At 38.8% G+C, this 72,089-nt stretch overlaps 1 protein-coding gene across 2 annotated transcripts; it reads left to right on the top strand.

The window, feature by feature from the left end:
• The first annotated feature begins 12,904 nt into the window (after positions 1 to 12,904).
• FAM53A (family with sequence similarity 53 member A) lies at positions 12,905 to 63,804 on the top strand. 2 transcript variants are annotated; one of them, XM_026846672.1, is made up of 4 exons: positions 12,905 to 13,597; positions 20,511 to 20,565; positions 22,836 to 23,635; positions 62,619 to 63,804. In XM_026846672.1, the coding sequence occupies exons 1-4, from the start codon at positions 13,520 to 13,522 to the stop codon at positions 62,940 to 62,942; spliced, it is 1,257 nt and encodes a 418-aa protein (XP_026702473.1). In that variant the 5' UTR covers positions 12,905 to 13,519; the 3' UTR covers positions 62,943 to 63,804. The 2 variants fall into 2 exon arrangements, with proteins under 2 accessions (XP_026702473.1, XP_026702472.1); XM_026846671.1 differs by having other exon boundaries at positions 12,953 to 13,597; positions 22,833 to 23,635.
• Positions 63,805 to 72,089: the final 8,285 nt, after the last annotated feature.

The raw sequence follows: 72,089 nt of genomic DNA, 5'->3' as shown, positions 1-72,089 counted from the left end.
GAGGTCATGGTGTGGTGTTTTTTTTTTTCCAGCTCTAATCGTTCTTGGTCTTCTCAAGTTAGTTCACAGTAGTAACTTCAAGTGTGGTTGTTAAAGCCCAACTTTGTACTACAGCTGAGGCTTTCCTGTGCTGAGTGGAGTGAAAAGACTGTTTCATGTGCCCTGGAGCTTATATTCCTGTTTATGCATCCCCATACATTTGACTTTCTTACAACAGCTTAACACTTGTTTCAAAGCAAGCTTGTTGATCCAACCTAGCCCACAGCTTTCTTCTGAAGAACTTGCCTTCCTGTTTGTTCAGTTTGTCCTGCCTGAATGTACCTTTCAGAACTGAATTGTATTCTGTTTCTTGCAGAAGAGTTTTCCAGTTTGTCAGAATTACACAGAAGTTTAATATTGTCGTGCAGTTCTTCCTGCCTTTCTCTTATTGTAACAAGACTACTCTGCCAGCAACAGATGATGGTGTGTTCTCCCATGCACCACTGATAACTGCTCTCTGGGGATGGTTATCTACCAAGTATTGCATTCACCATACAGTCCTTTCTTACCTTCCAGCAGCAGAAGTATTTGAACTTAGGTCTATGACCTCAGTGGGTTCTCTCTTGTCCTTAAACCCCATTACTCTGATGTCAGAGTGAATCCTGTGGGTGCTGCTCACCTCCTTATTGCCTTTTGGCATTTACAGAATGTTCCCCACTTCCCCTGGGATTCTACTGGAATGGGGGGAATTGGAGACCAGTCACAGGGGTTTTGGCCTTTTTCTGAAGACAGGTGTGGAATGAAGGCAGGCCTAGCTTCAGAAACTGATGTCCAAAACTTTTTTTAAAAAAGCATGGCCTGTTCCTGTCTATACTTAAATATATCACATAACAGCCCAAATCTGGTACCTTGCAAATAATTCCATGTGTTGTAGAGTGACTCTGAAGTTGTCTATAGTTAGAGTGGTTTTCAAGCTCTCCATTCTTGAGGTGAAATTTCTCTTGCATTGCAAGCTAGACATTGAAGAATAAGCCCCTTGACTTGGAGCTAACTTTTCTTCAGGGTGCTTTTTCTTGGATTTCTATTTGGAAGTATTTGTTGACTTCTCTATGGGTGCAACTTACTTTGAAATCTTAGTTCTCATGGTATCTTCCCTGCTGAACTTGATTCACATAATGTATCTTGTGCTTTACAGAAATGGGTTTCTCTGAGCACCATCTCTGGGATTGACGCAGTTCTGTAAATACTTTTCATTGTTGCTTCTCTAGCATCTCTCCCTGTAAACTTCAAACTATTCTGCATTTCCACCTTCCAGTAATTTCCTTAGTCTTGCTCTAATCATTGTTCTGTTTATAGTCCGTGTATATGTGGCAGTTTATTCACCCAGATATTTTTGAGTGTAGTTAAAGTTTTGATGTGGTTGGCTGCAAGCTGGAATAATTAATCTTCTAAACATTCTTTCCACTGTGTTCTCTAAGGAGATGGACATCTATCCTTTGAAATCATGCTGCAGGCTTAAATTGAGCAGAGATTTAGAAAGTCTGATAATCCTCCTCTAAAGATGTTGAATGTTTGCTAGCTGAGATTACTTCAGTGATCACTTTTAACTCACAATATGTTGCCAAAAAAGTAAGGCAACATCTCCTGGTATTGAGAAGTTAAAGGCAATGTAGACGGTGTACTTTAGGATGTTAATACTTGTTTGTATTCTGATATACAAGATGAAATAAAGTTTTTTATTTTTAATGTTATAAAAAAGTAAAAGGGCTTTTTAACTTATATTTGCATAACACCTAATCTTAAAATCACTAAATTCCCTCTTCAAATGGTTAAGATATAAGTAGCTTCATGCTGTTATCCCCAAACTCCCATTTGTGCTGTAGAATAGTATGATTGAGAAGTATCCCCCATAATATCCTTGAAGTGGTGTCTGGCATGGCTTGGGGGTGTGGGTAAAATGGGGATTAATGCTGTGCTTGTGTGCAGCATTTATGCACTCAGTTGTACAGCAAGGCACATCCTAGATCCTGCCCTCAGGTTAGATATTCAGGGTGGGATTTACTTGCTTAGCTTCTAACACCTTCAGCTGAATTAACTGTTCCAAGCTCATAATCAACAGAAACAGAGATTTTGTTGTTAGGATGCTTTTTTTCAGGCTTTAGTTGGATACATCCTGCTGTCAGTGATGCTGCTAGTTTGGCTGTGGATGCTGCAACTGAGGGTGGTACAGGGGGAAGTTCAGAAAGGCTTTTGCAAGATGGGTTAATACTTGGTTGTGGGAGATTTTTCTTTGTTAAGTGTGATGCTCAAATTTTAGTAATCAGTTGCAAAATACCATGTATCCTTGACACTAAACTTTATTATTCTATATACAGGACTCTAAACTTTGGAACTGGTTCAGGGGGACCTTCCCTTCCTCTCACCCTTTTCTCAGTTGAGCACAAGATCTGAGAGGATCAAATAAAACCAAACCTGTTTCTAAATTCTGAAGTAGTTACTGAACTAATTGTTAAACTGAGCCAAACTGAAATGAATTAAAAGCCTCTTGCACCTGCAGAAAAGGCTGCAGCTGTCAAAAGCTTGTTTATCACTTCAGTACTTCTTGGGTCCAGGTGCTCAGCCAGTGACTTCCCCTAATGCAGTGGTTTGATATTTCTGATCTTCAGCAGAAAAGATGTTACTGTTTCATGCAGACTGTAGTATGTTTAACCTTTACATGTGTGAAGATGCCAGAAACCCACATGTAATTTCAGAGGCTTATTTTAAAGTGTGTTTAGGTAAAGCACAGTTCTTATCAGTATTGAAAGATCATTTGAAAGATTGAGGTTTTTCTGGTGAAGACCTGGAAGGATGCACTTGCATCTTTCTTAATGTTGACTTTATCAGATAAATCTTTACTGTTTTGTCCTTCAACTTGGTTAGAAGAAGCTGATCTTGTCAGAATGCAGTCATCTGTAAAGATAACTAACTACCCAGATGGGAGGACACAGATTTCCCTTCCGAACACTCATGGTCCTCTTTTGCATTGCTGTTACATGTTTGACTTGCTAGTCAAGTCACCTATCTGCTGCCATTTAAAGCTGCTAAATTTCTGTCCCAATCCGTGAAGATTAAAAGTAAAGGCTCTTCCTTTCCTCAGATTCCATTTTTTACTTACCATTTTTGTGCTCGAATAAAATTGAGGTATTCTGCCCTATACTAATCATAGTGTGGTCCGTAATACTTGTGTACTGATTGGCACCTTGTACCCATTTGCTTCCCATACAGGAGCATGGTTTTGCATTGAGGCTTCATAGCCTGTATTATGTGAGTAAACGTCATCATTTGGAGTCCTAGTGACTTCTATGAATCCACTTTTGCAAATTAATCTTTCCACAGAACTTGCTTGTAGAATTAATGACTCATTCATTAAACATCTGATCATGCTGAGGTAGTACATAGTGAAAGTATACTGAGCTTTTCTATCAAGCAGACGGTTGTCTTTCAGTATTTAAAGAAAAAAAATCACACTGATGTAGCTAAAATAATTCACTGTTTTTTTCCTGACTTAACACAGTCATCTTCTCTTATATGGTGTAACTTTGTCCCATGAGATTTCTTTAAGTTCATTTAATTGTTACAAATGGTTTTTTAAAATGCCTATTGCAACTGCATACCCCTTGGTTTGGGTCTTGATGTCTAACACAATGTTTCCTGAATCCAGCTGTTCCACATGCTGTTGAAGTCTGAATACATAGACAGAGAAAGTAGTTATCTTGCTTTTGGAATGGTCTAGTGAAGTAGTAAGAGCTGCATAGCTCAACTGAACTAATTTTTATTGAAGTACCTTAAGTCAGGCAAAGGGGTATCCCTGGTTACACTTGAAGTAATACCCAAATAAAATGCTGAAAGCACACACCATGTTGACATATGTACTCCTTTTGTCTTTGTATTTCATTCCATTGTTTTAATGGATTTCACTTTGTGGTCTGTTCATACTTGGAGCGTTTATAGACTGTTACTGAGGGTTCATGTGTAGTGGAGCAGTATATATGTAGTGCAGATCTTTTTGGAGACTTGGCCATTCAAAAACTCATGGGATATGCAAAATATAAGTTGGAAAACAGTGAATAAGTTGATATGAACTGTAGTTTAGCAAAGTAAGGAGCAGCAACAGCAAGTTCTTCAAACTAGCATCCAGTTTTGGTATTTGTAGTGTGATATCCTAGCATCTTTATGTTAAAGAAAATTCTTACTACTTGAAAGTTGTGTGGTTATGCTTTTTTCTGGATTCTAATGGATCATGTAACTAGATGGGTGTTGTAAAAGTTGAGATCTTAGTGTGCTTCCTCTTGAGGTGGTGTCTCCTGCCAGATGAGTTCAAGTTTCTTGAGTAACAAATTACAGATGGTCAGCCATGATTGAGAACAAATTTGGGCCATGGGAGGCAACTTGGTTGTCTGTTATGCACCGTATCTCGTATCTGTTCAATGCATTTCCATGCTCTTTCAATATAGATAATATAGCAGAAGGCTTTAACTACTTCATGCAAGCCTGTGTAGAACTTTACTCTTCCATAGCTTTTCCTGTAATTTGCTTTCTTTTTTAGTCTTGGGTTTTATATGAAAATATGTAAAATGTGTATTTGAACTGTTAAAATAAGGATACACACATATATGTGCTCATTCACTACAGTTGCACAATGATCTTCTGGAGAGTTATAATTTTGAGACAAAGACTGAAATTCTTCTTACGCCCCTGAATTGGGCATAGTATTTTGTCATGAGAGGAAAATACTAGTTGTAGCATGAAGAATTAGGACAGTAAGGCTTGGAGAAGTGTATTTCATGTTACTGTAAGCACTGAGATGTATGGATCATTACAGAATACTGATAAGCACTTGAATTCTAAATTTAGCAGTATCTGCAGTTCACCAGCTGTACTAATTACTGAAAAATACTTGGACTACCATAGGTTCCTTGTTTTTAATTTCCATAGTTGTACACAAGCTAATGTTAGGGAGACTTCCCTGTGTGCAGATTATATAGCTCATTAGATCCCTGAAATGCCATGAAGTAGCATCTTAACACAAGTGTTTTCCACCTGGCCTGAGGCCTCCAACAAGAACATTTCACATTTGGGATCATAAAAACAAACCTACTAGTTGGGCTTTTTATTTTAAACAAGCCAACCAGATGTCTGAAACTCTTCAGTATGAACCTGAAGGCAAATAGGAGGAGGTTTATTATCTGTGTGTTTTGGGAGCAGGATGTATGGAAGAGATTTATATAATCCCTCAGCTCCAAGCCCATAGGGTTTGGTAACAGAACAGTACTTCAGTACTGATGATATTTCAGTCTGTTGTGGGGGAACAGGATGTGCATGGAGTAGTTGTCATTATCACTGCCATACAAGTTAAGGGTCAATGCTACATGTTTTTTAGGCCCGAGTATTTTTTTTTAAGCATGTATATGTGCCTGCTTGTGTCTCTTCTCATTTTTAAAGGCAAACACTATGAGAAAGTAGGCGATACTACTGCTTATCTTTTATTTTTATCCCTTGGATTTTCTTCTCTAGCTGATGGAGTGAAGCAAATATCTCAGTAGTAGGGCCAGTTGGTCTTCATCTGTGTGTTTGTTTTGGTTTTTTCCACAAGCCTCTGAGTAAAATAAGTCTTGAGCCTTGTATAATCTGGATCACTTGCTTTAGTTGGGAGTATGGTAGACTTAGGCTGGTAGTATGTCTATTTCTTCAAAGAATAATATTTTCTGTATAAATTATTATGAGAGTCTGAATTTTGTATCTCACTGGATGCTTTGTATGCTAAATAAATACTTCCATTGGTTTAAAATAGAATATTTATAAACAGTGTGTGGAAGTGGAAATAATTTGTATAGGACCTTAGCTTCAAACTTCCAGTAATATGATAGACTGAAAGTTACAGTCATAATCTTTAAATGGTGATTGCCCACTAGGTTTTGTTCTAGGCAATAATTCTTAGTTTGAGCTAGCGTATTCTTGAAATAATGACTGTTACACATTTAGTTCATAATTATGGCAAAGCAAAGGGCTTGGCGTTCATGTGTAAAAGCCTCAGTAGACCAGACTTTCTGTTCCTCAATGTTGTACATCATAGTCTTTTGCTTTCTGCAGTAATTCTGGGAAGGAGGCAAAAGAGCCCAAATTGCACATTGCAAGGAGATGACAGGTCATGGGACAATGCTGATGGCTAATTCAAATGAACTCCAAACAGTAAATGTAAATATCCTTCAGCAAAATTAATCAAATCCTTGCTTGTCACTTAAATAGTGGTAGATTATTTTAGGAAGGAAGATGTAAGTAACAAAGGCATCTTGGAAAAGCATTTTTGTACAGGATTCAGACAAGGCACAGCTCATTGATTGTCCTGTCTGACAAAGATATTTTAAAAGATACAAGATGACTTGTCTGTGATATGAATGTTAGGTCTTCCTCAAATCTGAAAGACAGGCTTAAACCTGTGAGACAGACTTCTTACTGATATGAGTTGGCAATAATAAATGCTTTAACCTCTGTCTGGGTTGAGTTCTTAGTCCTAGTTTGCTGTGTTGGTACATTCACTGCTTTAATTGGGCTTTTCTCCATCAGTTCTGTTGCTTTGAGAAATATATTTTATAAACTGTGACAAAGGCTTAACATCTATCTCTACTCTGCCTTTGCCTTTCTTGAACGAGCCTTTCCTCTTGGTTTAAAAACAAACCTAAACCACCTGGTAGTTGAGAAATAAATGGTAGTATATTTATTACAGACAAAAGTGTATCATATAAGAGTAGATTCTTCCATTTCTAATTCAAATTTTATTAAATAATTTTCGGTGTTTATTTTGTATATGTTTCTCAGCCAAGCTGGATGAATTCTGCATCTGAAGAACGAGGAATCTGTACACCTTCATTACCTTTAACCTCTTTTCAGCGAGTTTTGCAAAAAACTGCAAACCACTATCTTAAACCAGGATATCCTTTTTAGTTTACTTCTGGTGCTCCTGCTTGCAGGTTGCTTTCACCTTACATGGTGGGAGGCTTTGACTAAGGTCTGTTTTCTTAATCAAAAAACTCCAAGTACTACTTGTTCCCTTTGCGTTCAAGGGATTTGCCAAAATGTTGCATTTTAAGTAAAACGGAGTCCAAAAGCTGTATGTGATGGTTGAGGCTTTGCTTCCTTCTCATAGGAGCCCTCACATCTGAAGTGTGGGAGATGGACTAGAAATGAATGTGTAGGATGCAGCGTTATTTTACTAACAGTTTGTATTTTGTTACACCTGTCTCAGTGACTAGTTGGTGTTAGAATGATGAGGCTTTAGGGTCAAAATGGTAAAATTTCGGGTTCTGTAGTTATTTTCTGCATTTGAGGCAAGTGGACCTAATATTTATTCTTGTCTATCTCTGGAGGCAATAACAACTCAAATCCTAGTTTTTCAACCTTATAATAGTGTAATAGAGCTCTCTCTTGCACATTAAGTGAGGTATGTTCTTCAGCAGACAGTTTTGAGCTCTTGATATTGCTTCTGCTTCCGGACCCTGTGGCATATCTGAGAAACTTGACACCAGTGGCCATAAGTTAATAGAAAGGATGCCTTCTAGCATATATTTCTTGTCTCTTCTTGCAGTTTTGTGCTAGAGTTGTGGCAACCTTAATCCAGGCTTGAACACCTCATAATATTGAGGCTTCCTTCTAATAAAAACTGGCTTATGAAAGCGCTTCATGGAGAAAGCAAAGAAATTCTGTAGCTCAAGAAATATCTATTTAGTCTTTAAAAGAAACTCAGAATTGCAAATGTTGGAACTAACTTCTTTGGCATCGTTTTGAGTTCTAGCCTGCGGGGAGTTGAGCCTTACCCGATTTTGTCACATCAGAACTCTTCAGGGAGAGGAACTACTATTTAAACAGGACTTGCTAGATGGTTGTTGAAACAACTTCTGCAGAATACAAACTAGGGTTATAAACTCTACTCTTTCTTTGTCCCTATTGGTCAGAAACGGTTGTTCTAATACCCTGGTTTTAAACTTTTTATAGAGAACCTCAAAAAATAAAGGGGTGCTACTTAATTGTGCATTGAGGCAATCCCTAAAGCATAATATGCTGCAAACTGAGGTGTCCTCCTCCAGTGCCTATCCCCTGAAACACTGATGGATAATTCTATAGCTGCAGGAAACTTTATTTAAAATGGATTTTTTTTTTTTAAGACTTGATGTAGAACTTTGTAAGGTTGCAGAATAACTACTCTGCAGATTAGTGCTCAAAAGGATAGAGTGCAAATAATTCTCTTTAAATGCCTGCTATCGAGAACCTTTCTGGGCTAAAAGTTATTATTAATAGACTTATGTTACAAGGAATGCTTAGCCTCCCTGTGAACTTCTTAGCGCTGCGGTAAATAATGTGTAGTTTTGGGAGTAGAATGTTCTTTCCATTTGGAAGCTGGAATTTTGCATTGCAAGAAACTAGACGTTATGTAGCTTTTTTCAGTTGGCATAAAGCGTTAGTTTAGCAGTTTCTAAAAAGCTTGTCTTCCAATTTAGACTTACTTCAAGCATAACTAGGGTGGGACAGACAATGCACTGTTAAAACTTGATCAGTTTTGTGTGATGCTTCTTGGACACTGCCTAAAGTGCCAGGAGGCAAAAAATTGTCTCTTTCACCTACAGTCTAGTAGTAAAATCATCTAGATCTGGAGTTCGTACTGCTGGGGTGATTAGCTGCTTTGGCTCGCTGAAGCAGAGATAATATTTTAAAGGACCTACTTATCTGAATTGGAATTTTGACTCCAGCTAATCCTTTTCTTCTGCTGGGAGCTGGCTAAGTACATCTTTATGGGATTGTTGGTAATAAGGGTTCCATATAACTCTGAGTGGAGAATGCGAAATAACGTGAAGGAACAGAAAAGATGGAATGACCTTTTGTGTCACTGGGTAACTTTATCCCATAGGTAGAAAAAAGTAGAATTGTGATCATCAAGAAACACCTACATTTTTGTTATGGGGAAGTCATCTAAAATCTTGGATCTTTTCTTCTCCATCCAAGATGGAACTTCCAGAGACAGAAGAGAAATTGTTAGAAGTGTTTCAAACAAATGTAAATTTTCCCAGCGAGATGAGCTGTTGCTGGAACATTTTGTCCTGCAGGATGCAGAGGAGGAGGAGTGGGTTGGAAATGAGTCTGGCTGCCTTACTTTCTTAGAGCCAAGATGAGATTTTTGAATTGGCTTTATATTCTTCATCAGGACTCTTCATCTCTTTGAAAGTAGGTTGTCAAATTGGATGAGCCTCTGACATCCTTTAATTGGCTGAGGGGTTGGGTAATCCATATTTTTAGTAGTCTTCCCAAAAAAGACTCTAGTGACGTCACTGAGAAGATACAGAATTCGTGACACGAGCACTTCTTTTCTTCTATCTCCATCCTTAATTTTGGCAGAGATTTTACAAGTCATTACTACTTGTGGCTAAACTTTTAAAGAAATAAAACCTCTCCTCTTTAGTAGTACTATAGAGATAGAATAATAAATCTTTACTTTTCTCAGACTTCAGAATGTGTCATAGAACAGAACTTTAAATCAGAGATAATGGTGATACTGATTCCATCACAGCTCATTCTCCAGCTGTGAGGAATGTTAGCTTTGGCTTGCATTTGGAGTTTGATTTTTATGTTCCTTTTTTTTTCCTTTTTATTAGTCTACCTTTCAGCAATAAAAATAGCTTTTCTTCTCCCTACCTCTCACCTTTACCTCCCAGTTTAAGGAGATCCTAGTAAAATTAAGTCTCTCCCAGGACAGAGTTGAACATCTTCTGTTACATGTGTTTATCTTGGATGGCTCAGCTTTCTTGCTCTTCTACCTAATCAGGCTCCATAAAGGATGGTGTTCTAAAGGAACGATGGCCATAATCTGGTAGGACTTCATCCAGTTTGGAGCTCTAAGGGCTGTTATTACCTCAAGGCTTGGAGGATCTTGGTGTTTGAACTTAGATGCCTGGCTCAGCTGCTACATGTAGAGACTTGGTGACAGCAGAGGTGTGTATCTTCGGGATATGCTTACAGGTTGTATAGAAAGCAGGGCATATACTTGCAATGGTAGGCAGGACTTGATTGTGCTATGCTGTGAGGCAGCTGAAGAAATGCAAATTCAGCAGGATCCATGTTGCTATAACAAGGATGGTCAAATGGTTCCTATTACTGAAAATCCAATTAGTTTGAAGTGCTGAGCAGTTTGAGAGGGATTCAGCCTGATAAGTGTGAAGGGCATGATAAGGAACTTAGCTGCCTTTAACCAGCTCTGGAAAGAGAGTGTGGTGGAAAAAGTACATAAAATAAACAGCTTACTATCTCTGTGGGTACATTACATGCATACCACAGCAGAGGATTTTGAAACAAACAGAAAGGACCCAAAAAGTCAAAATACTGTGAGTAGTTTTCTGTGGTGAAAGGAAATTCCTTATAGGAGGTACTGAGGGCCAAAGTCTTGTAAGGTTGAAAATATATATTGATTAATTTTTAAAATACAGCAACATAGTGAAGCTTAGAGTAACTCTTAAGAATATCTTGTCTCCTAACATCCAATATTAATTAGAAAAGATGAGGGAAGCAATTCCTGGTAGAGTATAAATAGATCAACTAGAGTGAACCAGAGCTTTGGTCACTTTGAGTTGAGGTGCTGAGGCTGCAGGGGTGATTTCAGATTGCTCTGAGCTGGTAAGTTTAACTAGTCAAAGGAGTATGAATTGGAAAAGAAAAATTATGAGCAGAACATGTTCAAACCTTGCTTTGGAAGGGGACACGCAATTCCTAATAACGGGAGAATCTGCCTGGCTCTGTAGGAAATGCTAATGTCAACTGGCTTCCTTCTGTGGCTTTTTTCTTTTTTTTTTCTGATGCTGTAGTTGGACAGGTGCCTCAATAAGCAGTGTCAGCATCCCACAGTGTGCTCACACAAGCATTTGTGTTTAGTTCATGGCAAACCAGACTGGGTAACCTTTCCCAGAAACAAAAGGAAGTGTTTTGTTTTTATCCAACTATAAAAATTCCTTGATCTAGTTCTCTGTGTAGTAGCAAAACCACTTGCACTGGCATACTGGTGTGGGCAACATAGCCAAGAAGAAAATGTGTTGGCGGTTGTGATGGCAGTAGAGGTACATCAAACCCCAACCTGAATGGCTATCATTGATAGGAGCATGATGACAGTAACATTTTTTTCCACTTACACTCATTATGTCATCGTTAGCAAGAAGGACAGCCCAGTAGGAACAGACTTAGTGTAAAACAGTAGTGACATCCACAGCATATACTTAGCCTGATGCCTTGCTTTGGACCAGCACAGTCTGAAGGCCTAGTTTAACTTAATCAGTTTTAAAAGGGACATAACAATGTTTGATCATGCTACTCTAAATACTCTTCTGTTCACACGCTTGCCCTTAAACTTGTGTAGCATTTACTGAACCATGCTTTGCTTTGACAGATGCCTATATTGAAAAGGGTATGTGCAACTTTTACCAGTGAGTGTATGAATTTGAGTGAGGTTGGTATTTGACTTGGTGTAATTTCAGATCAAGATGAAGTAAATACTTCCAAGTTGTTGGGTGCTTTCCTGAATGACAGGACACGTTCGGTAAAAATAGATCACTGGAATTTACAGATACCTGGGTAGTATGATTTATGGTTAAAGAGCACTTGTAAGCATCATATTGTATAGCAAATAAAAGTAGATGTGAGGAAGAGGCCTAAAGATGGGCACAAATTATGATTATGGGACAGCTCTAAGGCTAAGGGAAGCTGTTACATAGCAGACTTCTGTGAAGGTGAAATAGTGTATGGTTAACATATGAAAAGCATATCTGAGGATGTACTCAAAGGCAACAGGTTTAAAAGATAATCTAACATTACTGTTAATACTATTAATATCTTAATTTCAGTTGGGTTTAACTTGGGTCACAGATATTTGTGGCTTTTTTTTCTTCCTACTACCAGTTACTTAAATGGCTGATAAACAGCAGTGTGGAAAAGAGGCAATATTTTATGGAAACATTAATTTAAAATTATTATTTTCTGCTATTCTTTTTACCGTAGACTTTAAAGCCTAGCAAATGAAAGTAAACTTCTGGTTCTAGCAGCCACTGTGCTCCTTGCCCAAGGCTCATGTTGCTTTGCTTAAATTTCAAAATGCCTGTGTGTGGATCTCTTCCCTTTTTTCATTCCATAAGCAGTCACTGAAGATGGTTGACCAACTTAAATTATAAACAAGAATGACTAATGCATAACACTAATGGATCATCAGCATGAGTTGAGAAAAGATGTTTTTGTTACAGTAAGGCAAAGTGATGGGAAGAAAAGGTCAATGAAGGTAGTGTGAAGAAATTGTAATTAATATTAATGTAGACTTGGTTTTGGAAACTGGAAGTGAATTTCAGAACTGGTGAGCCTGAAAGACTTGATAGAAGAAGGAAAATGAAGAAGCTGAAGTCCTGTGGTTTTGTTCTAGTTCTTCTTGAGAACTGGAAGAATGATGTGGAGTTAAGGAAAGTAGAAAGGTCCATTTGCTGTGGTAAAAATAACCAACCAATAAAGACTTGAAAGACAGTGAAGAATGATATATTGCAGCAATTAAGGCTTAGTGATGCTGAGGGAAGAGAGAGAAGGGAAGAAATTATGTAGGGGATGTTTAGGATGGAAAGAGGCAGCTTTTGGTTTAGATGACTGCTCACAGAACAAAGATAAGTAAGCTTTTGTCATTAATGCTTTTACGTGTATGGTAATCTGTCCTGCTTACAAGTTTAAGATCTGGTGTTTGCTGACAGGTAGAAATTACATAACCTTTAAACCAGAAAAAAAACAGGATTTAAGAGTAGCTGAGGTTTTGGAAAGTGTATAGAACATTTGAGCTACCCTCTGTTCCACTCTTCTTTTAAGAAGGGTTTGGAGATGAAACAATATGGTAGAATGTCTTAAAATGGTAAATAGTGTTAAAACATGCAGATACCCACCACACTGTTCTGTATGTTTCAGATGCTGTTCTAGTATGCCTGGTTGAGACTTCAGTAGTAGCTCAAATGAGGGAAAGCTTAAGTCTTTCCTTCTGCCTTGGATAAAAATCTTAGGTAGAATTGGTTTAGCGGTAAGAAGTGGCCAAATAGTATCCTGATCTCTGCTATGTATGAGTCTTATTTCCCTTCTGAAGTTGTAATCAATGAAACCTCAAGTGGAGTATTCTTCCATGAATAGACATGTTATCAGAAATGCCAGGGGGTAGCGTTGGTCAGAGTGGTATACTTGGCACGAATGAATGGTCCAAACAAGTCCTGTTATTACAATGCTAATTACGATGTACACAAGAATTTTTCTGACTTATTTTTTTCTGCCCCAATTTTACAGAAAACCAGACATGATACACTGACAGCATTTGGAAATAAACTTTGGCAATAAGATGGAAGCGTAAATATCAAGACTTTAAACCAAAACAGAAATGGCTCATGAGTATTGAAACAAGAGACCGAAGAGCCTCCAACACTTCTGTGTGAGCAGTGGAAAAGGAACAACTACCATGGTAACACTAATAACAGAAAAGCTGCAGAACCAGAGCTTGGATGATCTGAGGTGTAAAACATACAATATTAATCTGGTAAGGATCTACTAAAATAACATGTAAATGTGAAAATGTGAAGTAGATTTAAAGTAATTTAAAACTACATAAAAGATTCAAGAATGTAGATCAGCCAGAATTAAGCCATTTAAGTTAGGACTAGTTTGCAAGGTGAATGAGTTGTAAGGGGAAAAAGTGAAACTTCAGTGTATGGCCTTTCTTGAAGGGATGCTTTATTTCAGTGATCTTTCTAACCTTACAGCTTCATGTTAAATAACAAGCAAAAAGCCTGTTCTCTTCACAAAGTGTTCTAATGACTGAAAAGAATTATCAAAACATCCCAGGATTCCTTTTTCCATAACAAAAAGCACAACTACTGCTGTGTAGTGAAGCTTTCCTCGCTTCATATATCCAAGTGCTTTATATCTGACAACAGTATTTACTTAGAAAAAGCAGTGACCACCATGTATGTAACTATCAGCACAGAGCATAAGAACAGGTCATCAGGTAAATACAATTGAAAGGAAAGTCAGGTTACTAACTACCAGACTGTTATTGATGCTTGTAGATCCTTGCTTTTTCAGTGTGTCAGATGCCTAGTGCTCTGAAAAAAATAGTAATATTTACTGGGTTATTTTCTGCTGGTTTAATATGTGGGTCCATTGTTGTGGTTCAAGCATGCTGTTTGGACATTAAGGAATCGATTCTTTCCACATCTCACTTGTGGAAAGACCTATTATCTACTCTAGAGTAATGCAAAAATAGTCTTCTGTCAATTTTGCATGCCCATCTGAGAACCCTGGGTAATGTAATGCGCTAGCCTTGTGGAACACCAAAAAAAATTAATTTGAATGTCAAAATGAACTAAATGTTCAACACTAGTTCTGTATTTTTTTTTAAATAGTAAATGATGCAAGCATTGAACATGAAGCATGTTCAGTTACTTTAGCAGTAAGTTGCTGCCTCTATTGTAACTTAAGTAGCTGAACTGCTTGGTTATTCACTGCACAAGCCCACACCAGGTGAAACATATCCTGAATGTGGTGGAGTTTGTGCACAAGCACCTGCAGTTCTCATATGCGAAATACTTGACCCTTTGTCCAGTAAGGATGTCTAATAGTAGACATTAATCAAATGGTTTTAATTTGAAAACTGTAACAGGTCCATTTAGAGTTCTTCTAATAACTTATTTAAGGTGAAGATAGTAAAAACATGTTCTAATCTTGAAAAGCAGATATGCAGTCTTGGTATGATGTTAACTGTCTTAGAAAATAAGTGCTTACTCAGCTTGCATTTATTTCAGCTAGCTTGATGAAGCACTTGGGTTATGCAGTTTGTAGGAGAATCTGCTGTATTATTGAAATGGCAAACTCATCACTTGTAACTAAACTATGGGCCTAGGTGTGAGCCACTGGTCTGTAACCAGTGGTGGTGCTTGCCCCAACTTGTAATGGTATCTTTTATTTCTGTTTGTTTTAGGCACTAAAGTTTGCATAAATTTGGAAACTGAGCTCTCCTTTTACTTATAGTCACTGTAGGTTTTGGACTAGCCTTGTAAAATCAGGAGGATGTATTACTGCTTTTATACTGTGTGGAATCTATACAGGAGTGTGCTGCCATGCTGTGATGTATTGTAGGTTGGTTATTCTTTATTCCTGTCCTTATCTGTACTTACAATAAAACATGAAAGAGTGCAGTAGAAAATGGCAGATGATGTCTCATGGGTGGTTTTGTCCTCACCCTTCTCCTGCTTCTGTCCTCCTTTAATCTGTCAAGTAACTGGTTTTGTAAATACTGTAGTTCTTGCAGAAAAAGGGTTCTGGGGCCAGGAACAGGTTCTGTTTATACACAATGGCAGCTTGAAAAAGTGTGGAAATCGTGAAGTGAGGTGTGGAAGTGGAAAAGCAAGTGTGAATAAAAGTGTACAACTAACTAGGTTGCTGCCTACTAAAAAGGATTTATGGGAGCACATGATGACTTCTTGATTAAAACGTGAACCTAAGATAATAAAAAGTTTTTCCACTAGTAAAGACAGCTGCTAAACTTTAATAAGGGAAGACTGCTAGTGGGGGTCTTGAATCAGCTCTAGCACATTTAGACTTGTTGGCAAGAAGTTCAGGTTAATGCTGTATTTTCTTCTAACAGCAACAGCAATTTAGAGCAATTCTGAAATGGTTTTGCCTGTACCTTTCATTACTTGTGCTGGCACAAAGTTCTGTGGGACCATGTGGTGAATCATTTTCTGAGCTGATTGAGGATTAAGACTAACCTTTCTTGCCTGGATTAATGTTAACCTTTATCAGTTTCATGATAACTTTTCACAGTGCATCTGCACAAGTGCACGTCTTGGCACAAGTAGATAAATTATCTGGGGAAAGCTATTCTGTAATACAGCTCGTAAATGAGGGTTATAAAAGAAAGAAAGAATAGCTCTTTCAAAACTGTTTACTTTCCTGCTAGCCAAGCTGGGTGTAAAGACTATGTGTAGGATATAGTATACTTTTTCATTTGTGTAAGCTGTATGATGACCAAGTACCCTTCTTTACCTGTTGCTTGAGTATGTTGTAAAATACTGGCTGTAGCTTCTTTTACTGCTCTGTTAAGCAACATGCTAATTTTCCAAGCTGGTGTAGTTTATTCAGCTAGTGCATGATAATTTAGTCTTGTGCTGCATCTGCCTTCAGAAAAAAACCCCCAAATAGTTGAGTTTCCTGCTGTAGAAGCAGGAAGGTTGTCCCAGGCTTTTATCTCAAGTGGCTCTTCAGGTAGAATAGTATCTCTGGTTGGATGACTCTACCTCACAATAGTGAGATGTTCTGTGAGCATGTTGTGGCTTTCATAAGTTGACAGCATTATTAAATCAAGAATTTGATCTCCGTTTCCTTGAGCATAGATCTCTTGAATCTTAAGAGTCTTGAAGTTTTTTCTATATGTTTTGGCTAAACTTGTACTTTCTGGATTATTCATGTAGTAGCTAGTATTGGTGTGAGAAGTAACAGTGTGGGAGATGCAAAACTTCGAGGTGTGGTATTAAGAAGCAAATATGAGCATCTCCAGACAAGCATTTGTGGAAGGAAGAACCCCTACTATAATCCCCTTCAGTGCATGTGGGTTTTCATTATTTTTAATTTTTGTGAAGCTGACTTGTGTTGAAAGACTTGAAATTGGGCTGACTTCCTTGAATGGAGAGTCACTAGCGGAAAGTCTTGAGGGCTGAGTCTAAGATGTGACTTAATCACTTTTTAATATTCTGAGAAAAGGTCAACTGCTTCTCCTCACTCTACTTCCTATTAGAGTCATATTTGGAAGAGGTGGAGGTCTGGCGTGGCCTCCTCAAACAGTGGAATTCACACTGGTATGGTGGTGTTAAATTAGTTCTTGAATAATAAATTCTGGTTTTCCTGTGATTTGGGAAGAATGCTGATAAATTGGAGGAACTCCTGTGTACTTGAAAACTGGAGAAAATGCCTTGAAATTAAAGAAATTAATTTTAAAATTATGAAGATCAAGAAGTCATTCCGAGAATGAGGAGGATAGCGCAGTCTGTTATGTTCTTATTTTAGGAGATTAGAGTGTATGTAGAATAGCCAGAATTATTTTTTACAGTTGGGTTTTTGCTTGAAAAATACACTTTTTAAATTAGTGATGTAAATTATAATTCATCGTCAGTCTCGCTTGTGTGCCTCTTTCATTGACTCAATTCAAGACTAGGTGTCTAAGTGAATATTTTAACGAAAGAACAGCTGCTAAGACTCAGTAAACCAGTTGAAACTTTCAGTGCTGTCCTAAATGTCATACTATGCAATTCTGTTCCTTTTGAGCATAGTCTCTCCATATGCACAAAAGAGGTTCTACTTTTGAACAAGCGTTTAAAAAACCCATACTTTCTTGCATGAAGTAAACAATCCCAACTTTAACTGAAACTTGTAGCTTTATTGTTTTGTGTATGTCTATCTTAAAGTATGGTGGTGTTTTTTTCCACAGAATGCTCTGAGGAGGCATCGGATCTTGATTTCTTTTTTTTTTTAACATCTATTCAAAAAGTAGGAGTTGGAAGGTGGACATGCGTGACGCCTTGAGTTTCCTTTTCATAAAAATGACCTTGTTAAATAATTTGGCCTTATTCTAAGGAAGATTTCCTTCACTCAGAAGGTAGCAGACTTCCCTGTCAAGGATCTTAGTAATTGCAATCTTCTTGAGTGTAATCATAAGAGCTCTTCATTCAGGAAGCTTAAGGTAGATCATAGCACAAAAGGAATGAATGGGAGAGGGTAGAGCATAGCCAGCTCAGGAGAGCTGATAAACTGGTTCAGTGCCCTGTTACCGTAATATCTAGTGGGACTTCTGCCATGTGCTGTATAGATAAAAAGATCTTCCCTCCTATAAACGCTTTATGGCCTGATAGTCTACTCAAGTTTTGACTTCCAGACATTATTAAAATACAATACCAGATAGTGTTCTCCAGTATCTTTAGTTTCAGTTGCAGAAAGCCAGGTATGTCATGAAGGAGATTCTTTATTCTCCCCTTAGTCACCCCTTATTTCAGTGCCTTGAGCTCTTACTGGAGATACTGCAACTGTCCCTTTTCTGCAAATGGTATCATGTGCAACATTCTTAGTGAGGGCTTTTGGTCTGAATCTCCAAAGAATTAGCACTTTTTTGTAATTTAACAGGATTCTGTATAAATGATCACTTGAGAGAACAAATTGTAGTTGTAATATCTGCTTTGTCATAGAACCGAGCACTGACTTCACTAGAAGCTGATGAGAAATAGCTCTGAGGATGGGATTGCTGTCTGTGTTGGAGAACATTGCAGTTGTTCTCTGTAGTACAGATAGTCGGTGTGTGTATGGTCTCACTTTTTCCTGCCCCCCTCGAAAAATGCTTTCAGTGCTTTACAGCTGTCAAAGATGTAGTTTAGTCCCTCCGCTGAACAAGGCTTTTTAGGGTGGTTAAAGCTCAGATAATTAACTGAGACATTTGGAAAGAGGACATTGTTAAAGAGGCGTTTGGCTGAAAACTAATTGTAAAAACTCAAGTATCAATCTAATAATTGCTGCATGGGATTATCCTTGAGGCTCTAGTCCTTCTAAGCATCCAGGATTTTAGCCTGTGTGAATAGTCTTTTAATCATAACATAATAATTAGGGGTGTTCAAGTCATTCTCACTGCCCTTTTCCATGTGGTTCAAGATAGTTAGCTTTAATATTTTTTGACATAGGATTCTGTTCCAAAACCATATTTTTCTTAGCTACTATCTGATAGTTGAATAGATTGGTATTGCCTTTCATTTTGGGGAAAGCTGGAGAGTGAGCAATTTGCTGAAAAACCTTATCTTTAAGTCTGTTTAATTTGTTTGTTTCTCCTTCAGGGGCAGCTGAAATGTAACTGTTACCTTAATGTGCTTTTGTGTTCTCTATGATACCTTAGTAGCTATTTAAATGATTGATACTAGCTTTTTTTAATGCCTGTTCTATATAACTGGCAAGCGCAGTTATGAAAAGCAAACTAGTAAAAGTGACTACTGCTACTGCTGTCAAGTTACAGACTTTAGATGAATAGGGCTAATTAACCGCAAATTGGATGGAGATTCAAATTTGGGGTTCTGCTATCTACTTAAAGTAGCCTCCTTTAAAAGGAAGTTATAAATGCATCTGTGGATGCAATGTAAAATAAAAATCAAATGGCTTGTCTCATATACAGTTATTTATTTAAAAATCTGATTGCTGTCTTATCCTTTCTTTCCTACCCCTAAAACAATAAGACCAAGGGAGTATTACTATAGCTTACTATTTGTATCTTATACATCACCTCAAGGGTATAAAGTTGTCACTAGCACTCTGTGTTGCTATACAGCAAGAAACAAAAGCTTTGTACCCCAAGGATGTTTGTTTAAAAATTGACTTTGTATCTGGGAAGGAAGTATATGTACAATGCTATCTTCTTTGGCTATACACAAAACACAATGTTCACATAAAATGTGTTGCTCTTTTTTTAAAGCAATCTTCCTCTTCATCCTGAGGTGTGGTGGTGAGGGAATAAATAATGGCCCTTGGGCTCTGATGGAGCCTTAAGCCATTTATTTATAACTCCTCTTTAGGAGGCTGGGTAGCAAGCTCTGTTTTTTGTCTGAAAAATGTAGACTATTTACGAATGCCTTTAGTAATATTTTCTAAGTAAAATTACTTAGGAAAATGGAAGACATTTTGCATTCAAACTTGTCTTACTGTGCAGATGCCATTGACAAAGCTTAATCATAAATTCTGAAACCCTTTACATGCAAATGTTTTAAGCATGGCTTTTACACGGTTTCGGAGTAGTGAACCATCACCAGTAAACTGTGATTTCAAATATTGTGAGTCTGCAGAAAGTGACTTCTGGTTAGTAAATATTTTTTTTAATGACTTTTGTACTTTAAGAAATAAAACATTTTGCTACACTGATTGAGAAAGTGTAAAATACTAGTAAAGGCTGATTTGAGCAATGCTTATTCTGGGGACCCTTAAGAGTGTGTATATTTAATTTAAATAAAGCTATTCCTGTCTCTTAGTTTAAGATGAATTGTTTTGCTTTTTTATCCTTAAGACTGAAAATGTAAACCCAATTGTCAGACTAATTTCCTTTCCACTGAAATGAGAATTGGATCAAAGCTTTTTCATTAAGGGTGAATTATCACTCTTTATTTTGCAGTTTATTCACATGGGGTAATGTTGCAACTCTTGAAACAGTTTCCCACTTAGCAATATATCAGAGAACATTACAAATAAATGACAGAAGTTTTGTTTAGAAAGATCAGCTGTTCAGGAATTTTCTCAAGATATGCAGCAAACCCCTGTCCTTTTAAAGGCATTGTTAAATGGACATATAGGGAAACTGAAAACTGCATGCCGTTTCCTTGAGGTGTATGCTCTTTCACACAGTTAAAAAAAATTTTTTTTCTGATTAATTTCAGTACTCATCTGAGAAGCTGAACAAAAGTGGCAGCTTGTTTCCCTTCGAAATCAACGGTAAGTTCTTCAGAAAATTTAGCTGTGTTTTACTGAGGTAATTGGTATAGCAAGCAGCTTTTCTTTTGTAAATAAGGTGAGGGGGATGGAGCATGCTGTTGTAGAGCCTGCTGGTTTAAGCTGGTCTTTGAACAATACTGGGAATAGCTGGTTGTTAGTTTTGTACTTGTGATCTGCTTTGCATAGTAAAAGCCCTTGTAACATTTTTTGGTTCAATATCTGCTATGGCGTACAGAAGCGCAGCAGTGCTGTTTTTCATGCTAAACATCTCTTCAGGTTCCTCAGCTAGCGGAAGGCTGTCACATCTTTACACACCTCCTTACATGCTTTGCCACATAGAATATCCAGCATAATGCAAACCATAAGGTGAAATGCATTGCCTCCATACATGGGATACTTGCTTTCCCCCCCTTGGTTCTATTAGAGGAGTAAAGTTGTATCTAGCAAAAATTAAAATTACACTTATTGATACGTAAACTCTTTATTGCTTTGTTAAGGGACAGACTTGAAATTTTGCATGTTCTGTCGTGTCTTCAAGCATGGAGGATTTTTATTTGCTCAGTGGGATTCCCTGTAAAATGTGAAACTTGGTTTGTGTGAGGTTTCAAAGGAAATGGTATTTCATCTTAAGTATTTTCTTAAATACCATTATCATGTAAACAGTTAAAATACATGTAAAACTCTTACTTTTTTCTTTTTACAGTAACCTTTGAACCAGCCTCCCAGCCTGGGAGAAAGTTTCCTATGGATTTTTAAAAATTAGGCCAGTCTAAGCTAGCAAATTGTGCTACAGTAGATGCTAGGAGTTTCAAACATTATCTGGATCCCATTGTGTTGGCTATTTTACTTGCATTGAATTATGGATGGTCCCTGCCTTGAAGAGCTTACATGCTTAAGGCAAAGCACAGTATGTGGTTGTACCCATCTGAAAGAATGGAGGAGGAAGGACAGAGGAATTCTAATAAAACATGTTGTTTGAATAGGCCAGCTGTCTGCACAGTTAAATGATTTTGAGACAATAGGGTGTTCTTTAAATAAGATCCAAATAAACAGGATAATCCATGACATACTTTGGGCATGGAACATGTACAACTATTTGGGTTTGCAACTTTTAAAGCTACTCAGCAAATCTTTTATCTGATTATTACTCTAAATCTTAGTTTAGACAGCCAACTATAAGAATATATGAGTATTTGATGTTTAGGCTATATCTAGGCTCTTAAAAGAGGTGTAGGAGAAAAAAACCTGTTTTTTTAAATACTCTCTCTTTAAAGCTGTGCTAAGTGAAACTTACTTGGCTAATTGGTTTAAATTAGCAAATTTTCTAACCAAGCATGAAGCACTGTTAACTGGCCAACAGTTTTGCTGCTTTTCAACTTGCAAATCCAAAGTCTGCTGTAGTTCTTACACTTCATTGTATAATGTGGAGGAACAGCTGTAAAATGTGCAGAATGTTCTCAAAGAAACGCTTTACAAAAGAGTGAGAGGCTTCGCTGACAGACTGCTTTTAACCCAGCACTGCCACTTCAGATGAGAAGTTGTGCGCTATGGGTTATGTCTGTATTCACAGTAAAGCTCGCAGGAGGTTCTTGAGGGATACTCACTTTATGCATTGAATTAGGATTTTTTTTTTCCCCCTACACTTCATGAGCAAAAAAAGGAAACAATCTGCAGTCTGATTTAACTTTATACTATTTCTAATTTAAAGCTTTTCACACTATAGAATGTGAACGCCCATCTCTTTGAAACTTTTCTTTAGTAAGATATTCTTAATAGAAAAGCATAACAGTCAAATGAAGGACAGCAGTATGAAGAGATTATCCTGTTCTTTTATTAATAAAAGATCCCCGGTGGGTTCTCACATTATTTGTTAATCCATTTTGGTTGTACGTTAGGTTGCTTGCTGTTACAGGTTTTAACTGTGGTATATGCTATGCGTTAGGAAGCAGGTAAGGAAAAAGCTGTCTGTGTTTCTTGCTAAGAAACACAGTGCTGTAATCTTTCAGTATACAGGAAGAAGCATTAACAAGCTGTACATGTACTGGAATTCCTGGATTGGCTCCTGAAATACTTTGGTCTTCATGTTTTTGTGATTTTTCTACCTTTAAAAAGAAGAATGTGTAACTATAGTGTGGAACTTTGCTTGAGAGCTAGTTAGTTGTGGCTTATCCTTGTAAGCTTGATTCATGATTTCATATTAAACAAGGTTTAAAACAAATTGTCTTTTTCCTTTGCATCTTTCACCTGTATCCTTTTTTTACTTTCAGAAGAGAGTCCTTGGAAAGCTTTAAATGGGGGTTGCCCAATCCAAACTGACACAACAAGGAATTCGGCTTACCCTTTCCCAGTGTGCCCATTCAGCACCGGCACTGCCAGTAATGGTAGTCTGCAGTGGCAGCAGGAATCTTCCAGTACATCTATGGTGTCAGGATGGATAAGTGAATTAAACCTTAATGAAAACTCGGGTCAACCCTTGGCACCACCAACAAAACGCCATTGTAGGTCCCTCTCTGAGCCAGATGAGCTGGCTCGCTGTCGGTCACCGTGGAAGCCTGGCAATTCAAAGGTTTGGACTCCCGTGTCAAAGAGACGGTGTAATAGTGGTGGTAGTGCTACTTTGCAACGCTGCAACAGTCATGGAAGTGCAACCTTACAGAGAAGCACAAGTATCAGTCTGCCACAAAACATACTGTCGCTAAATAACGTCTTCACTATCACCAGCTTCAACACGTCACCAGTACCCAGACCTTCCTCTGCCAGCAGTGGGTTTGTGGACAGTAGCGAGGGCAGCACAAGCTCGAGTACCCGCTGGAATTCTGGAGGCCCTTGTGACTTTAACCCAAGGCGCCGCCTCTCCCTCTCCCAGGAGCACATCACAGAGACGGGAAATCTCTTGCCTTCAGCCAACAGCACTCCCACCTCCACACCCGAGCTCAGCCGGCGTCAGGGCTTGTTGAGATGCCGCTCTCAGCCTTGTGTTCTGAATGAAAAGAAAAGCCGGCTAAAGCGCAGACGGGAGGAGGATGTACGATGGAACAGACCATCGTTAGACTTTTTTAAAATGACACGGGTGAGATTTTGCTTTCCTCAGTGTGTGAAGGGAATTCTTGCAGAAAGGCTATTTCTAGATAAACTGAACTAATTTGTAGTTAGATTTGCTTGTGTTCTTGTACTGATATATCACCTTCAGCAGTATAGCAGCCTGCTTATACTTGCCAGTGCTATACCCTATAGCAGCTTATTTACCTTTTGCTCCCAAAACCCAGTTCTTGAAGTCCAGTCTACTTGATACAGCATACGAAGAGCTATGAAAAGGTTCTTGAAGCAGAGGCCTAAGAAAAATGGCTTGTTTTTGAAATGTAAGGAAGCCATGGGGACAAGGTGGTAGACAGGGTAGTGGAAAACTTATGCCACTGTGTTCCCAGAGAATAGCATGCAATGATTTCTGAGTCATCTTGGTGCATATCTGCTTGGTTAAGCCTCCCCTTACAGTTTGAGTAATTCCATAAAGCTTAAATAAGAGTAAGCAAACCCCTATATAAATGACTTAACTAAAGAAACTGCTAATAACCAGTCAGAAATAGAAATAGTGTTCTAATATGGCAAGTGCAAATGTTCCAGCTCAATGGAAGGTGTTTTACTTCAGTTATTCAGAATGCTGCTTTCCTCATGTGAGAATAAAGGTGCTGATTTAAAAGCTAGTAAACTTCAGTTCATACCTACACTTTGCATGTAGTAGAAATGCACAGCTCATTTTTCAAAGTTTGTGTCCACAGAAGCAACTGCTACAGTTTAAAACTGAAGATGCTTGCTTAGTTTCTGTAGATGTAAAACTGAGTCTTATGTTAGGATCAGAGAATGTTTCATGCTTGTGGGAACTTAAACCTACTGCTTTCAGTAGATACCAGACTTGGGAGGTTTCTGTGAGTAGATCTCTTAAGAGTAGTGGGGAGGAGGCAGTTTGCAGAAGTTGCAATAAGAATGTAAGAAAAGGAAATAGTTCTGCACCAGTGTCGCTGTATGTGATACACTGTGCAAAAGAAAAGCTGAATAGAATGGTGGCTAAAATGTCCAGACTGTGGTACCTTGGTATTAGTAGGCTTTACATAGAAATGTGTGAGAAGTACTAGGAAGCTATTGGAACTGAACTGTTGCTACCTGGCATATTCACTAAGTTAACTAGTTTGTCTACTTTGCTTAGCTAAAAATCTGTATGATGGCATCTGTCCTCTTACACCTTGGAGACAACTTCAAGCTTAAAGGATTTTCTTCTTTAAAAGCTTTTTTTGTTGAAGCTGTGGGGTAGCTAATTGGTTGGCAAACCACATGATTTGTGTGCTTACTGACAAGGTTGGTAACCAGTTCTGTTCTAGAAAGGACTAGATACTCTTCTGAATTTTGGATATGATGCAAGTTTACTAGTCACCTATTCAGATTTTACCTGTTTCTTGGTGTTAATCGCTGCTGAGATTAGTTTGCTAATCTATTCCAGAAATATTAGTGGCTTTGCCTTTCAACTGTCCATGTGGTCTAATGCAGGTTTCCTTGTTTAAATGGAATGTAAAATTAAAAACCTGTTCCTTTCTTGGCTAGACTTGCTGCTTTCATTCTTCAAGCTCAAGAGGTGACATGCAGTATTTCAGATTGGCAGAATGGTTTCAGTTGCTCAAATGTTATACCTTCTAAATAATCCATATAATAGTGTGTATAGAGAGCACCTGATACAGCTCGTATCTATAGAAAGTTTTTTGGCTCTTGAGGTTTGCTGCTGAATTGAAGAGTACATGAAACTAATACTCAACCAGTCTTGATAACTCTCTTCCTGTGAGACCTATTTTGAAATGATGTTTTTACGATAAGCTGAGTAGTTTATGCAACAAAGTTCATTCTAAAGTGTCAAGGCCTGATGGCTTTTTCCAGCTCTTTCAGTAGAATCTTCCTGTAAAGATACTACTGCGAATTTAATCAAAGGCACAAAGTATAGTTTGGAAATACATCAGTTTTCAAACATGCTAAACTTTAATGAAAACATCTGTTTAAAAGCTAGGCAAATACTGAAATCATTTGAAGTAAAAATTGAGTTAAGTTTTCAAGAAATGTTGGGTTTTTTTTAGAATGACAGATTGCTTACCCATTACACTGTCAGAAGTCTTATATTTCTTCCTAGCCTACCTCCTCCCCATGCCCCAAATCCTGGCACATGTATATGCTTTGAAAGTTATATTGTGGTCTTAAACATTTTTCTCTGAACTTAAACAAAATTGCTGCTGTGCAAAATATTATAAGCTAATACTACAGGAGACTTGTTTTGAAGTATCATACAAGGAGATGTGGATGTGTCCTATATTTGCGTATAGCTCAGTGAAGATCAGGACTACAATAAGGGGAAGCTCAGTAAGACCTCTTTTTCATGTATCTTGATGGCTGCTTATTGTTTCCAAAAATACTTTTTTCTGTGATTTCAAATTCACTTCTAAGTTTATGAAAGACCTATGTTGAAAACAAGTGCTTTTAAGGATTTTTGTTCCAAGCTTGCCTGCAAATATTTTGATGTCCTCAAATCTTCCTAAAAAGATGATGGCTCAAAACCAGGTCAATAATTAGATATTGCTTGTGGAGAACTTAAGTTGTAGTTGACCTTATTATGATAGATCTGAAGGAGCTGCGAATGGAGAGTTATTACTTTATACTGCTGTGGTATATTGGAGCCACAACGGCATGAAGAGGGAAGTTCCAGGTCTTCAGCTTTGGATCTGCAGCCAGTGTTCTCAAGTCCTGAGAGGTGAGCAAAACACCTGCCAAAGTTGCTCAAGGTTTCTCAGCTAGGAATTCCCTCAAATCGATCAGAACTAAATTACTTTTTTACTTCAACCTGAAGCAGGTGCTGTTGTATGTGAATGAAGATCTTGGAATAGCTGTGGTTGGGTGAAGCTCTAGCAGGAGAAAGGGAGGGATGAAAGGTGGTTTTGGTCTGGAGGGATTTTTTGCATTAGTGAACTGATTTTTGCTAGCTGAATTCTAGAAAATGTACTTGGTGGTTGTTGCTTCAGGCCCTACTAATTTGCTAAATCTAAGTGCTCAAAAATCAGAAGTTTAATTCTGAAAGTGAAGTTCCTGTTGTCATTGATTTTTAAGATTAGAACTCATAGGTGAGTAAATTCAGATTATTAATCTATCCTTAGTTTCTGTACTTATTCATGGTTTGCTCCTGCCACTGTTGCCTCTAATATTCTAATTTACGCCTTTATTTAAAAGAAGGAAAAAAATTGGGCAGCTCTTAACATGAACTGTTTTTTTCTTCCACAGACCTTCACACTTTACTACTCCCCCTCTGTTTCGGATTTTATGCCCTCTTGGAAAAGAATGTCATATCTTCAATTTGCTGTTATACTACGTTATATATATCTGGAAAATGCTACATTAATGTTCAGTAAAATGAGTAATTCACATGTAGAAGTAGAATGAAATGATCAGGCAAACTGCTGTACACCATTTAGCTGTCACATAGTGCTAAATTCTGGAAGGATCTTTTTCTGGACTTGAAGCTGAAATACAAACTTGTGAAACTTCAGACCTTCTAGAACATGAAGACAGCTGTAAAAACAAGTGGAAAAGACTGTAGGAAAAGATAACAAAATATGATAGCTGTTTTCAGCCCCTAAGGACTCAAAATTACTTTCTCCTGTTGAGTTATGTATGCAAGATTAGTTGTATGAGTTGTAGAACAGCAGAATACAGTATCTATGCCTACTTAGAGTTTCTTCACAATCACCCAAATAAGCTGTTGCCGGTGAGAGGTGTTGGTCTTCCTTTGCTGCAGCAGGCTTCTGATCACCCTGGTATTTCGAGATGACTGTGCGTGGCAAAGAGCATCTTTGAACTTGTGCTCTTCTGCAGCTAATAAACTCTATCAAACTGCCACAAAACAAGTGTAGGATAGAAATGTTTCCTCACTGAAAAGAGGAGGAAACTGCTGAGCTTTTTCAAATGTTCTGCTTCATGAATTACGTCAGTCAGTCCTGAGGTGTGACAAAGAACAGCCAAGAGGTTGCACATGTTTTTCAGTGTGTAAGCAAGTTTTATTGTGACAGTGAGTTATAATTCTGTTTCAGATCAAACAACACACTGTAGTTGAAGTCCTTCTGGTGTTTAACATTCCTGTGCTACTCCTCCCCCAATGCTGTGGTGTGGAGTTGCAGGAAAAAAAGAAAATCTTGGCATCATGCTTAAACTCAAAACTTCAACATGTTTTCTGAAACCATCTTTGGTCTGTTTAATTAATACAAAATAGCTGACTTTATGCAAGAAAGGAGTAGTTTCAGTTATTCGGTCCTATGGTGTCTGATGCATTAACATTAGATCAGACAACACAATGAAAAGTTTTAAGGGTCTCTAAACAGTGAAGGAAGTCAGGGACTGAAGTTATTTCCTAGCACATGGTGGTTCTGCCTTCTTAGAAATATTTTAAAGTCATCTGGATTTTATACTAGTGGATTTTCTTGGTACAGAGAGACCCTGAGTGCCACACCGGGTCAAGCCAAGCTCTGTGCAGGCTGGCACCCTGCCTGACAGAACAGCTGCTTTGAGGCATGCAGGAACAATGAATGTGCAATGTGATACTTCCTCCAGCATGATGGCCTGGCTTCTACCAGCGTGCAACTTGGGGGCTTCAAAGTCTGAATCAGTGCTTCAGACTCTGACAACTACTGTTCTATTTTCTGTTGATAATCTGGTTTTTAACCCTTCATCTTGGACTTCCACAATAGTCCACAACAGTTTAATTTTTGTAAACTCCGTTCATCACCTTCTCCAAATGCTTGAATGCTTGATTTATTTTCTTGGAGTTCAAAGTCTTGAATCGGCAAAACACTTGGATGACTTTGATCCTTAAAGTAAATTGAATTTAAATTCTTTGCTTTATGATTATTGACTCTATGCTTCAGGTCACAGTGACACAGTGGCTTCCTGATCTATATAGTAAGGAGGGCTTCTCACAGAAGGTAGCATCTGAATCATAACGACTAGTCAACTCTGGCCAAAACAGCAAGGCTAGTATTGCTTAAGTTTGAGGATAAGCAGAGGGCCTAGTTGATAGTGATTTCTACAGCAGTTTAAAAATGTACATAAAGTAGGGAAGAATGGTGGGGGTGGATATATTTTCCTGAAGGGTGTGATGAGAAGGCAGTATTTTATGAAGAGCAGAACATATCAGGAGTGCTGTGATTGAACCTGGGTCAGATACCTGTTAACTTCTCCTTCAGAGACTTTCTTAGTAACTCCTGTTTATCTTGTGGAATCACTGCAGCTGCTTACTTGATTTTTACTTTGTGTGGACCAGTTTGCAGGACCCAGTGTGAATAAATACAGAGGTGAGATGTGATACTAATTATTGTTTTTAAGTATTTAAACCAGGGTAACCAAACTTGTGGTTGCTATACCAGAACTATTAGGCATTCATTTTGTTTTATTTCTCTGAGATCACTGTAATGGTCTGTATGTGGCCCAATAAATGATTTAGCCGTACTGTGGCCTCACTGAGTTTAAGCAAAATAAGCTCTGAAGCATTCTTCTCGATTCTTTGAATTCTTGTTGTCTGGAAAATTTCTGTGTATGCCCTGTTAGGCACAGCTACAGTAGATTTGTTCACTTTGATTATGCTAGAACAACGGACATTAATGTTCCCAAGCTGCACAGGCAGTCATTGCTCTAAGTAGAACTCAGTCATAGAAAAGACAGTATCATACACATGAATAGCGTAGTGAAGTAGCTGCTCACTTGCATTAGGCCTTCTCCCAGGCTGCTGTTTTAGCATATCCAAGATGAAGTGATATCAAGAGTCTCTTACAGTGCTAGCAGGGTAACTGTGAATTAAGCTTGGACTGGCTAAAGTAGGTTAAGTACCAGCTCATGAAGTTCATTCAGATTGTTCTCTGTATAGTAAGCATGTTACTTTAAATAGTTTGAGATGCTTATGTAAAGCTTGTCTCTTATAGCCTCCTGTCAAAATGGGAACAAACAGGTTATTTGGGGTAGATGTATTTTCTGCTTGTGGATACAGTGAAGTCAGCAAAGGCTGTTCACTGCCTAGCACACTACGCTTGTGTTGTGTGGTTTGGGGAAGATATTTAATACAATTGCAAGCCTTAATCACTTAAGCTCTTGTGGTACTCTTGGATGAAAATGTAGTACAGCATCTCTTGGTCAGAATATCAGTCTGATTTTTTTTTTTTTCTACATGTGGATGACACTTTGCAGTTCAGTGATACATTGATGTATGCTGCTGTTTCTAAGATAAAATAGACTGTAGACCTCATGAAGTTCAACAAGGCCAAGTTCAAGGTCCTGCACATGGGTAGAGGCAATCCCAAGTACAAATACAGCCTGGGAGATGAGTGGATTGAGAGCAGCCCTGAGGAGAAGGATTTGGGGGTATTAGTGGATGAAAAACTGACTGAGCCAACAGTGTGAGCTTGCAGCTCAGAAGGCCAACTTGTATCCTGGGCTGCATCAAGAGAAGTGTGACCAGCTGGTCAAGGGAGGGGATTCTCCCCCTCTGCTCTCATGAGACTCTACCTGGAGTACTGTGTCTAGCTCTGGGGACCCCAACATCAGAAGGACATGGAGCTGCTCAAATGGGTCTAGAGGAGGCCATGAAGATGATCAGGGGCTGGAGGACCTCCTCTGGGAGGACAGGCTGAGAGAATTGGGGTGGTTCAGCCTGGAGAAGAGAAGGCTCTGGGGAGACCTTATAGCAGCCTTCCAGTACTTAAAGGGGGCTACAGGAAAGGTGGAAAGGGGCCCTTTAACAGGGAGTGTAGGGGTAGGATGAGAGGAACAGTTTTAAACTGAAAGAGTAGTTTTAGATAAGATACAAGGAAGAAATTCTTCACTGTGAGGGTGATGAAACATGTGAACAGGTTCCCCAGAGAGGTTGTGGCTGCCCCTTCCCTGGCAGTGTTCAAGGCCAGGTTGGACGGGGCTTTGAGCAACCCGGTCTAGTGGAAAGGGTGGAAGGTGTCCCTGCCCATGGCAGGGGGGTTGGAACTAGATGGTCTTTAAGGTCCCTTTTAACCCAAGTATTTATATGAGTTTATGTCCTTCCACTGTACGGAGATATCTTCTGCTTCAGAGTGCCCTTCGTTCCCTTGTGTGTTTGGAATATGGTCTGTGGAAAATACAATACAGATGAACTGTATGTAGTGTAGGATTTGACTGAGGTTGATTGGGATCAATAAAAGGTTTGCAAAAGAGTGACATTAGTTAATTTACTAGTAGCTTCTCTTTATATAAGGACAAAAAAAACAGCTATGAATGAAGCAATTGAGCCAGGGACAGAATTTTGGTACTTGTTTGAAAATTTAATGTCTATTCCTAGGGGAGCCTTTAACTTCACATTTGAAAAACAGGGCTAATCATGGCCTACCTTTGTTTTGAAAACCAGTTCTGGAGTGGTGGTTGATTTTTAATTTTTTTTTTTTTCTTCCCATGGTAGTAATTTTTGTAAGTGATCATAAAACAAGAAAGGAAAAGATAACATGATTTGTATTTCAAAAGGCATGAAGCAATTTAAGCTCAGTAGTCAATGCTCTTGTTCAGAGGAAGGGAGCTGGATGTCAGAATTTGAATTCAGTGGTTTAAATCCACTTTGTGTAATTCTAGACATAAATTTAACTTATAGCTGAAAAGAAATAGCAGTGGACTTCAAGGAAAATGTTTCTATTTGCCTATACAATTTACCCCTACATGCAAGGGGCCAAAGACATCAGCATTTACGAAGTGTAAGTGTGTTTTCTTTAAGGGCAACCTTATGACTTGGAGAACAAATGTCTGAATGGAAGTGGATATAGCAAGATGCTTGTAAGCTTTCTAAGCTTCAGAAGAGTGAAAATAAGCTACTGCTATACCTGCAGGATTTTGAATAATGAAATGCAAGTCAACTTTGATCTGCTAGAGATTGGTCAAACTATTATATTTATTCTTTGCAAAATAGTTTAGAAAGTAGAGAATTGATAAGATTTGGCAGAACTTCTCTTTGGAAAGGAGCAGTATGTAGAAGGTTGGAACAGTCTGAGATGCCCCTTTTATGAAAGGGAGAGACTTTTTGAGAACACTTCAGTGATAGCCAGTTACAGTCCCAGCACCACTGGCATTGGTGAAACAGCACACATATTCTTGAACTCTTTACACCTGTCTCTGGATATCAGATGTCTAGTAAACTTGCAAGTATATTTGACTTGGATTGTAGGTTAAATTGGCTTCATTGAAGCTGAGCAATATGTATCTACTATGTAGTGTGATTATGCCTCCCATATCCTCAAATTAAATGAAAAATAACGTACAGCAGTTTGAGTTGAAGTTTGTGTGAGTGACTACTTACATTTGGCTTACTATCTGCTTAAAAACCAGTTGTGGAAATCATGGGTGAGAAAGATATTTTAAATCATCCTGTTGATGCATGATTACTTCCCACAGTATATATATTTTTTTTTTTAGTACTTGTCCACTGTAGCCTTTTAAATGCCTCCAGGGATGTGGTTTCTTTAGCAGATAAAGAGCCTTTTGTGGGAAGCAAAGGCAGTTTTGCTTAAGCTATAAAACTCATTCTGACTCACTTAAGATAGTGGCATGTATTTTGTGATCTCTTTCCTACTGCTATGCTAATATTTTATGGAAATAAAACTTTAAATTGAACTTCCTGGTCCTCTAGTTAGTGAAAACGTATGAGCTCCTTTAGTCTCTTTTTGAAAGCAACTTCAGCAGGAGTGGGAGAAGGGATAGCAAATATTAAGGATGGTGTCTAGAGACTAGGAATCTGTATCCACTTATTCCTTTTTGTTTTGTGAAAATGTTAGGAATGATTGTGCTTTCTGCCTGGAATTACACATGAACGGTAGTTCTTGCTGTGAAAAATAATAGTTGAAGATTTATGGCTTCTTGCAGAGCTTTAGGGCCAGCTAAAGAGTTCAGCTGGATCCAGTCAAACATTTAGACTATTCTTTTTGCTAACAGTTATGTCTGAAGCTCTTCAAAGTACTCCAGTAAAACAGGTTAACCAAAATGATGATCTTGTAGAAAGTGATGAACCTTTTCAGTCATCTTAAGTTTTATTTATTGTTTGTGAATTGTTATACAGATGTTACTTCCTATGTTGAAGTTCTTAAGTTAAAAAAATCAACTGCTATTTCCAAAACTCAAGGAATTTTTTTCTCTTTTGTAACCTGTATTATATTAGAACAAAAAGCCTGTATTCCTGTGATTTGCAGTGAAGATAATCATAGTGAACAAGTGGGCTTAAAGTCCTAACATATTTTTAAAAAAAACAAACCACCAAAATAAAAACGAAAAACCGGAAACCAACACAGCTTTATTCTATGCTGTTATAAATCAGTGCAGGGGGAGGTTATTTGAGGAGGTGTCTAGCTCAAATGGTGTTTTTCTCCTCAAACAAGATTCCCCAAGGGGAAGGAGCACCAACTTGACACATAAAAGCTAAATGCTGATTTCTGACTTGAGGAAGGCAAGCTATTCCTTCTGCTAGCTCTGCGCTTCTGCTTGGGGTGTGATATGTTGGGTCTTTTGAATTCAAATATAGGAACAAATTTCTAGTTCATGTATCTTAAATATGCCTGTACTTGGTAGCATTCTTTACTTAATCATGTGTAGCATCCAGTGCTTGTCCCTTGTTGTGTCTATTGCTTGAAGGAACTTGCTTAAATAGCAATAGTATTTTCAGGGAGGTATTAAACTATTTTTATAGAGTATGCATTTGTGGCATAAGTAGTTAGCTTAAGTTTAAAGGCAGCTTTTTAACCTTGTTAGAAAACTGTATTTTCCACTGGGCTTTATGTTACTATCTGACAGTCAGTTGGATTTTGTCATTTCAGGCATAGTTGTATGACTTTCATCCTTCTAAACCTGAATAGATGAGCTGCACATCTGTTGTGTGAAAGTAATGTGGGAAGTCTCTGAATTATTCTATTTCAGGAGTGACTTTGTTAACATCAACTAAAAGGCTTATCTATAATTACATAATTCTTACTAACACTGTGGTGTTTGAAAACTGATGTTCATTTTCTATAAGCAAAGTTCTCCCCATCCCTTCCTCAATGGCTTTTAATGTGAAGTACATGAAAAATTTGAGTTGTTTATCATTATTAAATTCTGGGTATTATGCTTAATAACTAACAAAGCAACATAATAAATCTTAGGTTTTAACTTCTTGGAATAGGTTTAGACACTGTGCCAGGTCAAATCATAATTAGCCTTGTATTGAGTCTTTCACCAAAATGTTGTAGCAGCATTCCCTAAAGACAACATTTGTACCGTGACTAACTTCAAAGGGCAGGTTGGGAAGCGAATGTTGGGAGCTTTTAATGTTGGTGGGGAGGTGCAGAGGCTTAAGTATGGTTTCTAGTTCTTTAGTACGCTGTGATGAATTCTTGGGGAAATGAGAAGAGTCGGCATTCCTAAAATGAAGTAAGATACTGGATTATACCATTCTTTCAGGGAGAGGTAAACATTGTGTAAACCTTTCCAGAATTTGGCTATAAGAAAGGCAGGTCAGCTTATAACTTAATTTGACAATGAATCTCATAAGATTTAGGATACCAGATGGTGCTATGGTGTGTAGCTACTTAACTGACTTGTCTGAGCTTTTCATGTAAAACTTGTGGGCTTTATCCAAGTGGATATAAAGTAACATGCAACTCAGCTCAAAATGGGGAAAAAATGCTGTGGATTTAATTGTTGGAGACGCTGCCCTGTAGAATTAACTTTCCTTTTGAACAGTCTGTGTGAACCTTTATGCTTGCAATATGTATAGTTGATTGTGTAAGATGTAAGGATTTCCTGGCAGAACAATGCTAAGTTAAGAGTGCAATTATTACAAAAGCAAGATGTAGGAGACAGTTTAGTGGCTGACTGGGTTGATGAGTTTGGATCTTCTTTGCTTGATGATACATGTTGAGTCCAACAAATGAAACTGGAAAGGATGCCTGGTTTTCAAGACTTTCAGTATTTCTACTTTTCCTGTATAAAAGCAATGATTTTTTTTTTTTCATAAAGTAGAAGCATCTAGAAGCATTTAATGTTTGCTGTATCAGTTTCTTGAACTTTACAGTTCAGAAATAGTTGAATACAGCTGGGTAAAAGGGCATCCTTAATCAAATACAAAATGAGATGTTGAAACTACTTGTCAACTTTTCCACGTTCTTTTTTGAATCAAGGATATAATTGAGATTGACAGTCCTCCCTGCCCTGTTCAACAGAGTGCTTATTTGGAACTTGAATTAATTTTTTCCAAAAAGTTCTATAGAAAAAAGGTTAAACTGTGTTAAAACATCTTTCCTTTTTCTGAATTGCAGATCCTCCTTCATCACTTTAGTTTTCTTCTGTTTATTTTGTCACATAGATGAAGACGTGCTAACTGTAGAACACTTCATTCTTTTCACATCCACTCTTGTGTAATTTTAAGTTTGGTTCTCCAAATACTAACATAAGAATTGAAGTATTTTAATGACATCCTTAAGCAAATCACAGTGTGCAAGGCATTGGTGATAATGCATTATCTTTTCTGAAGCTGTGCTTTCCTGTGGTCATCCTGTAGCATGTTAGTGTTATGCAGTCATGTAGTCTGCTTAGAAATTATGGAGTTTTTGATTATAGAAACCACCTTAGTATTTGTTTTTCCCCTTCCCCACTCCCTTCCCCTTGCCACCCCTGTGGTTTGAGTTTTGTATGAGGAGGACTAGGGAAGGGAAGCTGAATTCCTTTTCCTTGTTTTCCTCTTTCAAATACAATGGTGATTACAATGTCTGTGTGAAACAGGCATTATATTTTAGTAATAATGTTTTGTCTCAAAGCAAGTGAGTCATCTTCTGACTACCAAGCTTCAGAATATGACAGTCCTTAAGAACTTTCCATATGAGGAAGCAATAACAGATTTGTGGGATGACTAATGAGTAATAGATAATTAGTGTCCTGCTCCTGCTAAGCTTTAGTACCTGACAGGTATTTTTGCCTTTTAATGGGATGGTTTGGAGAAACCTTTTCTGCTCAGATTATAATTTGGTGTAATATATGAAGCCTTTAAATGCCAGCTTTTTATATCATGGTACAAAAGCAATGTGAATTGTTCTTCACAGGGTTACCTTTTGAGTTTTTTGTTCATTTAGTTCTTGTGAGTTTATTTCAGGGCAGCAGAGATTAATCTATTAAAAAATAATTATAGTTTGAGAGACAAGTGATACATTTTTGCCTGTATTGGTGTGCATGTAACACTAGCTTTGTATTTTAGATGATCAGACGTATGCTTCATATAGTAAAGATTTTAAACTTGAAGTAGAGTTAGGGTCACCTAATTATTTTTGAGATAATTAACTTTTATGTAGCTTTAGCTTAGTTTAAAAGTATTACAAATAATTACTTCAGCAGGGTAGAAGTTTCCAGTTGGCAGTATTGGGCTTCTTTTGAATAGCCTGGGGTTCTTAACCATCAGAGCTCAGGTGTTCTGTTAAATGGGGAGTCTTGCCTGTAGCACTAAATGTCTCTACTGAACATGACTGGTCTTCAGATGTACTGAAATAGCATGGTTTCAGATGTTCTTCGTGTATAGCTCTGTGGGTGGTATAAAACTAGTAAAATTCCTTCATAGTCTTCTGTTACTGATGAAGAAATTTTGACACCAAAGCTGTTAATGTATGTAAGTTTTCCAAGGAACAGCCATTTTGAGAAGGAAGGCCTTTCAAAGTAGGTGTCTTAAAGCAGGAGAGTGAAAGAGCTGTAGGGCACATCTGAGGCTTGTTGTGTAGTCTCAGACTTACGGGAGCAAATGTTGATATCAATGACAGATCCTTCAGGCAGGACCAGCAGGTGCTGTCCTAATACCTTCAACCTTTGCCAGGCTTGAATTTTAACTTGCTCTTAATTTTTCTAAACCTGTTTTAATAAACAGGCCCAGTTAACTAGACTTGTTTTATGGTGTTATTACAAATACCTGAAGATGAGCCTACAGTTTGCCAAGTTGTTGGAGATAATGCAAGTCTTAAATTTGATGCCTTTACCTCCTCCTGCCCCAAACAAGATGAATTACCTAGGTAACATCTTTTTTTAAAAAAGGAGGGATGTGGAGGGGTGGAATTGCTGTCTGTCTAGGGCTTCGTTTCCGATGCTTCAGATCTTGGATAATCCAGATCTTGTGTAATTCCCCCCTTCATTGTGAGGAAAAAGGCTCATTTAGTTATAGCTCTCATTGCTAGTTAATGAAGTCCTTAATTTGTTAGAAATAGCTTTTGAGGTTGAGCAGTATTAGAGGGGAACATTTTTTTCCAGTCTTGCACCTTAAATGATCTTGCTGTCAAGAACAGAATTGTTTTCTGTATTGAAACATAACTGATAACTACATTCCAAAGCAGAGTTGTACAGGTCATAAAGTTTAAGAAGTGGCCTTGTGTTTATTTCTAACCACAGCAGAGAGTTTTCTTGACTTAGTTATTTTTGAGACAGATTACTGTTTTTCTTACCTTGAACATTGTTGCCTGAAGAGGTTAGTCTGGTTTGACACATGGTTTGGAGAGCCTCTAGTCTCTGCCTCTGTTACCGTTGAATTTGGATGCTGTTCTGCCCAGCTGTGTTCTAAAAGAATTTTAAATGTAGCTACTTGAACTTAGAAAGCTCCTTCAGTAACAGACCTTGAGAAAGCAAACCTTCCTGTAGGCATGCAAGTCTGTCTTTTGGGATGAATCTTACATGATATAAACCTAAAATATGGAACTGTTCTACTGGGAATCAACATTTTTGTCAAATGACAGTTAAGCAACCTTACAAAATACATGTCTGTGTTTATTGGAAATTGGCAAGCCAGCATGATGTCTTCTGACTAATTCCACATGGTCTAAAAACTTTTTTCCTCCAAAGTGTTGCCAGCTTCTTTCCCCATTACTGGATCTGTGTGTGCCTGCATGTGCTTAAGTTTTATAAGGAAGCTATGGACTATTAATTGCTGCTGTAATGTAAGCTCTGTTGTCCTCCCTCCAAAGGAAGGAAGTGAATGTTGGAAGCAGGAATAATTCTTCTTATATTACTGTGTGAGACTAGGGCATGTGCTGAATTAAGTAGTTTACACAGCTTGCTACTCTTCAGGTTCTGCTTCTTATGTATTACTGTTCTGCAAGTCCCTTTTGGCTTTGCTCTGAGTAATCTTTGCTCTGCCTTGCTTTGCTGCTTTCTGTTTAGGGATTTTTCAAGTTCTTTGGTCTGGTTTCAAAATCTTGTTTAGATTCCTTTGTAGAGAATAACTGTCCAGAAAATCAGCTGTGCCTCCTGGTGTTGAGCATCGCTACATCCTGCTCCACTTTCACTGTGGCAGTAAGTCATTCTATACCTTCTACCAGAAAGATCCAGTAGAACTGAATTCTCTTTGATCTTTTGTGTGATAGCATGACCAACTGATGGTAGTATCTTAAGTGCCTACATAAATACACTGAGATCATCTTGGGCTACTGTAGAAGCTGCCTTATGCAGATTACTGAACTCTTCCCTGACTAGTTAGGCTTGGGATCTTGTGGCCCTGACACTTGCTGGATGGCTCAAGTGTAGCCATAGCATGTTTGAGGGTCAGACCAGGGAGTATCAAGCATCTGTGAAGCCATGTGAACTCCCTCGAATATCCCCAACCACAATTCCTTCCCAGACACTACTGTTGTAACAAAAGGGTCATCCTTCCAGTATCCAAATTGGCTCAGATGTGATCATCTGTATTGAAGTATGATTATCACTTATTGAAATAGCACTCCTTACGGCTTGTATTTTTTAGTGAACCTACTTCCACAGCAGCTGTGGTTCAGAATCTTTAACGTTACCATATTGAATTGTAATCCACTTAGCATGGTTCTGGCTTTTTCTGTCTTAGTGCATATTCTGAAAAATATGAAGACCTCTGGGGAGCTATGATACAAGTCTCACAAGTAGGATGTATGACACAGTCAGCAACCAGATGATGGTGACAAAAGGGTGAAAACTTCCCAAAAGTTCTGTTCCCAAACAGAATTTGGGGATATCTTTTTTCTTTACCACTGTCAGCAGTTTGACAATCTGGCAGTTAGTGCCTTGAAGCTATGGGTTAAAAAAAGCATACTTTTGTACTTCAGGATGGGGTGCTGGCATTTGAGGCGGGAAGGAAGGAATCTGTCTTCTGCAGCCTTTTTATTTTATGCTTTAGGTCTATGAATAGCTCTCAATGCCTGTCTCTTCCAATTATTATTTCCTTGAGCAGCACTATTTGTAAGACTGACGTTTTTGAGATGGACTCTGGTTTCCAATGACTTTTTAAGCACAAAATAGTATTTCTTCTTCAGGTATGAGTATACTGATGCATGCTGGATCCTCTACCTGGAGAGTTCCTTGTACACCTGCAAAATAACTTCAGACTCTTGTTCTCTTAAGTAGTGATGTACTAGTAGTAGTTGCCAGTCATACAGAGCGAAAATCAGTATTTACAAAATCAATATGTACAAAATGTTACCACGTTTACTGTGACTAATAGTGACAATGTGAGGTGTTTTTTCTGTCCCAGTCAGAGTACCACAGTAACTTGTAGGAGTAGCAGGAACTGTGACCTAAATAGGAAAGAGATTCAAAGGAATGCTATAACATACTGTCTACAGAGCATAATGAGTGACAGGTTTGGGACACTCTGAATTTCTCCTCTGTTTATTTTTAAAAAATGACCTCTTTTTGCTTTGGTATCTTACAGGAAATATTGCAAACAATCCTGCTTGGCTGCTTTAGCTGCTGTTGTACTCAGTTTTTGTTGTTGGGGTTTTTTTTGTCCTGTTGTGGTAAAGTCCTTCCCTTATTATGAAACAGACTTCGTATTGTTCCTTCCATGGGGGATCATTTGATGTATATCCATTCAGAGTGGGGGTTGAGTTTTGTGATAATACAGTTTGTAATGCATGTTAGTAGTTTTACCTTCAAGTTACAGCAGAAATAATTTGATCCTTGAAGTTCGTGCTTGGAAACTGTAGAACAGAGGATTACAGAGAAGGAAATGAAGAGGAATGGCAGGATGTTGAAATGCATTTTTAGCAAACAGTCATATTTGTAATAACCTCTAATCTGTAAGAACAAACCTCAGTGGAACTGTTAGCAAACTATGAATGCTGTTGTTAACTCCCTCTGCGTTACAGCACCTTCCTCTTCAGCTGATCTGAAATTGATGTGTAGTATTTAAATTCTTTCATGTGATTCATACCTACTTCAATATATTTTTCCCCTCCATCTGAAAAGGCTTTGTGTGCATAGAGTAACGCATAGGATGATACTTCTGTCCCTAAGTAAGGTAAAGGGCTTGAGTATCCCTAATTTGTTTACTTGTTTTTCAAAAACCACTACCTTTAGACTGTAGTGTCTGAGTCTTTTTACTACTTCAGTTTAAATTTTAGGTGTTGGAAGCCTGAAAACCAGTAAGATCTGGACTGTTTCTTAGAGTTGAGTGTGCATGAATGACTGAGTGATGCCTTTTCTCTCCTTGTGTTTTCTGGTACATTTTCCTTCCTTTCATCAGTTGATCAAGAAGCTTCTTGATCAACTAAACACACTAGTTCCTATTTACTTCATTTGCGTTATTAGTTATCTCCTCTTGCTGTACTCCATACGGTTGAAGAAAACTTGGGACAGGTTCATTTTTTCTAAAAAGAAATCTTGCCTAGAAGTGCTCATCTGTCACAAAGGCTGTTTAAATGTTGGTTCCTTGTTATTTTATTGTACTTAAGGTACAGCTCTCAAAATATTTCATTTTGTACTAGGCTGCTTTCACCCTTCACTGACCAACTTGTGTTCAAAATATTTTTTTTGTGGCCTATTAAAATATATTCTGAGATTTGACAAGCTTGTTCTTGTGTAACACTCCCCACCCTACTAGTTTCTCTTCCGCAACCTTCTTGGTTAGGCTTAAGTACTGTAGAAACATCAAAATCTCCAAAAAGTAATAGCTGTCAGATGTACAGCCAAGCTTATGTCTGTTGTTGAAAGAGATTACACAGGTTCCTAGGCTTCAATTTACTGCATAAGGCAAATGAATAAAGCAGAGGTTGATGTGTTTTGTCTCTCTAAGATTAGCACGTAAGCACCACCTAACATGGCTTTTAACTGGAACTGGGTTTTATTGTTCATTCCCAACATGGTTGACTTATTCTTCCCACTGGTTTTCTAACATAACGTTGTGAGAGCGATCCCTTAAACTTATTCCTGGCTGATTATATCACTTGTCCGTATGTGAGTATGTACTCTGGAGCCGGTTCTTTAGCCCTTCCTTTCCAATTGATCCCTCTACAGCATGCAGATCTAGAGAGTGGTTATTGCTGATCATCCTTTTCCCCATGCTAAGTAAACCAGGCTCTTCTGAAGTAGCCTTTCTGTGAACCTTTCCTACCTCCGACTCCTTTCTTGAAACATGGTGATATTTTTTCTGCTTTGGGACAGCTTTTGCTTTATTCTGTCTCCTTTTATGGCTGTATTGTGTTGGTGACTGCAGTCACTTGTTTTTCTTGTCCTCCTCTGACCCTTCCAACTGATGAATTCCTCATGATGCAGTTTGATAGTGTGTCCTTGTGCTTTTCTATAAATGTGCCCATGATATAATTTCAATCAAGTTCTTGAATATTCCAGCCTTCCCTTATGTGGCTGATGCCATCCAACTTCAACTAGTGAAGTGTGTTAGTATGATGTACTCTTCAGGGCAATTTTTTTCCCCTTTTAACCAATCTTTAGATGCATTATCTACAGGTAGTCACCTCCATCATTGTGCATTTTTTGGATGTTGATTAGGTCTCCCTTCTATATGAGGTTCTTAGCATTGCTGCACTATGTCTGGCAAAACTAATGTATAATGTTTTAGCTGGTCATTGAAGTAGATAGTGTAAGAATTGAGAGCAGGTTTGGGCCACACTTGAGGTAAACATGGCAGTACTGTTAAGTACGTACAACTAGAAGAGCTGTAGTTCTTATAAACCTATCCGATCATGATGACCACTGGATGGATGTTGAGGAGAATGCTTAAGAAAGAATTATTCTTCTCTGGACTTGTTTTTCTATGTAGTTTTGTAGAGTAAGCAATTGAAGTTCAATACTTAGTTTATAGGCAGCTTAAGTTTGTTGCTATTAGGGCTTTTAATACAGACTATATCTTCAGTTTTTATGCCAAGCAGTATGTCATAGCGTGGTTTTGAAGAACTAACCCTTTTCCTTTTGGGATAAGGCGTAACTTCCAAGACTAGTTGTGTCATGCTGTTGTTATGGGCCCCTTCAGACTGAAGTCTGGTCGTTCAGCTGCCTTGCCTATCTTGCTTCTGGAAAAGTGTTTTAATCTGCTTTGATTATGTCAACATGGGTAAGTAGAATATGTTAAGAGTTGTAATTAATTGCGGTGCTGAGTGGGGTGTGTGATCTCTTCAGCTCTAAGGGGCTGAAGATGTGCCAGGGCTGAGGTTTTTCTCTGGAACCATATTCTGGTTTAGGCCTGCTTCTTTGTACAGCAGAAATGGGCATGTGCAAGAAAGCTGAACTAGTACTAGTAAATCAGATACAGTTCAGAGGCTTTTTAGAACTTTTTCAAGTCTCCACCCAAGAAGCTTCCTGTGAGAGCAGCACACACAGAAAGAAGATAAGGAGGTCCTAGATTTTAGTTGGATGAGTGCAGAAAACTCCTCTTCTGTGAGGTTTTTGATTTTCAGAAAGTCTTTTTGAATTGTGTGATGCATAAACACATTAGAGAAAGTAACTTGCTTCAAACTTTAGTCTTACAGTTACAAATGACTGCTGTGGATTTTTGGTGAAAAAATAAAATTGGCTTACAATAAATGCAGCTGCAGTCCTGACACGAAATGACTTTTTGTTGCTAAAATTTACAGGGGTGAAGACTTATATGTATGTGTGAAGGGGAATTTCCATTTTAAAATGAGAATGGTTTAAGTTTGCAAAGAGCAAGGGGAATCTTTTCAGTATTTGAGAAGAATTATCTGGAAGTAGAAAGTATCAAGAAAGCCTCTAAAGTTTGGGGTTTTTTTTGGTGTGGTGGAAGGGAGAGAGCATCAAGGACACCCAGTTCTAGTGTGCAGTCCATTGGTTAGGTTTTCAAGTGTTTCTGGAATCCATGTGGGGATTTCCCAGTAATCAAGTGGTCAGATGAATGAGCTTCTTACTGTGCATTTTGAAGCAAAGGATTACATTTTTGCTGGAAGTTATTTATAACATAGATCAACATGGTCATTTCCAGGCAAGTCTGTATAAAAGAAAACGAAGAGTAAATGAGACCAAAGGTCTTTCAGATCTTGCTTAGTAGCTTCCTTACCTAGTTGTTGGAGTTGCCCACCTTTCTGTACAAGGAGAGACCAGAAAATGAGTTATTTGTATAATTCTCTAATTCCTTTTTATGTGTGTAACAGAAGAATCTGATTTCAAATTTGCTCTTCAGAGATCAAGATTAAAGGTATCAGTTTGGGTTGAAAAATACTGCTTGTGTTTGGGCAACACAGTTAGAACTTATATATGGTTGTTTTGATACCAGGAGGTGTTGCAGCTTTTTTCTAGGTGACTAGCTGTTGTCACGGCTGTAGTTTCTCTGCACTCTTCCCAGTACTGGAGATGACACCATAGATTTTTGAGGTTGCTTTGCAACGTGAACCCATCTGCTACATCGTGTATCTGACTTTCAGGAAAATACTTTGATCAAGTGTCACCTGTCTAGTTTAAACATGCAATTAAATAGTTTAAGTAAATATTTGCATTAACTAGCAAATAAGATGGTACCTTGGAGATTAGATCTGTTGTAATAATGAAGTGATGGAGAACAAAATGCATCTCCTGAACAGGAGTTCTCAACTCTGATGTGTAGTAGAAGGCAATCTGAGGTGAAATACAATTTCTAGTAAAAGTCATCAATGGGATAAGTAGTAGATAATGTCTTTTTGTATTAAGCGTAATTTTGCGAGGTCAAAAGATGTATCTTGCTGACAGTGTATCTTTGATAAACCTGTAATGGCTAAACTAGTACTTTGGCTTTTAACAGTAAAACTGCAAAAATGTGAAGAGCTTGTCTTAGCCCAAGAGTTTTTGGTGTCTCAATTGCAGCATTCTGTATGAAATGCAAGCTTAAGTAGCTTTCCACTACTGTTTAAGCTGAAATACTGATTTCTGATGCTTCATCCACCTAACAGCCTTTTCTAAGAATCTTGAACTTGCAGTAATTAAAAAAAAAACAAACCACCAAAACCCAAACTAAATTCATTCATTCAGTGCACTTAGAAATGACTGTTCCATCAATCTGGATGTATGCTTAATAGTACTTCCATTTTTTTAACTGCCTTTACATAACTTTGAGAAAACAGCAGAGACATTCTCAGTTCTGAAGATGAAATTGTTTCTGCTTGCTGCAGCTGCATGCTAAGCATCCAACACTGGGGTTTGATGTGCTGATAACTTCATTATTAATGTGGCAAGGTTGTAAACTTCAGGCAAATGTCAAAGTACCAAAGTGATCAAATTATGTATGGAAACTGATAAACCAATCTAAACTAAAACATAATTTCAATGAATAGTTTAACTAAAACACTTCAGAGCTAATACTTTTGCGAGTTAATTTTATATCTTTTGATCCATAATCCTTTCTTCTAGGCATTATCAAGAAGGATGATGGGGAAGCATATTTCAGAAACTGGGAAAGAAGGGAGCATCAATTTACTTAACTTTTTGTAACTTCTTGGACAAATTTGTCATCTTATGGCGTGGGACCATTACTTCCAGCTGCGTGAAACTGAACTGAACTTGTGTTTAATTGCGTTGTGCTTAATTATTGCAAGGTATACAGGACAAGTTGACAAAAGGTATCTTTAGACTGTCAAACATCTTTCTCCTGTAGTAGGGAAACACCCTCTGTTTTAATTTGAAAATGACACATTCTTTCACATGAATGATTGTGCAGTATCACCAGAGGAAACTTGGTCTCTTCCCCTAATCATACTTTCAATTTGACAACCCATTATCTTAAGTGGACAAGTTGTAGCAAGGCCACACATATATGAGTGAGGCAAGTTGAGGCTTGCTGTGTAGCACAGTTAACAGATGTGGAAGGGTGTGAGTTTTGATGGACAACTACTGTAGAGTAGCTGAATACAGGCATTCTTAGTACCTCAAAAGATCAATTCTTCCTGTGTAGGTGTGAACCCTTAGTAATGTTCATTTTCCTCTAAAAACAGAGAGAGATCATCTCATGGGGATACAAAAAAGTGCCTTTTGCTCACATCAGTAGAACGTGTGAAAGTGAAGTATCTCTAGCACAAAGGTGTGTCGATTTTCATGATGCAGTGGGGTAAAATGTTCAATTATTTTGGAGGCCTGTTAAAAGTTGTTAAATTCTTCCAGTGTTTGCAATACCCCAGCACTCCAGGTACCATTACATAGTTTGTCTTAAGCAGAAATATCAGTGCTGAAATTTTACATGCAGATTTTTTTGTGTATAACTGCTTTTATCAGTAAAAAGGATTAGCTTTTATTTCCAAAAGGATATGGTGGGGCTTGCACAGGATTCATTGCAGTAGGCAAAGAACATGCTATACGTGTCAGTGTAAGGGGAAGAAGGAATGGTATCTCTCAAGACTCTGGTAGGCACTCAGATCTGCATCAGTGCTGGGGCCTGAGTCAGTGTGTCCCCTCTTCTGTATGCTGTAGCACTTCTGTCAAGTCACTGATATCTGCTGTGGGTCATGGGTATGAGTCTCTTCTCCTGCCACCCTGTCCTTACCCAGAAGGATGTATGTAGCAGGAGGTTCCAGTACCACATTCATTAATAGCTGTTCTTAGCTTCTGACCTGCTAAAGAAACTTCCTTGCCTCAGCCTAACCTGACTACTAAAACTAGAATGTACATAGCTGATGCGTCCCCTTTTCTCATGCAAGAGGTAGACTAGTCTGTCACAACTCAAACTCCCTATGTAATTGCTTGGGCTGCTAGATACATTTTACACATATTATGAACACAGAATTTAATAAAGAGCCTTGAAATTCGAGGGTCGAGCAGTTTAAGCCCTGCAAAGGTACTGTCCTTTTGGAGAAGGGTTTTGCAAATTCCAGGTATTTGTCAGGCTACTGTGTGTTACTGTATAAAGCTGCCTTTTTGTTTGTCAGTTAAAATATAACTATCAACTTTCAGTTGTATTTTACATTGATCAGTTATGCACTTTGGCTGTTTTCTAGACTAATGAATGTTAACAGTAAGAAGCAAGAGAACTTTGTGATCTTTGCAGTATTTGAAGAAGAATACAGTGGCATAAATTGTTTAGCAGGAGTAAAATTTTTCCAAACTTCAGCTAATGCTGGGCAACTCAGTTTCAGCTATAGTATGTTAAAACTTGTCCTTTTAAAATGATGTATGCTATAAAGGTATTTTGATTGAAATAGTAGGTTAAAAATAATTAAGCGATAGGAAGTAGTGTTACAATGTAGGAGTAGTATGAAAGATCTTAATGTGTAGGACAGGTGCCTTGTGGCTTAACTGTCATGTCCTATTTTGTAAAGTTTTGAGGCTACATGTAACTGCTATAGTGTGTGCTTAGAGTGGCAGGAGTCAGTTGTGCTTGAAGCATTGTCAACATAGAGCCTTGCTGGAAATTCTTCATTAGTGCATAATAAAAAAATTGATCCAGAGGCCAAGACTCCTGGTGTGCTCTAAATCTTAAAAAAACCCTCCTTAGTGTGTGGTTTTTTTTCCCTTCCCTCCTTTCAGCTTTGAATTAGTTTACTTTTTGTGCAATAGCTTGCCTAAGCATGTTTTTTTGAGAATGTTATTCACTGAACTTGTTTTCAGGACACTTACCTGAATCAAAATACGGACTTCAAGATTTCAAAGTGATTGTATACTGCTGTAAGTGCTCAGTGGTCAGTGTGTTAAGCATTTAAAAATATTATTTGGATAGGGTGGCCCTTGTAACTTGTGTGTGTGTTTCTATGGAAGCAGAATTCAGTTTAAGTTGAAATTCTAAGGCTTGTTAAAGTTGCATCTCCCAGAGCAAAACCCCTGCTTTTTTAATTTTGTAAAGCTTATATAGTTGGCACAAGATGTGTTTTCAGGGCTTGTGAGTGTGCAGTAGGGTTTGTAAATGGCTCTTAAGCTTGTTAAATTCAAGTGCTTTGTGCTTGTGTTACATATGAAGTCAGGTGAGTAGGAACAGAATAATGGGATTTAATATGATACAGGAATATTTAACTTCACAGTGGAGCGTGTCTTAAGTTCTAAAGTCATCTCAAATTTATAACTAAAGAATATATACACTATGTTGACAAATGCTATCTCCTGCTATTTCTATTCTAAAAAACCTGAACTGCTGTCCCCTCTTCTAGGGAGAGGACATGCCTTCTGGAGAGTTCAAAAAACTGTGTGAAGAAGTAAGAATTTTGTCTTCTCTGTTACTGAGCTCAAGCTACTTTTTAACTGCAGAAAACGTAGACCCTAGGTATTAAGTAGTGATCTTCAGTGGCTTGAGTATACTGGAAAGAACTAAATTGGTCCCTGTTTTTTGAGGAGCTCTTAAATTCTTCATTGAGATCCAAACTGTTTGGTTGCTACCTTATACCTGAAAAAACCTGTTCCAAATTCAGGTTAGCCTACCTTTTCACTGTGGTGCTTGAGCTCTGTAGGTGGTATCTTCTCCTTGGTAAAGTAGACTGCAGAAAATTCAGTTGTTCTAAAACAAATGAACTCCTCAAGCCAGGAGAGTACCTGGATGTCAAGTGTAATGTTTTTGTTGTGTCTTGGAGTGATAGTCTGATTCAAAAGCAATTTTGTTAAAATTTATGGTACATTTAGATCTATTAAGAACATCATACTCTTGACTGTTTAAGGGGGTAGGAAGAATCCTTGTGTAAATGCATATTTAAAATGAAGTATGCATCCACTTCTTAACTCTTAATTAAAAACGTTGAATCCCTCCTTTAGCTTGAAGACAAACTTGTACAAATGGCCTCCAAACATTTGTAGTGGATGTAAGCCAGCATGTTCTTATGAAAATACAGCAATTGTAGGAAATGGTCAACTACTGGAAATGATCAAGGAAGTTTGTGTACATGTCATGTTCCTAGTAAAAGCATTTTATCAAGGGTGATACAACTCCAAATTAGGAGTTAGCATTGAACAAAATGTAAGTGACCCTGTGGGCTAGTATTGATGTGTTTGTTCTAATTAGCTTCAGGAGGCAGTGATTTGTTTGTGGCTGTTTAAAGAGCATATATACACACACAAATAAAAAGTCTTTTCTCTACCTTTTCCCCCTGTGCTCTGCTTTTGGAGGCCTGGACATGGAAGCATGTTGCTGAATGGTGATCATGAGAACAGAAATAGTACTATTCAAAATGCAAAATAGCAGCAACAAGCCTATTGAGTTTGCTACTTCTATTGTATGACCCTTTAAAAGTCACATGCTTAAATAAAACTACCTTGATGCTTTTGGAACATTATTTTTAAAATCAGGGCTTGAATGTAAACTCAGTACCTTCAGTAACAGTATATTAGCTACTTAACTAGGTTAAATTGCAAATCTCCCAATGGTTTCTGATTTTTGCCAATATATGATTTGATACAGCTAGAACCAGATGTAGATCACTAACATAAGCTTGCTATATAAGAATATTGGCTGAAAAGGGTTTCAGTGATGGAGTTGTGGATCATAATTGTTTAGACCCCTTCCAGGCATAGGGGTTGGAGGGGAGAGCACACTGTGGATTAGGATATAAATGGAGTTTATACATACTCTTCTGACCTGCCACTGTTCCCTTCACTGGCATCCAGCCATCTCAAATGGGTATGTACTTGAGAGTTAATCAAAAGTCCTTTCTTTGTGATCACTGATTTTTAAGGACAGATAACTGTTGTCTTTCCATGGCTGTCTGGTGTGTAAGGGAAGGGTGAATGGGCAGATAATAACAAGCCTTATCCTGGTTCGTTTTGCCATCATCTTCAGTTCCTTTCCAAGACTGCAATTCATGTGTCCCTATAGTCCTGTCTTAATGCACAATCATACTAAATATGCTTATGTTCTAGCTAATAAGTAGTGAACTTTTTACAAAGAGTCAACGTAGGTTACATGTTCCAAATCTGTGTAGAAGTGCATGCTTGTATTTAAGACTGATACTGAGTGCAAGCAAGTGAGCATCCTTGCCCATGTGAAAGGTAGATGCTTTGGTACAATGCTTGCAACAGGCTGCATTTTGAAGACTTCCAGATCCTCAGATTACATTCCTGGTTAATCACCAGTATTAATTTGTTCTTATGTTGTAATGTATTTGCAGGTTATGCAACAGCCTTAGGGAATTGAACTACCAGTTGCAAGCTTACTTTTTGCTCTTAAACATACTAGGCAATAGCTCTTAAATTTACTGTGACAGTTACTGTGTATGTTGGCTTTTGTCCATGTGCTTTATTATGGCCACTGAAATTACAGCAGATCTTGATTCTCTCCATTAAACAGTTTTTTTTAATTGAACTCTCAGTTGAGGCAGACTGTCCTTTGAAATGTGTCCTGTCAGAGTAGCACAGATTTGGAGCTTTTTCCCCTTGAGAGGGATGGACCACTTGTCACATCAGTGGGTAGCAGCCACTGAGCTTTGTCTGGCAGATGGGGTGCAGCAGATGTGGCGCAGCAGTTGCTGCTAAGGTGTGTGGAGGTGCTTCTCACCAGAATCAGACTTCAGCATCTTGACTCTGATCCTGGGAGTGGCCCACCTCTGTATCACACTGCCAAGTAGCCCTTCCATCTACCTGTCAGTTTGTTGTACTTGCTGTTAGAAGTGCTGTGCCTTGTTTTCTTCACTGAAAAAAAAGTGGAAGGAAGCATCCCAAGGGCTGCTAGCTGGACAGCACTGTTACAGTGTATTTCCTTCACACTAAAATTACTGGTACATAATGCCAGTGCCAAATGATGCTTGAAAGCTTCAAAGTCCTCAGGACTCTTCGGAATCCATTATGATGGCTGCATGTGTCTGTTGTGCATTTGTAGAATTCATTTTTGACATATGTGCTACATACTGGGACATACTCTTGTGTTTTGCTGCATGTCTTCTACTTCCCAGGAATGCTCGACTTGTGCTGCGAGCCCTCATAAACCAGCTTGCAGCCTTTACTGCTGCTGCCCTTTGCAAAGAACTCCAGGAGCTCATATTTTAGACAAGTTTTCTGCCTAAAGTAAAATTGATCAATGTGGTACAATTAACAGTAAAGCTTTCAAATATTTCTGCTACTGTTTTGGGTAAAAAGGAAACTTTAGTGAGTCAGGAGAATAAGATGAACATATTTCTGCCATCAAGTATGTTTCTGAGAACTTAATCAGTATGCAAGTACCCAAAGCCATGCTTCTCTTGCAATTCAGGGAACTGTCAACCCTTTCACTCTGTCCCTCTTCTCATGCTGCAGAGCCCACCAGTGTCATGTCCCATACTAAAAGCAGAGTGTAAATGTAAGCTTGAAGATGTAATTGGAGGTTTGGGGTAGCTTTTGGCTGGGTGGCAGCTGCAGCTTCAAACACCTCATCTTGCAGAGGCAAGGTGCCTACAGCAGCTGCTTATGATTTGTGTTTTTCCCCCTAACAGCAGCTTGGCCTGGCAGAATGTACTTGAGACAAAATATCCATGGGTTTAATGAGGGTGAAACTTGGCAACTGCTGCCCAGAAAAGCAGTGCCAGAAGTGTGAACACTTCTCAGATGGCTAATGCAGTTAATGATCAATTGTTTCTTTCTAGATAGTAACCTTCTTTGTGTGAACCACGTTGCCCCTTGCATTAAAAAAATCTGCTCACTTTTGTAACTGAAGACAACATATACTGTTTCGTCAGCCCAAGACTGTCCTTAGTCAGCAATTTTGATGTCTAAAACGTGATTAGGAGGGCTGCAGCACAGTAAGCCTTCAGTGTGATACTTGTGCTTTGGTTTAGGCTCTGGATTCTTTTAAATGGGCAAGTAAGAGGGAACTGGGTAAAAGAATGCACTTGCCTAAGCAAGGGAACAAACTAGGAAAACAGATGGTGCTAAAAATAGTTTATTACCAAGGTCTAAATATGGCTCTGAGGGTTTTTTTCCCTTATAAATAATGCAGCTATAAATCCTGCTAGATATCAATAAGTACTGAATTAAATCCAAACTGCTGAGTGTTACAGAACCTTTTGGCAGCTTTCCAAACTTGGTGTTGCCCTTCATTCATAGGATCAACATTTAATTCCTTAACAGGGGAAACCTGAAGAATTCATCCTCTTTGAATGGAAACATAGATGCAGGGAGATTGAATGAGTAGCTATAGGCTAAGGCATCCCATTGCAATGGAAGGGGAGCCGTGCTTGATGAGTTCCTGCTAGGTCGCAGCCAGGATGAATCTCCTCCTTTCTTTTCTGCAACGCATGAACAATCAAAGACTCCTTTTTTATCTATTGTTGCCACGGAGGGCGTCCATTTAAAGTTCAAATTCCAGCAGGCTTGGGAAGAAGGAAAGGAGATAGGAGTAGGCTGGGCTTGGAGATGATAGGCAAGCATCAAAAGTGAGCTGAAGACAAGCCAGCACTTTGTCCTGTGACAGGACAGGCCAGGCTGGGGGTACTTGGTTTTGAATGGATGCTTGGAAGTTTTTTGGACTAGTGAATGAAACGTTACAGAGGTAGTAGGCGAAGAGAGCATCTGGCGCTTTGCTTTCTTTGCATCAGCAGAGTGGGTCACAATGTGCAACTAGGCCTGAAATGCCATGTAATGAAGTGAGCCCTTGTGCTGGAGGTTCCCTGTGCTGTGACAGCGAGGGAGTAAAGTCCTGAGGATAGTGAAGGAAAGGAAATCTCACCTAGGATAGAGGGTTTTCCCCCCTCTTCTGTAAATGGCGCTCTGTTACAAATGTCTTGCGATAGCTGGAGCTTCTCAAAGCTGTTTAGCACTGTGTTGCTTTGTCATACCTGAAACGGGTTTTGTATGTTTATGGTACTTTTCTTTAAGCATTGTGCTAATAGGAGGAGGAGGCAGCTTAATATCTGCTGCAGACTTTCTTTTCCTTTCTGGCAAGTTCGTGTATGTACAAGTAAGTATTCGTTGTTGAAAGAGCTAATGAGTACCAGACCCGCTGCATTTGACATTATGAGAAAAGGGGCCATCTATTAACTCACAAGCCAGGTTTCAGCCAGCTGTGGATATTTTCTTTTTTAATTATTACTTAGCCTGTCATAAAATTGGATTATGCTAAAATTATTGGTGGTGGTGTTTGGAATACAATACAATATTGAGTTAAGAGCTATGGTTCAGTGTTATATATAGGGTACTTATAGTTAATGTGCCTAAGCTGCACCAGAGGGTTTAGAGAGAGGTGAGAGCACTTTTCTCAGGTTTTACCATCTGGATTTTGGCAGGTGGCAGGGGAATAGGGTTTTTTTTTCCTAGTCTAAATGGCAAGAGATGGTGGCAGCAGAGAACTTGAGTAGTGTTTAATCATTGATGTGGGAACTTCTTTTCAGATCTCTTGGCAAAAAATGAAATCCTAATTAAATTCTTAAAAATTTATTAGCAAATGAGCTGTACCTTTCTGAGTTTAATCTAGAGTAATTTTGGGAGAGGGGTTCTCTTAGTATTTGGGATTCTTGTTATAACAGGGCAATCAAGCTAATAGATTAGTTCATCATTATAGTACTGGTTTGGAAAAACTCTTTTCATTCTGAAGCTAGACTGTGGTCTTCCATACTCTGAATATTATCTGCTGTGAAACTTTTCTTGCTTTTTGACAGTCAGTTTCTGACTTGATGCATTGTCTTCTGAAAGAGACCTAAATCAAATTGGTTCACCTGAGGTTTTTCTCCACAGAGATGTTTATTAAAATCACTTTGAAAAGTCTATTAAGTTTAACTGTCCCTTTATCTTTTGTTAGTCCTGCATTGCATAGATCAGTTCCTGCTGCATGAATATATGGTAGGGGTGAGGAAATGCAAAACATCGCAGGCATGTGAAAATGAGCTGATTTGAATTTATGTACATCAATTAGTGATGTGAATTTGTTCTTCCATTAGGATGGGAAGTACAGACTTGTTTACACGCTCTTTTTCAGGTGTGTACACAAACTGAAGAGAAGTTTGTGGGGGTTCTTTTAAGATGCTGTTAGATGCAGCTTTTAATGGAGTACAGTTATAAGCAGATGTCTTCTGCGTAAGTGATCTGGGAGATGATGGCTGCAATAATCAAACAGCCAATCTGTTCATATACTTGAAAGAACTCACTTCTTTATGTACTGATGATATGTGCTTCTGTAATAAAACCTAAGTATTACTAGGAATTGAATTTTAAATAAATGAGACTTCTGACAAGTTTCCCGACTTCAGTTTACGTTATAGTAGTAACCATGTGACTAAAACTTCAAAGGCTTTTATGGTATGCTAGGAAGCTTGCAAGTTTGGTAGTATAAACAAATTCCAGTCTTTAAAACAAAGTGTGTGTAATACTTGAATATATAGCGCTTTTCATATAGATTTTTTGTTACAAAATCAAGGAAAACAGAAGCTGGCCATGCAATGAAAAGCAGAGCTCCCTTTTAGTGTTATGTTTTAGGGTTTTGAATGTTGACTGTCTTACGCAGAAGTTGCTTGTTGCTCTGCTTCTCTTCTGACTTGGTATGATGTATTTTAAAACATTGTTGGTTTTCAGTGTAGCTCAAGGATAAAGGACCACATATGTGGTTTCCTGACTCAACCTTTTATTAAAATGTATTGAGTACCAAAGCTGACAACACTTCAGCAGTTGATATTTGAACCAATAAAAAAACTTGTCCAAATTGTATTTATCAAAGAAATTTTAGCACAACTTGACTTAGTATTAAAAATATATAGCAGTGGCAATATATTGCCACTTGGTGTCAAGAACACTTCCTGAGCCACATAGTTTCAGAAATATTCAAAATAGTCCAAAATCATATACTAAGCTAGAAAAGCAGTATATGTGTCAGAGATTGAAGGTGAACAGTGCTAATTCTGTTCTTTCTAAACAAATGTGTTCAACTGAACTTGTCTCTGGAAATAATTAGTGGCGAGAGTCCACCTACAGTTTGAATTAATGCTCCTACAAGAATTTATTGGTAAATTGTGGTTTTTGCATTGAGTTGAGTGAAAGATTCATAACAGCACTTGGACTTTGCATGCACATATACCCATGCGTGCCTGTGTGCACTTGTATAACAAGATCTTAAGGCTTTGTTTTGGACAAGCTTTTTTGTAGTGGAAAATTGGTCCAAAGAAGGGGGAACTGTTCCCAAGCTGAGGTTGTGTTGCCCTTTCGCTCCCATCCCCCATCCCTGGCAGAAGTGAACTTTATGGCCCAATTATAGAATCCCTTAAAATGCTAGTTATGATGGAGTGCCAGCATAACCCAATAATATAGGTGAGGCTGACATCTGTCAGTAACTAATGAGGGCAGCCTTAGAATCAGGATTTGGAGTTTACTTCCCTAATTTCTGAGAAATTTGACCCATCGTATCAATTTAATATTTGACCTGAGGATAAAAGAAAGAACATGCTGGAACTTTAAGCTGTTGGTACATGGGTGTATTCTGCAAAAAATCAGTGCATATGTGATTCAGTTGTGAAAGTAATTGCTTGCAGCTCATAGCAAAGTCATGAAGGAATAAGTCCTTGGCTAAACTGCTCAGGAATAGAAGTTCTGTATAAAAATAGATGACACATAAATGGCAGGAAATGAAGCCAGTATGGTCATGTTTTGAAGCCACAAGGGTCAAATCGTGTCCTGTGTTACTCTGGTGCATAATCAGTCAACTTAAACCCTGTTACTTGAGAATAGAGTTGGCATAGTAAAGTGAACTTTAAAAATGTGACTAAAACTGAAATGCGACTGATTATTAGGAGTTTTGTGGAAGCACAGCTACAACTTCTCTTCTTGCTTGAATGCATTTAGTTAGAAATCTAGAAAACCTCCTGTGTTTAGAAGTAACTTTCTTTACATTTTAGAGCTGATTATAGTATTCAAGTCTGTTAATTTGTCTGTCAGAGGAATAATACATTAGAAGGCTTTGGCTACCCAGGGTGGTCTTTGGTTTTGAGTCCTGAGTGCTGAATACTGAAAGATGTAACTGCAGTCATGTTCTTGTTAGGCAGTTTTCTTACACTGCTTATTTTGAGCAACTGTGAAGTATGTTACTCTTATGTCTATGTGAAAGGATGTGTGTGTTAGCTCATGTTAATGATGTGAGTGTACTTCCTAAAATGCCAAAAACTAGATGCAACTTTCTAAAATCTGTATGAATTGGACATTATACAAAGTCTACAAAAATAATTTCTTCATTAATGAAGATGGTAATATGCACTATGTTGTTTCTTGTTTCCAGAGCCTGTGTTTCTTTTCTGAAAGGAAAGGTAAAACTTCTTGAATGGGAAAAGATGGAACTACTCTGGCAAAACATGAATTATTTCTGTTGGGAGAGAGTATGTGCTTACATTGCTTCCTTCTGTGCTCTTCTGCTACAAAACAGATGTGTTCATCATCTCTGTATGACCACAAATGGTGCAGCTGTTTGTTCATCACACCATCACGCATTAATGCAGTTGGCTAATGATTTTGCCAAACTGAAGCCTCTCAAGCTTGTCCAGCTCAAGTACAGTAGAGGCCCAGTTCCACATTGTCCAGCTCTTCAGTTTATCTATAGGATGGATAAATCCATTATCCGTATTAGAGATGTGCTTAGGGTCAATCAGGGAGTAGGAAAATAACTAGATGAAGGTATGCAAAGACAGTTGTTTCCCCTAAGGCAGAGCGGTTGCTTTGGTCCTGCAAGAGACCAGACTGCAGCAGCTTCCTAAGCAAGAACAGCTAGAACCCATCTTCCAGGCCATTCTTCCTTTTCTTCAGTGCTTTTTTGAGTGTGGGTTTGTTTGGTTATTTTTGTTTGTTTGTTTGTTTTTGGGGTTTTTGTTTGTTTGGTTATTTTGTGGTGCTGCTTTCCCTTTGAGGAAGCCTCCGTTCTAATGCATCAGTGCGTTTTGAATGAACACTGCTGCTAGTAGTCATCTTGTTTGGTTTAATCTTCTTTTTCCCTGGCCAAAGTCTTGTACTGTATTATTCAGCTGAACAAAGTAAATGTCATTATGTTCCAATTTGACACTGTATTGATTATCAGCCAATTCAGAACAGTTAAGTATACTGAGGCTCTTCTGTTAATGGAATAATTCATAGCATCTGTAGGTATTTATGCTTGCTGGACTGTTACTAAGAATAGTTGAAACTTTTTCTACCTCATTACATGCAGGTAAAATACATAGGCCTGATGTTTGTGGAATATAATTCTACATTCTTATAATAAAATGTTGCGTGATTTATACATACTCAATCAGGGAAGGTAAAAGTTGGCAGTTCACAAATTCACTGAATCAGAAAATGTAAGATGCTAACAGCATCTTAAAATTCCACTGTAAACTTTTAAAAATGCAGTTTAATGTTGGCCTGGGTTTTATATAAGGGGAAAACTGCCATATATGTTCACCTCCGTAGTAGTAGTAGTAGTATTGCTGTTGAATCATATTCTTGACTATTACATAAACTACTGCATTAAGTCACTTAGCTTCCAGTTTGTCTATAAAAACAAACAAAAAAGTTAACCCCTGTGATGAATAGTCCTGGACTGGACCTAGAAACTGTGAAATCCAGCACCTGGGTTTCCTGTAAGCATTTGTTAGCTCTGTACTAAACTGTCCCTATCAAACCAAAATTTAATTTAGAAAGGAATAAATAAAAAAACAGCAGCAGTGTTTTGTCATCTTAAATTTAGTTTAGAGAAACACCTTTAGACTGACAAACTTTTTTTCTTTAATTTGGAAAGATCACCTGAACAGCTGAAAACTCCACAGGCAGCCTCAGTTGTTTAGATGATCTTTGCAAACAACTACAGTGAAAAGATGCAGAGAGGATATTTAGTTTGAATGTGAAATTTGATTTCATATGTGGAGTGACTATCATGAATAACTTTTATGTTGAATTTGGGAGCAAGGGTGAAGCAGATGTTCAGGTTGAACTTAATCTGTGGTAGCTGTAATCCCTGCCATGGGATCTGCCATGCCTGAGATGTCATATGTGGCTATCTGGAATTTGGTGTGGTAGCGATTATTTTAATTGGGTCTTAAAAAGTTTCCTAGCTAAACAAGTAGGCTGCTTTATAGGTCTAGAGATTGCAGTGCATGAGTCTGTTCCCAGAATCTCCCCACTGATATGACTGACCAATATGTGTGGAGTGCAGTGGTGCTCAGGCAGAGAACTGGACCCCCAGTCCTCTCCAGTCTTTGTGCGCTTTTTCTCATTTGTAGACCTTTAACTATGCCAGTTGTTTCTGTCAGTTATCTCACATGATGAACAGCCTTGTATTTCTGCATATGTGAGTATAGACAAATTCAGCATTTCACTTAAATATTTTCTATTTCATTAAGCCATAGTATTTTTTCAACAGCTAGCACTAAGTAAAAAACCAAGTCAAATCACAAGTTCTTACAGCTCATAAACAAAATTTATAAGGATACTATGGAACAATTCAGAACATAAGCATAAAAATCTAGGCCAATAAATAGATCAACTTTTCATGATAGACTATACCAGAAAACTGCATGCTTAAATCTAGAACAGTCTGACTAGTGGAAGATGAAAGCCTGTTACTTCATGATGCTGTTTAGCATCCGATGTCAAACGAGTTGTTATCAAAAGTTTACTTCTCTTCCTGGGCACCTACATCTAAAAAATTAAAAATAATCTTTGAAGATAGAGCAGAGACAAAGTACTGAACAGCTTACAGCTTTTGTTTCTAGTCATAGCCATATTGCTGCATGTCAGCTTGTATTGATTTTTAACTAGGTCTTTGGTTTTTCAAGTAGGATTTACCTTATTTGACTACAAGAATTGCAGGAGTAATTTTATTTCTGATGTAAGGAATGGTTATTAAAGTGTTTAATTACATGGCACAGTGGTGGAGGCTGCGTGCTCTATCTCTTCCTGTCCTGTATTCCATGGGTTTTTTGCTTCCTAGTTATAGATGATAAAATAAGCATTGCATTTTTTAATATAAAAATACATGACAAATTTCCAGGAAAATGAGGGATAACTGCAGCACTACAGAAAGTTTAGTTCCCAAGGTGAATTTGATCAGAGACTAGATTTTGCCTGTGAGGGTGTCAGTAATTTTCTAGGGATTTGATTACGTTTCCACAAAATACATAAATAGAAATGTTTTTGACTACTTGGTTTGTAGCTCAATGCAGGAAAAAGACTTTGTTTTATTTCAAATGCACAGTTCAAAAGCCATTGCATATTTTTAACCTGAAGTATTTTTCAGACACTTGAGTTTAAAAACTTAAAGTATTTCTATACCTTTATTTTCCCATGTGAGCAGAGATAAATTCTTTCCCAGTTAACTTAGGTTTTTAACTTTTAGAGTGTATTAGCAAGCCTTAAGTATATAGACATTATGAAGACTAATATATTCTTTTCCTCTTGTCAGCACTACTTCATACTGATGAAGCAGTGTTACTTCTCAACTGCACCAGCTTCTTAAAGCTAAGGTTATCTGTGAACACTGAAGTGTTCACAAAATGCTCAGAGCTCTTCAAGACAGAGAAGTCAGTCAAACGTGAAGAGCTTTACTCCACAGAAAGGTTAACAGTTTGTTACATAAACACAGCATTTTTCTTACTATTTTTCACTTTATGCCTAGTAGAAGATGCAAAGATTTAAGACTGGTGGGATATTTTTTTAATCTGTACAGACAGCTGACACTTTTGATGATTTGGAGTGAACGCTGTACATGTCTTCAGCTTGGATTGTAATGATATTAATGCAAGTAATTAGGTGCATGAAGTGAAAATTCAGTTTAGAGGGGGACACTGGCATCTATTTGTGGTAGGATGTGATGTCAGTCAGGTGATGGTGTGTTCAGAAGGCAGTTTTCAACATGATTCAGTGAGCTGCTTAGTATGTCTTTCATGACTTTTTTTATAATTTAAAGTCCTTAAGTTACCCTCTTAGCTTCATTAAATGAAGTCTTTTCAGTGTAATAAACTTCTACCATGGTTGGACTTCATTATTGCAGAGGCCAAACTGTAACCCTTTAGGAATAGGGTGGTGTCTGAGGTAGGAACACAGGCTGTACATGGTGCTTCTAATCTAAAATGTAACTGGCATGAGTTACCAACTGTAAAGGCATATGGTTTTGAGCCATTCTGACTCATCTGTAGGAAACGTAAGTCTAGAAAGTGAAATAAGGACCTGTGAAGCCCTCAAAGGGAGAAATGTAGCACATGTAACTTGCTCCATTGACTTGTTCCTTCTCCATTCACTGGCTAGGTACAGGGTAGTAACAGAAAAAGCCATGTGTTGCTCTATGCTCAGGCTGCCTTTTCAGTGGTTTATGCTTGGATTTGGTTGCTGATATTCCAGGATCTCCTAATTGTGAGGACCACTGCATCACCCACATCTTTCATATCCCTGGTAGAGACCTTAAGTCAAGAAACCTGATGTATCCCTATCTTTGCAAACCAAGAGATACCGCTTTAAGTCATAGGCAAAAGCCACAGGATGAGACAGAAAGCAAACCAGGTAACTAATTAGTCTGAGTTTCCTCTCTTCCTAAGCCTGTGGCTTCAGGGAGCAGCCCATCCTCTTGTGATGACTAGTGCTGAGAAGCAGTAGGATGGGCTTAGGGCTTCTGGTGGTTTCAGGCTTCCTCTGCTCTTTGCTTTGTGCCAGCTGCTGCAGCTGCACCTCTTCAGAGCAGCTGTATCTTCCACCCCCATTCAAAACTGAGGGGGAAATGGGTGGACTTGGTGTATGATGGGGGCATGGGGAAGAAGCATGAGAACTGCTGCTCCCATTATACACTAGGTTTTCATGCACATAAATGTCTTATTTTTCCCTTGACTACTGTAGCAAATGCTCTAGTTTTGTTAGTAAAACAAAAACAACCTTTTTATTGCTTTTTATATTTGGAAAGTGATGTATTATGGGTTTCTGAACTGGAGGTTTAGTAAAGAGTACAGACATTAGCTTCCTTTCAAGCTACTCTGGGCCTTTCTTGTTTGCTTTGTATGGCAAGAGTCTAGAGAGATTTCTTTTATTTCCTTCCCTGCCATTGTTTTCGGTACAAAGTTTTTTTCTTAATATTCAGACATTTTATCGCCTCACTTCTTTTAAAACTCTGAGTTTCTTTTTTCTTTTTTTTCCATCACACAAAAGAATACTTTTAGCTGATTGAGTTCTATCCATTGCCAACTGTGGACTCTTTTGTCTTGTTAGTCCAGCATCCTTTATAAAATGAGGACCATTGAGCAAGTACTCGCAGGCTCCCCACTGAGCACAATTGTGCTTGAAAGGTGTGGTACTGTACCAGTGTAACATGTAAAGCTGCAGTTCAGAGGGCTTGAATGCATTGCAATTTCTACCTTTTGCTTTGTGAAAGTGGGATTGTGCTGTGAGATAATAAATCCACCTATTTTTAGTTCGGTGAGGTTGTGACAAGTGGGTGAACAAAGAACCAGTTGAATGCACTTGCTGTTGTGTTGAAACCGGCTAAAAGTTCCCATTCAAGTGGTTTCAGCACAGTACAGCTAGCAGGCAATTTTCCATTTATGTACACAAACCTTCTAGAAAGACAGCTGTGTGGTTGGATTAATTTCTAGCAGTAAATTGAATAAAAGATATTTTGAAGGGGGACTCGGGAATTCCTTTCTAAAACATTGAAAGCAGAACTTTCAAAGCTTTCCTTTATTTTGATCCCTTTCCTTCCCAGTGCCTACTGTAAGATTTAAAGAACTGAAAATATTGTCCCCTATATGGAGATACACCACAGGAAATGTGTTCTTTTTCAAAGCAATGAGATAGAATTAGGATTAAAATATCCTTTCACACTTTCTACTTCAAAAATATACTGGTTTGCTTTTAAGTAAATATGAGATAAATTCACACCTCTTAGTCATGAGAAGGAGCTTAAATGTTTGTACTTGAATTAGCTGTAAGTGAGCTATATAGAAATATTTTGAAAACACAATGAATTTTATACCAAAACTGTTTTCATAAAGGAGTGAAATTTGGAGATAGGAAGCTTTTTGCTCAGGCAAGGTTATCAGTTTTGTTGATGTTAGTCACATGCAAAATTGGATGTGGGTTTTAACTGTAGCTAACAAAGACTTTGGTGAATTCCTCCTGACAAGAACTATGGTCAACTTGCTTTTTATTTTTTTCTGAAAATCGATTTTTGGATGCAGGTCTTGGAGCTGCACAGATTGGCTCCTGAATGAAATCTTGTTTGTGTCTGTCCAAGCAAACTAGATTATCCCTTATAGTTCCTTCTGGCCTGAAATCTGACTAGTTAACCAGTCATCTAATATATATTACAAGGTATGAAAGTTGAGCAAAACCAGCTGTGTGCAATACAGGCATATAACAAACCTCATCAGTAGTGAAGAGTGTCAAACTGAAGTGTTTTCACGTGGTGCAGCCTTGGGGAATACGGCTGTAGTGTGTTTCTTACCGAGAAATACCAACAATGGTGAACCACCATCCCATACTGGTACTGCTGTTCACTCCTCAGGCGAGTTGTGCTGTGATTGAACTCCAGAACTCGTGTTGTGCTTTTTACCTTTACCCTGCCTTTCCCTCAAATGAACTTTCTCTGTAGGTTTGATGTAGGGGTGTCCATGGAACTGTATGAACTTGCGGAGTGGCAGTGGACTTGTCTGCAGTATGTTCCACATGTAACATCGACCCTAAAGGGTCAGGCAAATCACTTTATCTCAGTGAGGTTTCCTTACTCTCCTCTCCTCCTATATACAGCCAAGGCTGACGAACTCAGATTTCTTCTGAATTTGTGAAGTTTTGTTTAAAAAACACCCAAAGATACTCATAAACTGTTCATGTGGCTGCTGAAGTGGAAAGATGATCCAGTGCTCTGGAAGAGCATCTGGAATATAGCACACTGGGAATGTTGCAATGTTCCTAATGTTCCTATTACAGCTGAATATATCAACAAATATAAAATACCTAAGAAATGACAAATTGGGGGAGGAAGCTGAAAATGGGTGTGAAAGTTGGTCTTGTTTCCCCATGGATCTACTTCTAATAAAACAATTGCCCTGTGCATGAAAGACTGGAGTCACTTAACCAGTAAGATACTGAAAGCTAGCACAACTTTATTCTTCTGGCTCCTAACACCTGACTGTTTCACCCTTCTCTCACTGTGTGCTTGTATGAGGTGAAATTTAGGGAGTTTTTAACTTATGAAATCTTAAATTCTGCTGTCTGTGTAGTTCTGTTTTTCTTTAAATGCTGCTTCTGGATTCTAGTCAAGGATTCCTTACAGTAACATGAGGAGCTTAGGCATTTTATTCCCTTATCTGAGGGACAGAGGTAGCACATATACTGAAATTTTCTTTTCCTTTTGTCTAAATGAAGGTGAGTGCCCCTCTGGTTTTATTATACTTTCCATTCAAACAGAATTGTTCAAATTCCTGAGGTCTTATTCAAATGGTACCCAAATGTAAGAGAAACTAAACTGATTCTGGAGCAAGATGCTTATAGTAGAAGCTTGGTTTTCTCCTGTTGTGAGGTTACCCAGATATGCCAGTTGCCTTGCAGATTCTTGCTGAGGTAATGCCTAAGGGCACATTGTCTTCACACTTAGGAATTTGGAGAAATTAATTGTTGACTAGGCTACAATGTGGCTGACACAAATGTTATGCTCTGGATTTGCCATAAAGCTAATATATCAAACTGGGCGTCTATAGTTCCTCATTTAGTTGTCTAAAGCTAGCATTTTGGATCTTTCTGTATTATAAAAAGGCGATTGGTAGTTTTTCTTGCTAATGGGAATCTGCATGGGCAAAATATCTGCAAAGCCAGATTGCCTAGTAAGTAAATTTAAACATGTGGAACTCTGATTTTTGTGTTCAAGAATTTAAGAAATTTATTCCTCTCCTCCTGTACAGTCATGTTTAAAATATTCCTGTTTTTTTTAATTGCAGACTTTAAAAAATTCCAAAAGTCTTTGCTCCCTTGACTATGAAGATGATGACGATGACACACAAATGAAGACAATTGTGTCATCCCCATGTGACTCAAATGATCTTATGAACATCATCACCCCTGGTTCCAGTCCGATGAAAGAACAACTGGATGAAGTAAGGCATCATGGGTCATGCCAAGGTAGCTTCAAAACAAGGGATTATAAGAAGGCAGCTGCAGTATGTGAAAGTGATGAGGACACAAGTGATTGTGAGAGCACCGAAGAAGGCATCTTTCCTCTAGACTGTGGGGACTTGGACCTAGAGCAGATTGAAAACAACTGAGACTCAAAGTTGTGTGCTAGAATGAGAGTTGTTCTAAATTAAAATGATAGAGGATTACCTTTGCCATGCATAATCCATGTCCCTGACTCTCTGTATTGCCTGTCTTGGGCCTGTGTTAGAAGAAATGTTTCAGGTGGGGGAAAAATGTGAACCATTGTTACCTGTTTAGTCTATTGATCAATATGTGGATGACAACAAAAAAGTAGGAGGTTAAATGTTATTTTGAACATTAAGGAATAATTTTGATTAAAAATTTCCTAACAGATATTTTGCATTTTTATGGCTTTTACAGTTCTGGAGAAAAAGCATCTCTATTTTGAAATGAATTTTCAGAAGGGCATTCTATAAAACTAAATCTGTCTACAGTGATTCTGGTGCGGGTATTGTTGCTTTTGTTAAAGAGCTTAATGTGAAAAGTGAATTGCATAATGAAATTGATAATAAACCTTCAGATAGAACTCTTAAATATCTGGTTGGCAACTGGTCCAAAATAGTTAACTGCCATCTTTGACAGTGTCTGGTTAAAAAAAACCTTCATAACATGTACAAATGTTCTTTTCATACATTCAGGACTCTTCGATCAAAATATGGTAGTGACCTTAAAGGTTAACATTTTCCATTATTTTACTACTTGAATTGTTTTCTAGCCTGAAGCAATGCTAACTTAGGTGGGATAAAACTGCAAGTAGCTGCCCACCTACTTGGTCATTATGTTTTCTGTGGTTCAAAAGAATGTACAACAAGAGCACTTGAACTTTTAGACAGGGACTTTGTAATGATCAATTCCCCAGGAGGTGATCCCTTCAGCAATACTAGAAGGAAAATAGTCCTTGAATTAAATAAAATGACATTTTGCTTTGCACTTGTGTCTGCTTATGAATTTTACCAGTGGAAAATGTGTAGTCTGTGGCAGATAATGTCATATGCTGCTTATGTGTAGAATTGGGTGGAGGAGGAGGGCAGATTTCTGGTCATCTGAGAAGAAAGTGACATCAAGTTAGTCCGGGGAGTAACAGATGCTGGATACCAAAAAAGTGTGTCTTGGTGATTACATACTCTGTAATCATCTCAAATGTACTACTGTATTCATTGCGGACTGTTGCAACACATACTTATTTTGTTAGTTCAGCTACAATAAGGATTTTCCTGAACAAGGGGGAAATTAATCTCAAAATGGTTTTAAATTGGATAGAAATGAGGAAGCCTAGATGATGGCATTTCAGTGCATCATGTTAGTCAGTTTAAATGAGCCAACTCCTACTGTAACTTGTGCCATAAACCCAAAATACAGTGACATATTTCGAGTCAGCTAATGGAATGTAATAAAAAAATACTTGAGGCATATAACAAAGGCTGGAGCAAGGTATGACAGAGGCTCCAGCCTTGTGATTAGGGGCAGCCTTTGATCTGATAAAGAGAAATTGATAAAGAGGATTGGCCTTTAATTACTGAACCAGCTTACACACTTATCTATACAAAATTTTAAAAGTTTGGTTAGCCATTAAGAAGCTATAAATTATTTTTTTACAACTATGAGGGGCAATGATCTATGATATTGATACTGGTAATATCTGTAATAACAAGAACACCAGAAAGACTTGTTGGACTCTTGACATGTTAATATATATTTGTATGTGAGAAAGTGACACTGATCACTGTTGACAAAAATAATTCTTTTTCTAGATGAGTAAATAAAGAAGTTGCTGTTGGAGCGAAGACTTCAGTTCCTTCAGAAGCTCCTGTTAACTGCACATCTCGCCCCGCAGATATTTGCTCCAGTGTAGCGCTGAGCATACAGATGGTGGCATACACATGCACAAAGCTATATGAAATAATCTTATGCAACTGAGGATCACTATTCTTGCTCCTTCCTCAAATAGCTACTTCAAGTGGTAGCAAGTGAGGTACAGCCAGTTCCTCTCCTGGGGAGATGGGAAATGCTCTATATTGCAGTGATCAGTCATTGTGGGTGACGGAACAGTGCAGCTCCCTGCTGGACTGCAATTACTAGTTGCAGAACTACACTTCTCTTTGTGTATTATTCTTAACTGAGCAGTAGAAGTAAGTAAAATTGAATCAACTTTAATGTAGGATTGTAGCAAAGGCCAACAGTACAACTGGGATCACTTAAAAGCTAATTTACCTATTGAAAGCACTCTAGTTAAGTGTGATGGCATGGAATGAGAAAGCTAATGTGACAATCCATTTGGCTTTTCCTCCCCCAAGGAAGACAAGTTCCTGGAAGAAGTAAAAGAAGAAAATACCTCAGAGGGTGTGAATAAAAGGTAAGATGTGCTTTGCCAAGAAAAAAAACAAACCAAGAACTGAAGCTATTAAGATGGTGACAGAGCAAAGAGAAGAGTAGAAGACCAGATAATATTTATTCTAGCTCTGAAACATGGTCTGGCTGCGATCTCGGTGAATTGACTTCTCTGGCTGCAAAGGCAAGGTCCTCCAGTTCCCTTCTGTAGGTGCACTGTTTTCAGTCAACACTGTAATCTGTAATCCTGCCCACACGGTTAGGGTAGGAAGGGGTTTCCCAAGTGAAGGTACGGATACATTTATTTATGGCTACAAAGCCTCAGTCTCCTGGTAAGCCAGCTGTTAAAACTCTAAATAGCCCTTTTGTGGAAATAAACAGCAGTGGGCTTAGATACTGAACAAGTTTCATGAAAGTAGGAAGTAGTAATTACCTAGTTTAGGCTCTTATTAGTGGGTGACAGGAAAATAAGTAGTTGAACAGCTGTGCAGTAACACTGGCAAATGAAGAAATCTGCTGAGAGGAATCTGTGCACTTTGTCTGCAGATGCTAATGTAATCCCCCTGAGAGCCAAGAGTAAAAGGAGTTACTGGTTAAAACTTATGTGAGATGGGGCAAGCTCTGAAGTCCTCTTCTAAAACAAACTCACAGATGATTAATTGGGCACCTTTGTTGCACTCGATTATAGGATAAAATCAGTAGTGACTCTTGGGCAAGTACAGAAGGTGGTTTGCAAGAAGGGAAAGCGTGGTTTCAGAGATTGAATTGTATTTGGAACTGGGCTGAGCTAGGCTGTAAGCAGCTCTGCTCTGGGAGTGGTTTCCTTCCGTCTTGCACCCAGTGTCAGAACCAGAACGGAAGACCGTATTGCATGGGGTTGTGGGAGTTGCTCTTGGTCACTTATCTTTCATTTTTATTAGCAACCTGAATAACAAAGTAGTGTGCACTTTAAATTTGCAGTCAACAGGAAGCTGGACAGATGTGAAAGATAAGATAGCATTAGAATTCAAAATAGTCTTGGCAACTTGATTTCAACAAGGAGGAGATGGTGGAGAAAGACAGGATCCTTTTCACAAGACCGTAAGTTTAGATAGGGTTAAACTGCACAAGTTCAGTGTTGGCCCAACTAATTAAAGTGATCTGGCACTCTGTCCTGATGTGGCAAAAAAGCAAGCTTCAGGCTAAGGCTCACAAATGGTCATATATTTGGTGAGACTCAAGGTAGTCCTGTGCTTCACAGGAGCACCTGTAGGTATGCAGCTTGAGATGCTGCACCAGACTAGAGGGTGCAGTGGAGAGTGATGTGACTGATATCTTGAAACTGTGGGAAAATGCACTTGTGAGGACGCACTGAAAGAACTGGGCTTGAAATCATGTTGTAGACTGGGCTTAAATTGTAGTTAGGATGAGTGGTAGTTTCTTCGAAGGCCAAAGGACAGGGAATCATTGAACAGATGTGTGGGGAGGTGGTAGTAGCTCTTCCACAAATGGAGATATATTAAGAGCAAGCAGCTGTCGGGAGCAACAGCTACATTTCAGCTTTGGGGCAGGGGAAAAGGCTGGCTGACTTCCCACAGTCTTTTCCCATCCTATTTTCCTTGGGATTTTGCACCTCCAAGCAAGCCTAAAAGTTACAAGGTAAATAACTGCTGGAGGAGAAGTTGAGAATAATGTGTCAAGGAAAGCACACTTGAGCAGAGGTGGGAGCTCCCAGTGATTGGTTCAACTGTAATCAACAGATCCTATTCAGAGCTGACATTTGCTGGAATATAGGCCCCTAAGTTGTAAACTTAGGCTAAATCATCTTTCTAAAAAATATGTATTTGTATCCAAGTCCATTCTGGTGGGGTGGTGCCTAGTGAATTTACTTCCAAACTGAAGGTAAAGATGCTGATACCTGCTGGTGTAAAGCTGGCCTTTGCAGAACCTCTGAAAACACACAGGCTTTTAGGGAAGTCCCTGCTGGTGGTTGGCAGATGCCAGAATAATTTTTCTCAATCTGCTCACTGTGTTTATTTTGCAAACTGCACAGTGTTAATTTTTAAAAGTACTAGAGTATAGATCCGCGTGCTTGCATGGTGGGCTTTCACAGCAGGGCTCATCCTCTCATTAGAAATCATCCAGTGCTGCTCAGCAGATCATCTGAGATGTTTCCTTCAAGGCCTTGTCCTTAAAAGAGGGGAACTGGCTGTGTTGGTGGCACGTGTTGTGTGTGCTCACCCTGCAAAGGACCTGGTCCAGGAGCTCGTGGCTGCCACTACTACCACATGTCAGTACCTTTTCCTCATCATTATAAAGGGACAAGCATCAAATAGTCAGGATCTGGGACCCTGCTGCTCTGGCTGCTGATCCTCAGACCCCTTGGTGGAGCCTGTTAGTTGTTTAACATACACAAAATACAGTTTTAGAGGAGCATTGCTGCCATATGCTTAGCAGCCCATTTTGGTGTGTTTTCAAAGTGAGTTTTGACATCAGTTGTTTTGGAGTTTGTCTGTAATTAACATCATCCAAGTTACTGCTCCCACCACCATCTGGTCAGCACTATAGTCAATGGTATGCTGAAAGCTTGTATTTACTAGGGGAAAACAGTGCTTTCACTATCTGCAGCTTCTTGGGCCCATCCAGCAGTACTGCTTTTGTGGGTTTTTGCTATTGTAAAGTGACTTAGAGATCTATCATGTGAGTGATTTGAGCCAAGGAAGTAGTGCATGTACTCTATGTAGACAAGTTTTAAACTTTTTTAGAGCAGCATTTCACTTCCTAAACTCTTTAAACCATAAGATGAAATGTTTTATGATGTCTCAGTTTGGACAAAGAGCTGTGGTGCCCCGATTCAGGTAAGCTCTTCTGAAGTGAGTGATGATGTGAATTTAAAGTGAGGGTTATTCTGTTGAATACTCAAAACTTGTGTCCCACTTTCCAAAACAGACTTGGCTGAACTCCTCCCTGCAGCAGTGTGGAGTGAGAACGTGTTCCCAGAGTACTCAACTATGGACTGGGGTGATGTTCAACTGCCCCAGCTGCCTTCTCTTTTTTTTCTTTTTTTTTTCTTTGCTCTTCCTTGGTTCATTTTACAGCTACTCTATATCAGGTGAGAGTTTGAGACTGTCTGAGTTTTTGGAAGCATCAGAGCTCATGGCTAGGTAGCTACAGCAAGGGAAAGCTCTGTTCTCGTAGCCCTTGTGATATATGCAGTAGCAATGGGATTGCTCATCAAAATACAGGGCTGCCCACATCTCAGGGAAGCAGATATTCCTCAAAATCCATTCTCATATGATTCTCAGGCAGAAGAAGAGGGAAATCTTGGAAAAGAGAGTCAGAGGATGGCCCTGTACTGTCTGCAGCTTTTGCTTTTTTGCAGCTAATGAGGCTTCAGTCCAGCATACGATGACCTGATTTTGCTGCGTGACCCTGCTTCTTCCTCCCAGTGGCTCTTTCCATGCACTGAATGAGACGTGTTCCCGTGGAAGACAGAGCACGTCGTGACATGAATGGAGAATCTTGCCTAATACAGAAAGGTGCATGAGAGCAAGTTATGAGTCTGTAGGCAGCCTTGCATCTGCTATTTGCTATTTCTGAGTGACTTAGCAATTTTCATTTCCCTCTAACACGTGCTTTTAAAAACATTGTGATGCAACTCCTGCCCTGAAAAAAGATATGAAAATATACAAATTCTCCGGATTTGGTCATCAGCATTGTCATGATCTTAAGGCCCACAACAAAGTCATTCACTATGCGAGATAACAGCCTACTCCTTTGTTTAGTGTCTGATAACATGGGTCCACCAGAGGGGAAATAAGATGCATGTTTTGCAGATGTCTTCACAGGTTTTTATTTACCAAGAAAGCAATGTCCGTGCCTAGGAAGCATGGGTTTTACTCTGGATTTTTTAAGTCTGGCTATTGCAAGATGATCTAGTTCTGGTTTTCCCCTCTGACTCATTAGCATCCCTAATGTCTCCCCATCCCCATCAGGCTGTTCTGTCCCCCATGCTGCTCTGTTACATCCATCACCCTCTCTCAGTTTGGAAACTCATGTCCAGAGGTGATTTGTCAGAAGCGTTTGGGTGATGCAGGCTATGTGGGCAGCAGCAGGGAGCTGGGATGGCAGGTGCAGGCTCAGCGCATAGCAAACGTTTAGAGTTGAGATGCTGAAGTCTCAAATAAGAATTTACAAACAGGTGTGTTTTTCTAGCTGTTAAAGCAAGATCAAAATTGGATGAAATTTTACAGGAATCACAAATGCTGATCTGTAACACTATCTTTGTGTCCCTATAGATGCTAAGGCTTCTTGGCTAGATGATTGGTGGTTTGTTTTGTGGTGTTTTTTGGGTTTTTTTTAAGCAAAGCATAGTGGGTTTTTTTTGTTTGTTTGTTTGTTTTTTTTTTTGTGTGCAAAGAATGTTGAACCAATTTAGGGTTTTTTTTTTTAACAAATGAAAGGAATCAACCTAAAGCAAATACCTGACATGGAAGAACTTCAGCCTGTGAACACCTTTAAGTCATTGAAAACAAGTCTAAAATCAGGATCGTGTAATGCAAAATGTTGGGTGACCTGATCTTGGAGCTCTGCTCCATCATTTAGGACAGGGTGAATGTGTCTGACTTGTTTGTCTAATGTAAATGTTCTGTTTTCAGATGTCATTATATTGGAGTCTATCTGGGGCAAATGAGGAAATTGTGACAGAAAAAACCTGGAAATCAACAGAAATTGAAAAATTTGCATAGAAAAAAAATTTAGTATGGGAAATAATTTTTTAAACCGAAAGGCTTGTGGCACAATGTCAGAACTGTAGCAAATACAAGTATTCCTACCTTGGTTTGTTTTTTGTTGTTTTTTTTTTTTTTGATCTGAGGCACATTCCTTCTAGAGGGAGGCATTTTGATAAGTCTGCTTTAGTTAAGGCTAGTGGAAACGGCTGGGATAGTCTTTAGGCACCAGTCTTTTTGAGTTTTTGCCAAGAAAAGTTCCCTAAAACTATTGCTCTTCAGGAAAAGAATGTGATTTTAGCCTGTAAGCAGGAAAGGATGGGGGCTGTAAGTCTTGTTTATGCATAAACAAAGCTATCTAGACCTTGAACTCCTGAAGACGTGTGTTTCTTGCATTGTAAGAGCTGTTCAGAATGGTAGCAGTGACACTAGAGGCTCTCAGAGAGGAAAAGAGTGACTCCTAAATGTTGGGAATTTTTTTGCTAGTTTTGCTAGTTAATTTAGTTAATGCTGTGTTTTCATGCACCCTCTGCTAGGCAGAGTTTCACCTGTTTCTAAATCCAATTGCAAATGGTAACGTCCAACCTCATTTCCACACCCTGCTTTCAACTTCCCTCACACCAAGGGCTCCCCTGATTGATCTGTTTTCATTTTCTTCACCTGAACAAACTGAATTGCTGGAGAGGGGCTGAGCCAGGAGCACCTCGAGCTGGGAGCACAGGAGATGCCCGTGTGGGGGAAAAGCTTGAATATGCAAGTGGAGCCAGCCAGACGTGGGGACAAAAGGGTGATATAATCCATTTTGCCAATGGCCAGCTGTTCGGCTGTGGGGCTGCCCGCTCCCCCCATGGATAGTTATGCAAATGGAGGGGGGGCACAGGAAGGCAGCTGGGCCACCGGCCAAAGCACTAAATTGGGTTTTGTAACGTGGGCTTGCTCATTAGCTGGGCCGGTGAGTGTAGCTGCGATGCTTTGGGATGGGGCTTGCCATTTGCCAGCCGAAACTTTACTTTCGGCCCCGCGGTGAGGCGTGCACAAAAGCTCCAAGTTGTTTAAGGCAGGGGGGGATGCTGGATCCCCAGGGTCAGCGCAAATGGCCTTTGTAAAGCAGTTTGGGTAACTCCTCCAGCCCACGGCCCTTCGCCTCCCTCCCACCCTCATCTCTTCAGTGCAGTGAGGAAGGTTTTGCCTGAAAATGAGCGTGGAGGTATAAAAAATTGTGGTTTCAAGAAGCATCCAAGCTCTGCCACAGTAGGCTGGCTGGTCCTGTGTCATCGCCCCATTTTAATCCCTCTGACAATGTTCTGGGGTTCAGGGGGTTGTGTACCCACCTGTCTTTATTGCCCTGGTGTCAGATTTGTTCTGCAATGGGGTAGAAAGGCCCGGGTTTGCACATCGTTTGGGAGACAACTGGGTGGGTTGTGGTGCAGCCGATGCTGGCTGGCTTCAGCCCAGCTCCCAATGGGGATATAGGGGTTTCCAGCATGAGGCAGCTGCATCCCACTGCTGGGCTATGAAATGGTGTCTCAGGTTTGGAGATGCACATTGGGGAGCAAGGGCTGGGTGCCTCCAGCCAGGGATTAAGGTGGCCCCAGGCATCAGACACCAGTGTGGGGATGGGGTGGGACATCAGCCTGCGTCTGTTCTGGCTCTGTGGTGCCCATGGTGGGAGGGCTGTGGCAGAGCTGCAGTCTGGCATCCTACAGCATCACTGGGGCAGGGAGTATCGATGGCCCTGGGCTGGGCAGAAACAGGGTCAGGATGTCCCACCTTTTACAAAGAGCATCTGCCCCTTCCGTCCTTCCTACCTGTTCCCAGAGCTTTCTCAGTCACACAGGGCTGAGAGGCAGGACAGCAGCAGGAGTGACCCCTATAAAATGAGGGGGCAGGGAGGATCACAGGGTCCCTTTAAATCCATCTGCTGTGGGCTTACTGGATCTCCATCAGTCACTGCAGAGATGTTGGTTGAGTTTCTCATCCTTTGCCAAACACACATTGGTGCCCAGGAACTTCCTCCTTTTAAAGCAAATGGCAAAAGCTCCCCAGAGCAGCACACTGTGGGTGGATACACTGAACCGCCACCTCTCACCTTGCCATTGCACCTGTGTGCTTGCGAAACACACGATTCCTGTAAAAGCCATTCCTGGAAAACATGCCATGCATCTCTGTGGCCATCAA

The sequence above is a fragment of the Athene cunicularia genome, assembly GCF_003259725.1.
Source record: "Athene cunicularia isolate RWA chromosome 4 unlocalized genomic scaffold, athCun1 chr4_part1, whole genome shotgun sequence".
In the NCBI taxonomy this organism is placed as follows: Eukaryota; Metazoa; Chordata; class Aves; order Strigiformes; family Strigidae; genus Athene; species Athene cunicularia.
This window is presented reverse-complemented; position numbering and strand designations above follow the sequence as displayed.

Excerpts from the sequence above, each read along its gene's own strand:
- FAM53A (XM_026846671.1), top strand. The coding sequence starts at position 13,520 with ATGGTAACACTAATAACAGAAAAGCTGCAGAACCAGAGCTTGGATGAT. Across the intron at positions 20,566-22,832 it reads GTTTCCCTTCGAAATCAACG|AAGAGAGTCCTTGGAAAGCT; the intron begins GTAAGTTCTTCA and ends TTTTACTTTCAG. Across the intron at positions 23,636-62,618 it reads ACTTTTTTAAAATGACACGG|ACTTTAAAAAATTCCAAAAG; the intron begins GTGAGATTTTGC and ends TTTTAATTGCAG.